A 72,089-nucleotide genomic window follows, 5' to 3' on the forward strand; every position below is an offset into this window, starting at 1 on the left:
CCCATTCTTCTCTACCCCGCTCACCACCAATCATCGACAAACATGAAAACAGACGTCTGGGCAAACATGAAAAAAAATCATCGTGTAAATTGGGTGTAAGATTTGCAAAAGTACTGTCTTTCAGGACACTCTAATGAGTAGTCAAATACATATCATGGTTTTTTAGATTTGAGCTGCATTTAAAGAATGGCAACCGAATTTATATCAAAATCATTTTTTGATGGTTTATGTAACTTATTTAACTTCGAGGTTTTTATTGTTATCTCGATTTAACAATAAATTTAATGCCCCTAGTATGGTTTACAACTCAACTCAGTTGAGTTGAAATTGAAACAACTCAACTTTAGAACAACTCAACTTATTTTTGGTATTATGAATTACAACCAATTACAGTTGTAATTGTGTTGATGTTTCCAATCTAAAAAGTACTTTTTTGTCATAAAATTAAGTGAAAAGTTTATGAATTTGTGTTTTTCGTAAATGACAAAAGTATGGAACATATTTTTATTGTAAATTCGTTTGAAATCAGTGATTAAATTTAAGAAAATTTAAAAACAAGTTAGAGTGCTATATTCGGCTTTGCCGAATCTTAAATACCCTCCAGCTTAAACTGGTTTCATAAATTATCAAATTTTATGGATTGATTCAAATTTACCTTAATATTTTAGACTTACTTTAATTACGCCTTACAATATGCAATTAAAACAAGTTAGAGTGCTATATTCAACTCTGCCGAATCTTAAATACCCTCCACCTTAAAATGGTTTTATAAATTATCAAATTTTATGGATTGATTCAAATTTACCTTAATATTTTAGATTTACTTTCATTACGCCTTACAATATGCAATTAAAAACAAAACTACCACCTGACAGACTGTTACAGAGCGTACTAAATTTAACCTATGTTCTGTATTTAAAATAATTTCTATGTGTGAGAAAAATGTATGGTAATAGTTATAGTTATAAAACTTAATTTTGTATGGGACGTACAATAGATTTTCAACGTTGTTGATCCTATGAAAAAAAAAAAAATAAAAAAAATTTGCTTTTAAATTTTTATTGTTGAACCGAATTTCGACACTTAATTTGATTTAAAAAAAATTAATTATTTATGACAAAAAAAGATAAATCGACCAGGAATCGAACCTGCAATGCTTCACCACTTCATTATTTTGTCCTTCGTTAACTAATATTATACCCTACACCACTTTAGTGGGGAGGGTATATTGGCTTTCATTTCTGAGTCGATTAAGCTATGTTCGCACTCAGGGTTTGGGGTGGAGTTCTTGTCTCCATCAGGATAGGCTAAGAACCGCACATTAATTTAAGAAGGTAGCTATCAAAATATTAACTAAACATAATAAAGAAATAAATAAAGTTTGAACCTAAACCACAAGAGAAGTTGGTGACATTACTTCTCTGTCTAGACCCTCCCAACCTTACTATCTTTAAAAAAAATCTGAAAGATAGCCCTTTAATGATTCCCTAACTACATGTTTAACCTTTCATGGAATAAAATTAATTTAAAGGGTCATTATTTAAGTCTAATAATTATACAAGTTTATTATTAAAATGCAAACTGTTTACAAACTTCATATTAAACATTAATAAAGATTATTGGCTATGTATTGTTGTGTAGTGTAAATGTTTTGTTATACTTTCAAGTATTCTAAATTGAAATATTCAACAAACAAAAAAAATAAGTTTATTTTCAAATGTTGTTAGCATAAATCTTTAAGATATTATGTTAATAACATAAACGTTTTAACATTAAAACAAGTAAGAAACTATAGTCGGGCATGGCCGACCATATGATACCCTACACCAGTTATGAATATTAAATGTGATTTATTTTTCATAATAAAGCATTTATCTTCAATATTCCCTTGTTCCGATACATTTAAGCAATTTATGGATGAAAAACTAATTTTCTGAAAGAGGCTTTATATGGGGGCTAGGGGCAAATATGGACCGAGCCCGATAACATTTTGTGAATACATTTATATTTACATAATATTTTATTGTGCTGAATTTCATCGCGATATTTGTGTTTATAAGTTAATTTGGGACATTCAAGTAACTTTCTGAAGGGGACTTTGTATGGGAGCTAGGGTCAAATGGGGCCCGATCTTTATGAAATTTGGCAGGGTCATCAAGACTTCTATAAAACTTAGTTGTGCCGTATATTATCGATATATCTGTATATTTAACATAATTATGAGCTCAGAAGCCCTTTTCGGGGGGTTCTGTTCTATGGGGGCTAGGTGAAATAATGGACCGATCTTAACCATTTTTAATAGGCTTCGTCCTTAGGTCAAATAAAACGTGCATGCCAAATTTCATCCAATTATCTTGAAAATTGCGACCTGTACCTTGCGCACAAGGTTTACATGGACAGCCAGCCAGCCAGCCAGACGGACGGACGGACGGACATAGCTTAATCGACTCAGAAAACGATTCTAAGCCGATTGGTATACTTTAAGGTGGGTCTAGGACGAATATTTTTGTATGTTACAAACATCAGCACAAATCCAATATACCCTCCCCACTAAAGTGGTGTAGGGTATAAAAAATATTCAATTTATAACCCTTATGTAGATAGAGAATTTAAATGAACACTATAGTAAACAAAATTTAAAACTTACCAAACATAATCCAACGATGACAACAGGCCTGAAGTGATGCTGAATTTGGGTTTATTATTTAATTTTAAATTCTCATATTTTTATAGATTTTAGATTTTAAGTGTATTTATGTATGTATGTTAGTGTTTATGTATGTAGGGTGTATAAAGGTGTTAGTGTTAAAGTATTATTACAATTATAGATTAATTTAAGTTATGATTAAGATAAAATTAAATGATTAGATAAAATTAAATTAATTAAATTGAAATTAAAATAAAATTTGAAATTAAGTTAAGATTAAGTTAAATTATTATCACAATTTAGATTAAATTTAAGAAAATTAAAGTTTTAAGTTAAGTTAGATGCAATTAAGGTAGAAAAGTTTAGGTAATTTGATAAAAATTAAAATTTAAGAGAAATTAATTAGATTTTTAGTTAAATTAGATAAAATTAAGATAGTTTTCAAAATAAAAATTAGTTTTAATAGCTCTTCAAAGTTGAATTAGTGTAGTTTTAGCGTTTAATTAAGATTAACGATTCATTGATTTAAGTTTTAGTGAGTAAATTAGTTTAGATTTTTAAGTTTAAATAGGTTTTAGATTAGATAATTAATGCTAGGTAAGTTAAAGTTTGATTTTTGTAGGATTTAAGAAAGATTCAAAATTAAGTAAATTATCCTCAGAGTTCGTTTCAATATTAACTTGATATGATGGTAAAGTTGAAAAATAACACAAGTTTTTGGTCAATAAAGATGATATGATTGCTTGGATAGACGTGGATCGCCAGATCTTTTGCAGATAATTTATTTATCAATGCAATAACCGTCTCAAACCTACTTCAATTCCCGGTTTTATCCGCAGTAGAAATTACCAAAATATCCGTTCGTTTACAATTTTAATTACTTTATAATAACGGAAATTGATTTATCATATTGTATTTCCGTATTGTTCAATAAAATTTTCTGTTTAAATGAAACATTTTTTGAAATACAAATTTTTCAACACATATAAAACTTTCAATAAATTGTTGTTGGAAAAATTTTAAAGTATTTCCAACCCAATAAACAATTTGAAAACGCATAGCGCTCACAAGTCCCCTTCAGAAAATTACTTGAATGTCCAAAATTAACTTATAAACACAAATATAGCGATGAAATTCAGCACAATAAAATATTATGTAAATATAAATATATTCACAAAATTTTATCGGGCTTGGTCCATATTTGCCCCTAGCTCCCATATAATGCCTGTTTCAGAAAATTAGTTTTTCATCCATAAATTGCTTAAATGTATCCGAACAATTATTTGAATGTCCAAAATGAACTTATAAACACAAATATCGCGATGAAATTCAGCACAATAAAATATTATGTACATATAAATATATTCACAAAATTTTAATTCCTGGCACCATGATATCTCTGACAAAATTCATCAATTTATCTGCAGTATTTTTTGTAAAACTCTGAACCTATTTCACCGAACTTGCTGATTTTCAATACCAAACTGCTTAGGATACCAATGAACGGACATATCTAAATCGACTCGGAATTTCATAAGAAGCAAGAATATATATACTTTGTTGGGTCTCAAATGAATATTTCTCGGTGTTATAAACGGAATAACAAACTTATATATACCCTCTATCACCACTGATGGTGGTGGAGGGTATAAAAAACTTTACTTTGTTTTATTTTAAAAATTTATTCTAAACAAGTTGTAATTTTTTCCAAAAAAGTTGTAATAAATTTCAAACTTTAAATTTTAAGTTGTTATCGATAATACCAAAGAGCAAAATTCCAACTAAAGAAGAGTTGAGTTGTAAATAGGGTTGCCAGATTCCGATTCGCAAAAAGCTGGACATTGGGCTTTAAAAAGCTGGACAAAACAAAAAAAGCTGGACATGAAAAAATACTGACAAAATGCTAATTTTGGTTTTGTGTAAATAATTTCACAGTGATACACCAAAAAAAATACAAGGGTTCTCATATACCAATTCCGTTTTGTTATAGTCCACAGAGTAAGAATATTTTTAGTTTTCCCCGATCACTTGAAAAAGCTCCATTTTTTAAGTTTTAAATTTTAAAAATCATAAGTACGTAAGCTGTACGTAAATAAATTGACTATAGCTCACAATAATAGGTCTTTTCGCGTACTTTCCTGTAAGAAATATACAGTAACTTTATGATAGAGAGTAATTTTTAATTATCTCTCAATAAAAAAAAAAAAAAAAAAAAAAAAATAGGCGAAATCCAATTTTTTGTTTATAAACAATGATTGGTAATGCCCTTTTGCTGAAATCTCAATCGCTAACAAAACACTAAAAAACAAATAATTGTAACTTTGATTTTTCTATAAATAAATGGATATTCAAAGTTAACGAAACATGTAGTATCATTAAAAATATATTATTGTTTTAAAACTTCATGATACAAACATATTATTAAAATAAAAATTTACACAAAATCGCTAAGAGAAAAACAAACTAAATTGTTTTAAAAACGCTAGATTGACAATATTTGTTATGATTTTTCATGACAAATAAACTCTTTTAAAAACTAATTTATGATAAATAAAATTAAAATAAATCTAATTACAAATAATTTTTTAATATTCGTGTGCTATTAATTTATATATTTCTTTCAAAAAATTTAAAATTTACCAAATTTTTGATTTCTTTGGTTTGTTTACATATTCATAAATCAAACATATGTTGTGAATATAAGTTGGATATTTTTTACTGGGTGAAAAAATATCCAGTAAAATCAAAAAAATTCTCTATTAACGAACTGTAATTTTTACCGCTCTCTTACTCTTTCGTTGCAAGTTTTCGAAAGTACGCGAACGGAATCCAATAACAATTGTTGCAAATTGTTGCAAATTATCGAGTACGCGAACAGACCTAATATTTATTACGACATCAGCTGTTCAAGTGTTGAGACATGATGATAGAAGAGGGAAATCATAACTTAGTTGTATAACAAATGTACAATCAGTGTTGGCTAACATGATTTGACAAAGATAACATAAAAATTATTGCAGTGTACTAAAAATATTTTATTTAGCTGGACAAATTAAATTTTAGCTTGAAACTGGACAAGCATCAAAAAAGCTGGACAATCCAGCCAAGTCCTGCCAGGCTGGCAACCCTAGTTGTAAACCATAATAGAGGCATAAATTTTATACTTTTGATATAAAACTCGATTTGTATGGAAAATATGAGTGATTGCGGATCTTTATTGTTTTCTCGAATTGAGAGTTATTTAAAGTACATTTTTAAAGAGTTATATACATAAATATAAATTTAAAGGGGAGTTATGAATGATTTTCTAGATGGATTTGTAGATTAAGTTTAAAATTAGAATTTCTAGGAGCGGCTTTTGTTCAGTACTTTTTACTCTGCATACAAAAGTGGCATCGTAGACATTCATTCAAGATCTAATATAGTTTATAGTTTTCTCGATCGTAGGAAACTACATCCGATTCTCATTTAAAATTTTTATTTTCTGAAGATATACATCAGATTACAGGTTTTGAAATAAAAACGGCTATGCCGAATCTTAAATACCCTCCACCTGTAAGCTACTTTTTATGAAAACCCTTATAAATATTACTAGATACGTATTTAATAAATTGTAAAAGTTTAAATTGTGCTTTCGTGATGAGAGTGATATCATTAAGAAATCATATTTACGTTTTATGGAGATATGGCTAATCCGAACAAAATTTCACAGAATGATTTATCGATAAAAAACACACTGTGTCGGATTTTATCCGTATATATAAAAAAATTGATTGATATATAAAAAAATTGACTTATGGAAATGGGCCTTATATGAGAACTAAGACCAATTATGCATTGATCCTAATTTTTCTTTTTTTAAAGATTTCTTATATACACAAAATATCCTTATTTCGATATCTTTATTTATCAATGAAATATACGATTTTCTGAAGTGGATCTTATATGACAGATATGAACAATTATGGACCGATCCGAAAAAAAACTTATTTTTATAGCGAATTTATACCCTACACCACTTTAGTGGAGACGGTATATTGGGTTTGTAACGCACAATAATATTGGTCCTATACCCTTAAAGTATACCAATCGGCTTAGAAACATTTTCTGAGTCGTTTTGGCTATGTCCGTCCGTTCATGTAAACCTTGTAACCAAACTATAGGTTTGAAGCAGTGATGCCAGGAGATTTTTTTCAGAAATCCCTACGCTTATGAGAAAAAATCCCTTTTTTCCCTACACCCACTTTTTATTTTCCCTACATTTTTCCCTACACTACTTTTTTCCATTTTTTTTCCAAGTTTATCTTAAAAAAATACAAAAATAACATAAAAAACTAAAATATTAGCTCTGTTTTATAATATACATTTATTAATTGAGAGATTTATGGCAGTATTAAGATTCGATGTTAAAAATTTATTATATGTGCCCCCAACAAAAAAAATTCATAAAATTTAATATAATTATTTTAAATAAGGTTTACTTTTTGCGGTTTACTTTTATAAATTTTCAGAACATTAAATTATTTTTTTCAATCCTGAGTTACTGCATTAAGTCCCCGACTACTCTATCTATAAGGAGTCAGAATATATCGCCCTACAGGAATGGCATAATCCAAAAAAGTCGTTTCAAGAAAAATGGATATGAATATTTAATGACATTTAACTATTTTCTTTGATAACTTTTAAACAAATCAAGGGATTTTAAAAATCCAAATTCAGATAGTTGAGGTTAATATGTTTCTCATCTAAATTGAAATTAAATTTTTAGTTGTATAATATTCACGAAAACGTGGGTTTTAGTTTTTACGTTTACAAAAAGTCGATTTCACATCGAAAATAATAGACATATTAGAAATTTGATAAATCTATATGAAAGATTTTCGTATGTCGCATGTTTTGTAGACCTCAGTTCAAGAATCCCAATTTTGGATTATACCTGGCTTGAAGCGATATATAGGTACACATATTGTAGAAATTACAAGCGGAATTTTTACTAACGATACACTTATGGCAAATCTTTAGGTGAAAGATTAGCGATTAAATTAAAATTAATCCTCGAAAGATGTTTTTGAGTACTCAATTAGTTAATTTTGTTTGCAAGTTTAAGCGCCCAATGGAGGTGGTTTAATCTTAAGCACGAAATGTAAAAGTGTAAACAGCTGATGCAAAAAAATTAATAAAATTTTTATAAATATAAACATTAAAATGTTCTATTTATTGATTAGTATAAATTATGGACACTTCAAAATACATTTTTTTGTTTTTAATTTAAGTTTTCATTAATTTTCATATTAAATTTACAATTGTTTTCTTCTTTTTTATAAAATATGCATTGTTTTAATAACAAACAGTGACATTTTCTGTTGTTTTGTATGGCAACACTGCGAAGTTTAATCTTGTACTCAAAAACATCAAAGGGGATTAACATAAGATTAAATTTATTTTTAGATTAAATAATCTGATTATTAATTAGCATTTGATTACCATCTCAAAAACCCGCTCTTAAAAATTATTTCATTTTTAATTTTAAAGTTTAATACATGAAAGAGTATATTTTTAGTTGATAAAAACTATGAAATTGGAAAAATCCCTACAACTTGACAATAGTAAGAAATCATTCCCTTTTTCCCTACACGTGAAATTTTTGAAAAAAATCCCTACAAAAAGGGAAAAATCCCTACACTTGGCATCACTGGTTTGAAGATAATTCAATGAAATTTGGTACATGACCTTCTATTGTCCCTGGGACGGCTTTTAAAGCTTGTAATCAAACTTCAGGTCTCAATTTTGAAGATAATTCAATGAAATTTGGCACATGATCTTCTATAAGTATTACCGCAGACGAAGCCTATTGAAAATGATTAACATTGATTCATTATTTCACCTAGCCCCTTTACAACTAAACCCGACGAATAGGGCTTTTAAGTTCATAATTATGTTCAATATACTCGTGTCTCGAAAAAAAGCTGCAAAACCAAGTTCTATACTAGCCCCGATGACTCTCTTGAATTTTATAATTATAGGGTCTCATTTGACCATAGCCCCTATACAAAACCCCCTTCAAAATTTTACTTAAATGTCCACAATTTTATTCAACAATAAACGTCTTAAGTATATCTGAGGCAAGGTACAATTCAACTAAATGCTCTATTATGAAAACTAAATCACATTTTTTTTTTGTAACAGGTGTAGGGTATTATATGGCCGACCTCGCCCGACTATAATTTCTTACTTGTTTTAAAATATCTTTATTTCTTAATTGGATATTTGCATTTAAGCGATTTTCGGACTAATATTATACCGATATCTTCATTCAGTTATGAAATATGTGCGTTTACGTGGTTATCGGAAATGGGCCTTATATGGGATCTATGCCAAATTATGGACCGATACAAAATACATTTTGCAGAATGATATATGTATACACAATGCATATTTATGTTTAATGTTATTGCAATATCTTTATTTCTAAATTAGTTATGTGCATTTAAGTAATTTTCTGAAGTTGACCTTACATGGGAGCTGTGACAAATTATGGGTCGAGCCGGAAAAAATTTCGCAGGGTGTTTTATATCTACTTTAAACACATTCATGATGAATTTTATACATTCATTCAGTTATGTAATATGTGCGATTACGTGGTTATCAGAAATGGCCCTTATGTGGGAGCTATACCCAATTATGGACCAATCCGAAAAATATTTTGCAAAGTGATATTTGTATACAAAACAAAACAAATTTATGTTGAATATTATTCCAATATCTTTATTTCTTAATTAGTTATTTGTATTTAAGTATTTTTCGAAGTGGACCATATATGGGAGCTGTGACCAATAATCGACCTATACAGATCTACGTTGGTAATATGATTTCTGTTCTTATTATATACATATGTGCAAAATTTCGTGGTGATACCGATATTTTTGCCGAAGTTATTAACGATAAATCTATTTCCGAGAATATGTACCTTTGTATGGGGGCTATCAGAAATTTTGAATCGATTGTTATGAGTTTGAGATATTTGATCTTTAGTCAAAGAAAATAACTTGTATCAAAATTCATCCTATTATCTTTAGTAGTTTCTGAGAAAACTACTCAAGAATTAGGAAAAAAACGTAATTTTTTCAAGGTAGTCTGAAATTTCTACTCATAACTTTTTACCTTGTAGACCGATTTGGTTGATTTTCAACACCAAACTGCTTAGGACAATAGTGAATATTTTTAGTGAATTTGGCTGATTTCCTTTGCTTAGTTTTAACGTGAGAGTGTTTGAGGCAGACAGACGGACACAGCTCAATCGACTCAGAATTTCATAAGGATCCAGAATATATATACTTTGTTGGGTCTAAGATGAATATTTCTTGTTACACACGGAATGACAAACTTATATATACTCTCTATCACCACTGATGGTGGTGGAGGGTATAATAGTTTTCCGGTGAAAAATATAAGTGATTCAAGTAATATATACGGATGTACAACAATAAAAATTTGCATATGATATTTTCTCGATCGTAGTAAACTACATCCGATTCTGCTTTAAAATAGTTTTTTTTTTTTTTTTGAGAATATACAGCGGATTACAGGTTTTGAAATAAGAATAGTTTTCCGGTGGAAAATATAAGTGATGGGATATAAGAATCTACAACCGATTTTACGCTTTAGATGAAAATCGATTTTTGATAATAAATTAAATTGATTACAGATTTTTATTTTACCTAATCGTAAAGTAAGTTAAGGACCTAAAACATTTTAGAGTTTTTAAATAAAAACAAGTTTGCGTTATCTTATAAGGGTAAAAACTAATATTCGAGTAATTATAAATATATTTTAAGTAACATCATGTTTTTTTTTAAATATATCCCAAGTTAGAGTGCTATATTCGGCTGAGCCGAATCTTAAATACCCTCCACCAGCTATTTTTATAGTAATACTTTTTTAATTGATCAAATATTTGTAGAAATAAGTTTTCTCATGTCTTAAATAGAAAAACCCCAAGATTTAAACAGCTTAAATCTGTTACAATTACAAGATTTATTGAACATTACAAACCCCATTTTCTTTTATATTTTTATAGCGCCCTAAGATATGCTTTAACGATATTTAATAATGTGCATGCATGCATGTGTGTGAAAGATTTAAGGATTTTCAAAATACATATATATAATTTTGTTCTACACAAATTGATAATGCAATTAGTTAAATACGGTTAAATTGCTTTTAGTGGAAGGACTTAATATGGGAGATATGACCAATTATAAACCGATCGTAAAAAATTCTTTAAGCAAAATTTTTGTACATAAAAGCTATATTTCAGTCAAATTTTGTATCTATATCGTAATTTAGTAATAAGTAATGTGTGTTCAAGTGATTTTCTGAAGGGACATTTGCATGGGACCGACAGCACCCATGTTATGGGTGAAAATCTTAAAATAGAATTTTTGTATACCAAACTAATATTTGTGCCAAATTTTGTATCAATAGCTTTATTTGGTAATGAGTAATGTGCGTTTAAGAGATTTTCGTAAGGGCGCTATGACCAATTATGTATATAAAGCAGTCATGGGCAAACACATACCACCATGTGTATATTTGTGTGCGTTAAGCAGCAGAGAGATGACTGCACGTTATAACAAAATGGTGGTACACTGAGAAAAGTTTTGAAATTTGTTTTCTATTGCAAATACTTTTTACGACGAGAAAAACTCATAAACTTTTGGGCATTTTAAACAAAAATGGAATAAAGGGAAAGAGTTTTTCATTTAAGAAAAGTAGTAATATTTTTAAAAAGTAGTATTAAATAAAACTACTGAAATATCATTAAGAAAATCACGACTTTCTATTCGATTTCGAACTTTTAAGGGATATTACCGAGATATTAACTGAACTTAATTTAAAGTTCAACTAATCTATCCAAATCAATGTTTCCTTTATATTCCTTAATACGCAATAAGTCACCAATGTGTTGATCGGTTAACCTTTTAATTGCAACAACTTTACTTTTCTGTCATGTCCCCTAAGGTCATTTAAGGGTCCATGGCAAGTTTCATAATGCCTTTTCAAAAAAAATAAAGCTTTTCTACATATAATTTTATAACATACGACGCATTGTGCCTCACCGTCCATGTTTTCTATAAAAAAGAAATCATTTTCCCAATTTATATCAAACATTTTGCTAGGTGTAATAAAAGAGAAAAAATCATAAGCATAAAAAAATCCGCAACGTGATCTTGCTTCTACAAAAGCTGAACAGCAACTGATTTGATTTTGATCTCTGAGATCGTAACAAAGCAACAAACAAGTGGTCATTTTAGTAAAACACAGACACTCTAATACACACAAGCTTATAGTGTAGGTGTGTCAACAAAGCGTCAGCAGAATTTCTTGGCCTATGCACGCGTGCATTAGAATTTCAGTTTTGCTCGTGACTGATATAAAGACAAAATTTCAAAATTCTGTATCTATATCATTATTTGGCAATGAATACTCTGCATTTAAGTGATTTTATGGAGGGGACCTAGTATGAGAGCTATGGCCAAATATGGACCGATCGTAAAACAATTTTATAGTGTAATTTATTTATATAAGAGGAATACTTGTGCTAAATGTATGGATATCAATATTTTGTAATGAGTTATGTGCGTTTAATTGGTTTTCGGGAGGGAACCTTGTATATGAGCTATAACCAATTATGGACCGATCGGAAAAAACTTTCATAGCAATATTTCTGTATATGTGAGCAATACTTGTACCAAACTTTATATGCATATCTTAATTAAGTAATGAGTTATGTGCGTTTAAGTGATTTTCGGAAGGGGACCTTGTACGGGAGCTATGACCAATTATGGACCGATCGGAAAAAAATTTCACAGTAATATTTCTGTGCATATGAGCAACACTTGTACCAAATTTTATATGGATATCTTAATTTAGTAATGAGTTATGCGCGTTTAGGTGATTTTCGGGAAGGGTCCTTGTATGGGAGCTATGACCAATTATGGACCGATCGGCAGTAATATTTCGTAGTAATATTTCTGTATATAAGAGCAATACTTGTACCAAATTTTATATGGATATCTTAATTTAGTAATGAGTTATGTGCGTTTAAGTGATTTTCGGGAGGGGACCTTGTATGGGAGCTATGACCAATTATGGACCGATCGGAAAAAATTTCATAGTAATATTTCTGTGCATATGAGCTATACTTATTACAAATTTTATATGGATATCTTAATTTAGTAATGAGTTATGCGCGTTTAAGTGATTTTTGGGAGGGGACCTTGTATGGGAACTATGTCCAATTATGGAGCGATCCAGAAAATTTTTTCTCTCAATGAATTCTATTGACATAAGATTTTAAGTTGTAAAATTTTTATGAAGATATCAACATTCTGACGGAAGTTATTAACAAAAAACTCATTTTCCGGGAATATGTACTTTTGAATGGGAGGTATATGAAATTATGGACCGATTCTGGCAATTTTCAGCAAGAATCATGATATTGTGTTGAAACGAATGTATGATGACTTTCATGAAATTATTTTGGATAGTTTTCGAGAAAATTACATCAGAATGTGTAAAAAATGCTTATTTTTTTGGAGTTGTTTTAATTTTCATTCATAACTTTTCTCGGTGTGAATCGATTTTGCTCATTTTCAATACCAAACTGTACCGGATAATAGTGAATATTTTGGGTGAATTTGGTTAAATTATCTTGCTTCGTTTTAACGTGAGCGTAAAACACGCTCACAGACAGACGGACAGACGGGCATAGCTAAATCGACATAGCTAAATTAGACTCAGAATCATAAGGATCCAGAATATATATACTTTGTTGGGTCTCAGATAACTATTTCTTGGTGTTACACACGGAATGACAAACTTATATAAACCCTTTATCACCCTCCACCACCAGGTGGAGGGTATAATAATCAAAATGGTTTATCTATATACAGAACATACTGATGTCGAGTTTAATAATAAATTATGTGGTATTAAGAGTTTTTCAGAAGTGAACCTTATATGGGAGCTAGTTATGGACCGATACTGAAAATATTCCTTATATGGGAGCTGTAATCAATTATGGACCGATGTGGAAAATTTTCACTATTGATTTATATATACATATTTATATATATACTAGATTTTTGTACCCGGCGTTGCCCGGGGTTTTAAGTGGTTTCATAACATTATACTGTAAAACCCGGCATATGATTTGTTTCCGTAATTATGATACTATTTATCATTTTGTAACTTCTTTATGCATGTATGTATCTAACTAATTTTGATTAGGCCCAGAAACATTTGTACTAAGTGATTTTCAGATATGTGCCGATAATTCATATGGGAACTATGACCAATAATGGACCAATTCGAAAAAAAAAAAATCAAAATGATTTATCTATACACAGAACATACTCATCTCCAGTTTAATAATAAATTATGTGGCATTAAGTGGTTTTCAGAAGTGAACCTTATATGGAAGCTAGATATGGACCGATGCTGACAAATTCCTTATATGGAATGTAACCAATTATGGACCGATGTGGAAAATGTTCACGGATGATTATACACAAAACAAATTCACGTCAAGTTTTACCCTGATAGCTTTATTTATCAAAGAATTATGCGCATTTGAGTGATTTTAGGATGTGGACCTTATATGGGAGCTAGTACCAATTGTGGACTGATCCGGAAAAAATTTCACTAATTGATTTATATCTATATACAGAACATATTCACCTCGAGTTCTACCCTAATAACTTTATTAATCAATGAATTATGCGCATTTCAGTGATTTTCGGATGTGGACCTTATATGGGAGCTATGACCAATTATGGACCGATCCGGAACAAATTTCGTAGAGTAATTCATATACACACAAAACACATTCATGTCGAATTTTATCCAGATAGCTTTATTTATCTATGAATTAAGATCGTTTAAGTGATTTTCGGATGTGAACCTTATATGGGAGCTATGACCAATTATGAACCGATCCGGAAAAAAAATTCCGTAGAATGATTTATGTATATACAAAACAAATTCATGTCGAATTTTATCCCGATAGCTTTATTTATCAATAAAATATGTTCATTTAAGTAATTTTCGAAAGTGGACCTTATATGGGAACTATGACCAATTGTGGACCGATACAGATCTATGTCCATAGTTTTGATTCCTGTTCATATAATGTCAATATGTACAAAATTTTGTGTTGATACCGATATATTTGAGGAAGTTATTAACGATAAATTAATTTCCGGGAATATGTACCTTTGTATGGGGGCTATGGGAAATTTTTGATCGATTGTTACAATTTTAAACATAATTAATCTATAGATGGAACAAGTTAGAGTGCTATATTAGGCTGAGCCGAATCTTAAATACCCTCCACCAGCTACTTTTATATTAATACTTTTCTAATTAATCAAATATTTGTAGAAATAAGTTTTCTCATATCTTAAATAGAAAAATCCCTAGATTCAAACAGCTCAAATCTATTACAATTCCAAGATTTATTGAACATTACCAACGCTTGGCGATATTTATTAATTTGCATGTGTGTGAAAGATTTAAGGATTTTCAAAATACATACATATATATAATTTTGTTCTACAAGAATTGATAATGCAACTAGTTAAATACGGTTTTAGGGGGACCTAGTATTGGAGATATGACCAATTATAGACCGATCGTAAAAAATTCTTTAAGCAAAACTTCTGGACATGAAAGCTATATTTCAGTAAAATTTTTTTTCGAAAGAGGACCTTGTATGGGAGCTATGACCAATTGTGTATATAAAAACAAAATTTAAAAATTCTGTATCTATATCATTATTTGGTAATGAATATTGTACATTTAAGTAATTTTCTGGAGGGGGCCTAGTATGAGAGCTATGACCAAGTATGGACCGATCGTAAAACAATTTTATAGTGTAATTTATGTATATAAGAGCAATATTTGTGCTAAATGTATGAATATCAATATTTTGTAATGAGTTATGTGCGTTTATGTGATTTTCGGGAGGGAACCTTGCTTGGGAGCTATGACCAAGAATGGACCGATAGAAAAAAATTTTACAGTAATATTTCTGTGCATATGAGCAATACTTGTACCAAATTTTATATGGATATCTTAATTTAGTAATGAGTTATCCGCGTTTAAGTGATTTTCGGGAAGTGACCTTGTATGGGAGCTATGACCAATTATGGACCGATCGGAAAAAAATTTCACAGTAATATTTCTGTGCATATGAGCAATACTTGTACCAAATTTTATATAGATAACTTGATTTAGAAATGAATTATTTGCGTTTAAGTTATTTTCGGGAGGGGACCTTGTATGGGAGCTATGTCCAATTATGGACCGATCCAGAAAATTTTTTCTCTGAATGAATTCTATTGACATAAGATTTTAATTTGTAAAATTTTGTAAAGATTTCGACATTGTGACGGAAGTTATTAACAAAAAACCCATTTTCCGGGAATATGTACTTTTGTATTGGAGGTATATGAAATTGTGGACCGATTCTGGCAATTTTCAGCAGGAGTCAAGCTCTTGTGTAGAAACGAATGTATGCTGATTTTCATGGAATTATCTTTCATTGTTTTCGAGAAAATTACATCAGAATGTGTAAAAAATCCTTATTTTTTTCGAGGTTGTTTCAAATTTTGATTCATAACTTTAACTTTTTCCGGTGTGAACCGATTTTGCTCATTTTCAATACCAAACTGCCTAGGACAATAATAAATATTTTGGGTGAATTTCGTTAATTTTTGTTGCTTCGTGTTAACGTGAGAATGTTTTATACAGACAGACAGACAGACGGACGGACATAGCTAAATCGACTCAGAATTTCATAAGGTCCAAGAATATATATACTTTGTTGGGTCTCAGATGAATATTTCTTGGTGTTACACACGGAATGACAAAGTTATATATACCCTCTATCACCACTGATGGTGGTGGAGGGTATAAAAAATAATCTGTGACAAAATTTGTCGAATTATCTTTGGTAGTTTCTGAGAAAACTACTCAAGAATTAGGGAAAAAAACTTATTTTTTTTTAGGTAGTCTGAAATTTTTACTCATAACTTTTTACGTTGTGAACCGATGCTGATTTTCAATATCAAACTGCTTAGGAAAACAGTGAATATTCTCAGTGAATTTGGTTGATTTCATTTGCTTAGTTTTAACGTGAGCGTGTTTTAACCAGACAGACGGACATAGCTAAATCGACTCAGAATTTCATAAGGACCCAGAATATATACACATTGTTGGGTCTCAGATGAATATTTTTTGGTGTTAAGCACGGAATGACAAACTTATATATACTATATATATATCACCACTGATGGTTGTGGAGGGTATAATAAATTGTTGATTAAAATTTTATCTACCTAAATAATAATTCTCATATACTATAAGAAGTATATATCATGAGCATTATAAATGTAACAAAAAATTTACGGAAAAAGGTCATTGCATTTCATTAAGATCACCTCAGGCCCGAAATTAGTGGTATAGGTATATTTATTCGTATTATTTGATGTATTAAACATTCTCTTCCTCAAACTAACCTATCCTTCCACCATAGAACTTTTGTCATGCAAAATTTTATGAAGCATAAAATCCAGATCAAAAAGTTGATTCCAAAAATACACTGTCTGTTGCAAAATTTCTTGAAAATTGGTACAAGTTTTTTATATTTAGCCTAGAAATTTGGTGTTATAGCTGTTATTCTAAAAGTGAACATAAAAATGTGCGTAGCATCCAATCAATATCATATAGTCAATTTTATCTTCTGAGGTTAGACCTATTAATATGCCGAAATCGGTTTAGTAATTATGTAGTGAAAGAGTAAAAAAGAGTATCTGTAAGTCGCGAATGAAAATTTTGTATAACAATTATATAGAAAAAAGTGAGCATAAGAAGAAAATTGACATCCCATCATTATTTTATACAGAACTAGTTGTACCCAGTGTGCTTTGCTACCCTAAAAGCAATATAAATAAAATTAAAACAAATTTAATTAATCAATCCCCCCATTGAAAGTCCGCCCATTTTTCTCTAAATGTTCACATGAATGTCAAAGTTCTTCATGTAAAATTTGAAGATTCTAGCTTCTATAGTATCACAGATATACAATTTTTTCTATTTAATTCATAAGGGGGTTCCAAGCCTGATGAAAGTCCGCTTTCTTCTCAAAATGTTCAGATGAATATGAAAGTCCTTAGTGCAAAATTTTAAGAATCTAGTTCTATTAGTTTCCAACATAAAAGATTTTTAGTATTTAATTCATATGGGAGGTGCCACTCCCCCCATTGGTAGTCCGCCAATTTATTACCCAAAATTTTTACAGGTATGTTAAAGTTCTCCAAGATAAACGAATTTTTGTATTTAATTAATATGGGAGGTGCCACGCCCCCTGCTGCTTGTGCTGATTTAATATTTTCTGAATATGGAAGGTGCCACGCCACTATAGCCATTCCGCCCATTTTGTCCAAAAATATTCTTATTGATGTCAAAATTGTCCGTGCAAAATTTGAGGACTCTAATTGCATAGTTATTTAGAAGGTAGGCGTGGCACCTCGCCCACTTTAAATTTCAAAATAAAAAGCCAGTGTTCGAAAAAAAAACATTAATGTACGGTATCTTAGTGGACTGTACCGTACATCTTTGAGCAAATACTTTATACACATACGCTAAAAATGTACGAAGTACACTAACATTGTTTTTAATGTTTGTGGACATGTACACTAACAGAATACGGTACATTATATTTGTTCGTGATGTGCATAAACATTAAAAATAAGGTAGGGGAGACTGGGGCAGCTCCGGCATTGGGGTACTTTCGGCAATGACGTTATTGATGTAAAACTTTCATTGTACATCACTAGGTTTGATGTATAGGTATCGAATATCAAAATAAATAACTGCCGCAAAGTTTGCCACCTCTAACTAATAAGCTTATTTAGCTGCTCGGGTTTTAATATTTTTACAGGCGTTTTTGTAATATTTCATTCCATTTGGTAATTATTTCGAATATAAAATTTTTAAACTTTTAAGACAGCGTTATTAAAAAGTCATTAAATATTATGTATTTTCTTACAAAAATAAGTCAAATCATAATGTTTTTTGAAGACTAATAGAAAAAAAGAAAATCTAAAGAAAGTGCTTTCGGGGTAGATTTAGCGTTTTAATTCCTATAATTATTTTTGTCTTTAAAAAATCCTTTAATATGGTTTGAAATTACAGGTCTAAGACCTAACGCGCTTCTATTGACGAAAATGCGATGGAAAAAGCTGTTTCTAATGTTTTGTGTGAATACTGAATTACCTGTGTCTAATTTTTTATTAAATGGAGTTTTACTTTATAATCCTCTTTGGAATGTGGGCTACGAATATACCCCATCAAATGCCACAGCTACCCCGGTTTTGACAAACTCTAAAAATTTGTAAATAATAATAATTTATAATAAGTTTTTGGTACGAGTTTTTATCATTCATTATCTTAGAACAATAACCAGCGACAAAATTTTTATATCTGTTGAATAAGTACTTAGATATAGAGCTCTAAACAAAAAGTGCCGAATCTGCCCCAGTCTCCCCTACAGTACACTTTCCATGTGCGCTAAGTTTAAGGTATTTTTAGCGTACTTTTTTATTTTTGAATGGACAAATGACAATGAAATATAAGTTAGAAAATTTAATTGATTTATAAGCATTTTGGACCTTTTCTAAATCTGTTTGGATGTAATTTTTTGTAATATTTCATAAAATGCATTTCAAATTCTGAGTCGATTTAGCTATGTCCGTCCGTCTGTCTGTCTGTGTAAAACACGCTCATGTTAAAACGAAGCAATGGAAATTAACGAAATTCAGCAAAAATATTCACTATTATCCGGTACAGTTTGGTATTGAAAATGAGGTTCACATCGTGAAAAGTTATGAATCAAAATTTAAAATAACTCCGACAAAAATAAGCATTTTTTATACATTCTGATGTAATTTTCTCGAAAACTATGCAAGATAATTTCATGAAAGTCATCATACATTCGTTCCTACACAAGATCTTGATTCCTGCTGAAAATTGCCAGAATCGGTTCATAACTTCATATACCTCCCATACAAAAGTACATATTCCCGGAAAATTAGTTTTTTGTTAATAACTTCCGTCAGAATGTTGATACCTTCACAAAATTTTACAACTTAAAATCTTATGTCAATAGAATTCATTGGGAGATAAAATTTTCTGGATGGGTTCATAATTGGACATAGCTCACACACAAGGACCCCTCCCGAAAATCACTTAAACGCGCATAACTCATTACTAAATTAAGAAATCCATATAAAATTTGGAATAAGTATGGCTCATATGCACAGAAATATTACTATGAAATTTTTTTTGATCGGTCCATCCTTGGTCATAGCTCCCATGCAAGGTTGCCTCCCGAAAATCACTTAAACGCACATAACTCATTACAAAATATTGATATCCATACATTTAGCACAAATATTGCTCTTATATACATAAATTACACTATAAAATTGTTTTACGATCGGTCCATATTTGGTCATAGCTCTCATACTAGGTCCCCTCCAGAAAATCACTTAAATGCACAATATTCATTACCAAATAATGATATAGATACAGAATTTTGAAATTTTGTTTTTATATACATAATTAGTCATAGCTCCCATACAATGTCCTTTTACGAAAATCCCTTTAACGCCCATTACTCATTACCAAATAAAGCTATTTGTTGAGGTAGTGAAGAACTCTCGACGTATGAGTGTGCTGTCCTATATGCTCCATGGATACAAATCATCCAGTATTTTGTTTGTACTTACATGTAGTTTTGTTGTTTATATTTTGTCATTCTAGGTATGTTTCTATATGTTGTTTTGTTCATTCTGAATTGTGGGATTTAAATTGTTTGGAATGTTGTGTTTTTTTTTTTTTTTGATATTGATTGTAATTAAAATTTAGTTTTGTTCAGTAATTTCTTTTGTTTGTTTTGATTTTGGTGTTAAATTTTTATTATTAATATGTCAAAATGTGGGACATGATCAAGGACAGGGTGATTATAATATCATAATAAGAAATACGTAATTAGGGTTACCAGACACCAATTAAGAGAAGGAAGAGAAATACGAAGTCAAATCTTTTCTCTTAAGAAAAAGGCGATTTTTCAAGGCCAAGGTTATAAGTGTATTGACCCAAACTGTGTTGATGTCCACTACATTGTAAAATCACGTTATGTTTTTTTATTATGATATTTGTTTGTATGTTTTTCTGTTAGTTTTCTTGTTTGAAATACATACTAAAGAAAAGCATAGGGAGTGAACATCATGAGTTTATGTTAATGCCAGGTCGACAAGCTAAAGTTGATAAGGAAACATTTAAAGTTGAACTAATAAAATATAAAGTTTTATAAATAGTGAAATGAACAGTGAATTTGGAAAAAGGGAATAAAATATCCTTGCAGAACCTTAATATTTTATTTAATTGAAAATTGATTAAACATATTGCAGAAATATATTTTGTGCCAGAGGATTAGGAAGCCATAAAGTGGAAACGTCTCCAATACTGTGGCAATTCCAGAATCATCCTGAGGGCAAAGAAACGGTGTGAAAAATACGTATATTTAAATTTGAATTTTATAAAAAAAAGGAAAGAAAATCAAAGGTAATACTGTTCATGTAAAACATACTTATATATTGTTGACCCTGTGAAGATAAAGAAAATATACCATCTACAAGTGAAAATTTTGTGCTAGGATCAATTCCACAAAGTGGGACGTAACGAACCTGGGAATAGAACCCTTAAACCAGGACAAGAACCTGAAAATACAATCCACGCAAACAGAAAAAAATCTCAAAATAAGGAAAAAGGCATTAGGATAGTTCGGTAAGGGTAGGCTAAGTCATTGAATTTTTAGGATAAGTTAGTTAATTAATTTTTAAGAAGTTTATTGTAATTGAATAGAGTTTCGTGTTGTAAAGGGATAACTAAAAGAATATTATATAAATTAAAAAAAGAAGATATTAATGATCAACACTAGGCTCTTAGGTGACTTTCAGGGAGCTCCTTTAGGGACATGAATTAGAGTACAGTGGATAATACACATATTATTAAATTGGAGTGGTATTATAACTCTTACAGTCTTTTAGTAATCCTTGTGTGTAGGCAAATTGTGTTTTGTTGTTGTAGAAAATAAGTGTGGTGATATTGTTTAGGTTTTAATTTCCGGGTAAAATAAATTAAGTTTCAAATATAAATTGGTAATTTTTTTTAGTTAATAAAAGAAGAAGAAAACTATTTTTTTGAAAAGTCATAATATTATTACAGTTTCAATTAGAATACCAAATACTTATTATGATGATTTTCACTGTCTATAAAGGCAAGTGATTTGTTAAAAAAACGAAGATAATAAGTTTAAAAACAAATTTACAGAATTTGAAAAACTTTACAAGTAAATTTATACGACTTGTTTTGAATTTAAATAACAGGTCAAAAGACCGTTCGATTCGAACCTAAGAGTTTTAAAATTTTAAGTATTACAAAAGAAACGAATATAGACTATGAATTTTTACAATAAATGATATAATAGTAACGAACATTTTAAGATTGAAACTACATTTATAAGTCCTTTTTTTGGTATTGAAAATCAACAAAATCGGTTCACAACGTAAAAGGTTATGAGTAAAAATTTCAGACTACCTAAAAAAAAATAAGTTTTTTTCCCTAATTCTTGAGTAGTTTTCTCAGAAACTACCAAAGATAATTCGACAAATTTTGTCACAGATTATTTTTTCCATCTATAGATTAATTATGTTTAAAATTGTAACAATCGATCCAAAATTTCCCATAGCCCCCATACAAAGGTACATATTCCCGGAAATTAATTTATCGTTAATAACTTCCTCAAATATATCGGTATCAACACAAAATTTTGTACATATTGACATTATATAAACAGGAATCAAAACTATGGACTTAGATCTGTATCGGTCCACAATTGGTCATAGTTCCCATATAAGGTCCACTTTCGAAAATCACTTAAATGAAGATGTTTTATTGATAAATAAAACTATCGGGGTAAAATTCGGCATGATGTGTATAATATTAATTTTTTTGTATAAATATTCATTACTTTACGATTTTTTTTTTCGGATCGGTCCATAATTGGTCATAGCTCCCATATAAGGTACACATCCGAAAATCACTTAAATGCGCATAATTCATTGATAAATAAAGCTAACAGGGTAAAACTCGACGTGAATATACATATATATATATATATCTATATATAAATCATTCGTGAACATTTTCCACATCAGTCCATAATTGGTTACATTCCATATAAGGAATTTTTTCAGCATCGGTCCATAACTAGCTCCCATATAAGGTTCACTTCTGACAACCACTTATTAAACTGGACATGAGTATGTTCTGTTTATAGATAAATCATTTTGATTATTTTTTTTCGAATTGGTCCATTATTGGTCATAGTTCCCATATGAATTATCGGCACATATCTGAAAATCACTTAATACAAATGTTTCTGGGCCTAATCAAAATTAGTTACATACATACATGCATAACGAAGTTACAAAATGATAAATAGTATCTTAATTACGGAAACAAATCATATGCCGGGTTTTACAGTTTTCTCTAAAGGAAATAAAGTACTTTAGTACTTAGTATGTATTTTAATACTTAAGTAAAATTTATTTCTTTGGTATAAATTATAAATTCGGCCCTATAACTTTAACCATTTATAACATATTTATATTGGGTTTTAATAAAAAGTAGTTTGCAGGTGGAGGGTATTTAAGATTCGGCAGAGCCAAATATAGCATTCTAACTTGTTTTAATTTTTGTTTTGAAACAAAATATCCAATATGGGGTATCGTTTGAAAGGGATTTTAAACCCACGTTCAATGACGTATTAATAATAAATAACCGTCTGCTCATAATTGTCATATTCCAAAATATTTAAAATTGTTAAGTTTTTCACTAATAAAAAAATATGCAAAATACCTTTCAAATGATACCACATATTGTATATTTTGTTTAAGAAATATTGTAAAATTAAAAAAAAAAAAAATAAAACGAGACTTTTTTGCAAACGGTCCAGCTCACGAACGGCCATCGATAGGCTAGAAAAATTTTGGGAACCATTATAAAACATAATAAAGATTATTTGAAGCTGGGTAAAATATTGAATTTAACATGAAAAATCGAATGGGGGACATTCGATATCTTCTTGAAAACTTTCCAGCTCACGAATGGACAACACTTAACCGAAAATATTTTGGGTAACATCAGATTACATAACAGCGAATATTTTGAGGGGAGTAATTCAAGCGCCATTTTTTGTGACTCGGTCTAATGTATATATATTTAAGTTCTCATATATGTATGTAAGTATATTTTTGGACTGTAGATACTTACCAATTGTGAATCAATCGATCCTCTGTACTGTGGTCATTGTGTAGCAGCTTCCTTAATATTTTTTGCATTCGGAATTTATTTGGTTTATATGAAATTTTACACAAGCAGACTATGTTGCCTTAAAATTTTAGACACAAAGGTTATCGTATTTTAAACTTTGTAAACAAATTCCAGCGTTGTCTTCAGGAGCTGTAGGGAAAAATAGACATACATATATTATAAGTTATCAGTTTGTAACTTAAGTAGTATAACTGAATTTTGGGTTGGCATCCAGAACTTTACTAGAAGATGGTTGATCAGTTTGGAACACCTTTAATTTGCCTTTATTATTATGATACGCCTTTGGAAAACAATATTCAATTATTATATTCACTATAATTTTACAACTGCAGATTTTTTTAATTATTAAATTTAGTGGTAGGTGTGCGTCTACAAAAACAAATATAGTATTTAAATTTCTATAACGAAGATTGTTTCACTGCATCTATGAAAAATTTTCATTGCATGTGTCAATAATGTTCATGCTCATTAATAAAAATATATTTAATTATACGCGTAATGAAAGGTAATTGCTATTATGTATAAACAAATTTATTTGTGATGCTTATTTTTTTCAAAATTTGCAATAATTTGAACTTGGTAATTTTAATGATATCAATTTCATATGAGCAATGAATTATGAAGATTTCGAAAAAAATGTATAATGAAAGATTTCATTGCGCTCAAGAAGGTGCTCATTATACAAATAAAATACTTCATTTATTCGATGAAAAACATCTGATGAACGCGATTCATTAGTTAAATGCACGAATTTTCTCTTAGGGTAAACGGATCTGCCATAGCGAAATTTGTTCGAAACGTTTGGACGTATAATGGATTATTAAATCGTAATTGACGTTGAAGAACATTTAAAGAAATTTTACTTAATAGAAATTCAGAACATACAGACCTATTTAGAAGATTCATCATTAATGACACATTAAGCATCGTCCTGCGACTTTTCAGAGTTGGTAGATTTATCAAAGCTAGTCTTGCTGCATACGGTGGCAGTTCAGAATAGTTCCCATATATGCTCTTTAAGCAAAATTATAAAAATTGTTTTTGCACAGATTCAATATGATCAATATGCACATTGTAATACGGGTCCCATACAACTGATCCATATTCCAATATCGGCCGTACAAGAGAAGCAAATAGTCGTTTAGTTATAAGTGGAAGGCTAATGAAGGCTAAAATACTACGGGCTTTATTAACAATCATTGTTATATGTTGAACAAAAGTCAATTTTGCATCCAGCAAAATTCCGAGATCCAGAATGGTGTCAACAGAACCCAATTTGGAGCCATTAATGGTGTAAAAAATGCTAGTATCAAATTTTCTTGAAAAATGTATGTGTTTGCACTTTGTTAAGTTTAAATCTATTAAATTTTGCTTACACCATACGTAGAAATTATCTAATTCGTTCTGAAGGTAAATACGATCTGATGGATGTTTAAAGCTTGCAAATATTTTTACATCATCCGCAAACATTAATATTTTAGAATATTTGATAGCTTTTGGCATATCGTTGATGAAGATTAAGAACAAAATTGGGCCAAGATGACTTCCTTTGGAGGTTGACGTTTTAAATTTTACGGATTGTGTTCTAAATAATAGATACGATTTAAACCAGCTTAGATAACTATCGTTAAATCCTAAAGCATCCATTTTTTAGCAAGAGTAGGTGATTTACTTTGCAAAAGCTTTGCTAAAATCGGTGTAAATAACATCGGTATGTTGACCATTTACAAATCGTTCATTAACTAAAGTCGCTAGCTGTAGAATATTTGTCATAGCAGAGAATCCTTTGCGAAAACCATGTTGAAGGGGTGTCAATAGGGGAGAAACTTGGTGAACCAGTAAATCGGTTATACATTTTTCGAACAGCTTTGGGATTGCGTTAAGTTTAGGAAAATAGCCATATTTTAACGATTTATTAAACAAAATGGATAAAGGAAAAGCCAGAGAATGTGTGTGAGAATATGCAGCTTGGTATACCATCCGGACCATATGCGAATGATGATTTAGAACTTTTTAAACATTTAACGATGTGGGTAGTGTCAATTAAACATGATGATATTGGTTGATTTGACTGAGTATTAAGTGGATGCATAGTGCTATCAACATATGCTAAAGGTTACTCAAAAGCATTTTGCTTATAAAACCCAATTCAGTTTTTATACACTCCACCACCATCAGTGGTGGTAGAGGGTATATATAAGTTTGTCATTCCGTGTGTAACACCAAGAAATATTCATCTGAGACCCAACAAAGTATATATATTCTGGGTCCTTATCAAATTCTGAGTCGATTTAGCTATGTCTGTCTGTCTGCCTAAAACATGCTCACGTTAAAACTAAGCAAAATAAATAAACCAAATTCACCAAAAATATTCACTGTTGTCCTAAGCAGTTTGGTATTGAAAATCAGCAAAATCGGTTCACAACGTTAAAAGTTATGAGTGAAAATTGCAGACTACCTCGAAAAAATTACAGGGTTTTTCGTAATTCTTAAGTCGCTTTCTCAGAAACAACAAAAGATAATTCTATGAATTTTGTCCCACATTATTTTTTTTTATCCAGGGATAAATTATGTTGAAAATCAAAATAATCGATTCAAAATTTCCCATAGCCCCCATACAAAGGTATATATTCCTGAAAATTAGTTTAATATTAATAACTCCCTCAAATATCTCGATATCAACACAAAATTTTGTACATGCTCTGCTTGCTCGAATAGAAAGTGTTCTAAATTCACGACCAATATCACCGATGTCAGAAGACCCAGATGACCTGCAGGCCCTTACTCCGAGTCATTTTCTGCGCGGTATTCGCGCCAGAAATACCGCCTGACCATTTGTCGTTATTGAATTGCTGGGAACGACTGAAAGCACTCCATCATAAATTTGGTCAACGATGGAAAAATGAGTACCTTCAGGAGCTACACAAGAGGTACAAATGGCAGAATCCACGACGGGATCTACAGACTGATGATTTCGTTATCATCAAGGATGAGCTTCTTCCTCCATGCGACTGGAGGTTAGGCAGAACAGAAGCCGTACACGTTGGTCGGGATAAGCGCGTAAGAGTCGCTGATGTTAGAACATCTAGTGGCGTCGTGACCCAACCAATAGTAAAATTATGCATGCTCCCGTTATGTGAAAAGTCTGTAGATTAGTTTGTTCTGTCCATACAATGTCGTGTCTATGTGTTCCAAACCCAATTTTTTCGATCTTAATCTGCCTCTGTTCTTTGTTTCTTAAATGGACCAGAATGGACCCAGCCCAAAATCCAGAATTGTGTGCTGTCTGTTTCAGCCACCATCCGCTGCGCCACACCCTGCTTCATCCCGGGAATGCTGGCCAGGGATCCCGGCGAAATCGTCGTCCTCAGCAGAAGCGAACCCAACCACGATCACAGGCAGCCGTGCGGGGAAATCATCAACATACCAGCCCACCGCAGCAAAGAGCTCAACAACGGCTGAACGACCTCCGGCAGCGTCTGCAACAGCAACAACTGCTAATCCAGCGACAGCAGCAACAACTACAGCAACAACAACGGCGACAACAATCACGCCAACAACAACCACAAACCATAGCTGTTCCTCAGCCGCCGGCAACGCCAGCCTCAACCCAGGGGCTAGTAAATCAGATTGTTTCGGCCCTTAACTAGGGTCCACAATTGCACCAGTGCAAGGGGGCCGGCATGTCGAGGTTCGGTCAGGTCGCGTTAAAGACGATTTGATCGATCTTCACGACGATCTTATCGACTTCGACGACGGCCTTACCGACCTTGACTGAAGGTCTACAAAAACTTCCTAAAGGCAATATTTTAGGAAGTGTTACGAGCAAGCCGGGCTTGGCGCCGAAGAAGATCGGCAAATTTTTTATTATTAATTAACCTAAACTCACTAAGATTTACAATATTATTATTTTAAAATATTAAAGTAAATTTGGTGGTGGTTTTTTGTTTATTTTATCTCTTAAAAAAACAAAATATATTCTCTTTTTTTATACGCTATACCGTAGCTATAACAAAAGAAAGTAAAAAACAAGTTAGAGTGCTATATTCGGCTGAGCTGAATCTTAAATACCCTTCCACCAGCTACTTATATATTAATACTTTTCTAATTGATCAAATATTCTCCCGGTCAACAAAGGTGTTTTTTAAACAAAAAAACAAACAACGCACTCCCGGTGCCTTAATTATATATATATAAGTATAGTCGCAAGAATTCCCATTCTTCACATACATAATTAATTTTATACCCTACACCACTTTAGTGGGGAGGGTATATTGGATTTGTGCTGATGTTTGTAACATACAAAAATATTCGGCCTATACCCACCTTAAAGTATACCAATCGGCTTAGAATCGTTTTCTGAGTCGATTAAGCTATGTCCGTCCGTCCGTCCGTCTGGCTGGCTGGCTGGCTGGCTGTCCATGTAAACTTTGTGCGCAAGGTACAGGTCGCAATTTTCAAGATAATTGGATGAAATTTGGTACGCACGTTTTATTTGACGAAGCCTATTGAAAATGGTTAAAATCGGTCCATTATTTCACCTAGCCCCCATAGAACAGGACCCCCCGAAAAGGGCTTCTGAGCTCATAATTATGTTAAATATACATATATACCGACAAAATATGGCACAACTAAGTTTTATAGAAGTCTTGATGACCCTGCCAAATTTCATAAAGATCGGGCCACATTTGACCCTAGCTCCCATACAAAGTCCCCTTCAGAAAATTACTTGAATGTCCCAAATTCAGCATAATAAAATATTATGTAAATATAAATATATTCACAAAATTTTATCGGGCTTGGTCTATATTTGCCCCTAGCCCCCATATAAAGCCTCTTTCAGAAAATTAGTTTGTCATCCGTAAATTGCTTAAATGTATCGGAACAAGGGAATATTGAAGATAAATGCTTTATTATGAAAAATAAATCACATAAAATATTCATAACTGGTGTAGGGTATCATATGGTCGGCCACGCCCTACTATACTTTCTTACTTTTTTATATATAAAGTTCATTCTATTTAGTGCAAGAACTAGTGATTGTTATTGTTTTGTTTCCATCAAAACATAGTTGAATATTGCACATAAATACATACTTACTAAGATTTACAATATTATTATTTAAAAATATTAAAGCAAATTTGGTGGTGGTTTTTTGTTTATTTTATCTCTTAAAATAACAAAATATATTCTTTTTTTTTATACGCTAACCGTAGCTATAACAAAAGAAAGTAAAAGACAAGTTAAAGTGCTATATTCGGCTGAGCTGAATCTTAAATACCCTCCACCAGCTACATATATATTAATACTTTTCTAATTGATCAAATATTTGTAGAAATAAGTTTTCTCATGTCTTGAATAGAAAAAATACAAAGATTTAAACAGCTTAAATCTATTACAATTCCATGATTTATTGAACATTACAAACGCCATTTTCTTTATATTTTTATAGCGCTTAGCGATATTTATTAATTTGCATGTATGCATGTGTGTAAAAGATTTAAGGATTTTCAAAATAAATATATATAATTTTGTTCTACACAAATTGATAATGCAACTAGTTAAATACGGTTAAAGCGCTTTTAGGGGCAGGACATAGTATGGGAGATATGAATAATTATAGACCGATCGTAAAAAATTCTTTAAGCAAAATTTCTGTTCATAAAAGCTATATTTCAGTCAAATTTTGTATCTATATCGTAATTTAGTAATAAGTAATGTGTGTTTAAGTGATTTTCTGAAGGGAACCTTGTATGGGACAGACCGCACCCATGTTATGAACCGATTGTGAAAAAATCTTGAAATAGAATTTTTGTATACGAAATTAATATTTGGGCCAAATTTTTTATCAATAGCTTTATTTGGTAATGAGTAATGTGCGTTTAAGAGATTTTCGTAAAAGGACCTTGTATGGGAGCTATGACCAATTATGTATATAAAGACAAAATTTCAAAATTCTGTATCTGTATTTCTGTATCATTATTTGGTAATGAATATTGTGCATTTAAGTGATTTTCTGGAGGGGACCTAGTATGAGAGCTATGACCAAATATGGACCGATCGTAAAACAATTTTATAGTTTAATTTATGTATATAAGAACAATATTTTTGCTAAATGTATGGATATTTTGTAATGAGTTATGTGCGTTTAAGTGATTTTCGGGAGGGAAACTTGTATAGGAGCTATGACCAAAGTAGGACCGATCATGAAAAAATGTTCGAATAACATTTCTGTGTACAAAATAGTATTTATGCCAAATTTATTATGGGTATCACTATTTGATAATGAGTTATGTGCCTTTAAGTGTTTTTCTGAAAGGGACCTTGTATGGGAGCTATGATCAATTATGGACCGATAGGAAAACAAATTCGCAGTAATATTTCTCTGTATATGAGCAATACTTGTGCCAAACTTTATATGAATATCTGAATTTAGTAATGAGTTATGCGCGTTTAAGAGATTTTCGGGAGGGGACCTTGTATGGGAGCTATTACCAATTATGGACCGCTCAAAAAAAACTTTCACAGTAAAATTTCTTTGCGTATGAGCAATACTTGTACCAAATTTTATATGGATATCTTAATTTAGTAATGAGTTATGCGCGTTTAAGTGATTTTCGGGAGGGGACCTTGTATGGGAGCTATGACCAATTATGGACCGATGGAAAAAAAATTCACTGTAATATTTCTGTATGTGAGAGCAATACTTGTACCAAATTGTATATGGATATCTTAATTTAGCAATGAATTATTTGCGTTTAAGTTATTTTCGGGAGGGGACCTTGTATGGGAGCTATGTCCAATTATGGACCGATCCAGAAAATTTTTTCTCTGAATGAATTCTATTCACATTAGATATTAATTTGTAAAATTTTGTAAAGATTTCGACATTCTGACGGAAGTTATTAACAAAAAACCCATTTTCCGGGAATATGTACTTTTGTATGGGAGGTATATGAAATTGTGGACCGACGAATATATGGTGATTTTCATGGAATTATCTTGCATAGTTTTCGAGAAAAGTACATCAGAATGTGTAAAAATGCTTATTTTTTCGAGGTTGTTTCAAATTTTGCCGGTGTGTACCGATTTTGCTTATTTTCAATTCCAAACTGCCTAGGAAAATAATAAATATTTTGGGTGAATTTCGTTAATTTTTGTTGCTTTGTGTTAACGTTAGAATGTTTTATACAGACAGACAGCGGACGGACGGACAGACGGACATAGCTAAATCGGCTCAGAATTTCATAAGGTCCAAGAATATATATACTTTGTTGGGTCTCACATGAATATTTCATGGTGTTACACACGGAATGACAAAGTTATATATACCCTCTATCACCACTGATGGTGGTGGAGGGTATAACAAAGAGACAAAATAAACATAAATACAAACATGCATTACATATATACATTATTGTGTTTGTTGTAATTTGTGTGTTCCCTACACATTATGAGTCGGTCTGATTAGTTCAATACTAATTATAACATCGACTTCAATTTTTAATTAAATTTCGAGTAAAATCTTTTTGGAAAAATATTTTCGCGAATTAGCGGTCACCCTACGCTGTTAGATCCGGCATATTAGGTACAATATAGGACCTGTAAACGGAACTATTTTGTAATATTTTTTCAATTAAAAGATTTTTTATTTAACTTTTTGGAAATATATTTTCGCGATTAACGGTCACTCTACGCAATTAGATTCGGTATATTAGGTACATTATAGGACTTGTATACGGATTTTTTTTTCAATATTTTTCAACCAACGGTCAAATTAGATAATATTAGTGCAGATCACTTAGGGCCAATCTTTAGGTGAAAGATTAGCGATTAAATTAAAATTAATCCTCGAAAGATGTTTTTGAGTACTCAATTAGTTAACTTTGTTTGCAAGTTTAAGCGCCCAATGGAGGTGGTTTAATCTTAAGCACGAAATGCAGAAGTGTAAACAGCTGATGCAAAAAAATTAATAAAATTTTTATGAATATAAACATTAAAATGTTCTATTTATTGATTAGTATAAATTATGGACACTTCAAAATACATTTTTTTGTTTTTAATTTAAGTTTTCATTAATTTTCATATTAAATTTACAATTGTCTTCTTCTTTTTTATAAAATATGCATTGTTTTGATAACAAACAGTGACATTTTCTGTTGTTTTGTATGGCAACACTGCGAAGTTTAATCTTGTACTCAAAAACATAAAAGGGGATTAACATAAGATTAAATTTATTTTTAAATTAACTAATCTGATTATTAATTGGCATTTGATTACCATCTCAAAGACCCGCTCTTACTGTTATACTTGTTAGTTATTCTATTCATCGATTTGATTTTTTCGATATTAGTTTTCTCATTTGGCTTTTTAAATTTTCCATTTTAAACAATTTATTTGAACTTTTTTAGAATGCGATAATTTAGTTGGATCTTGTTCCAAGTTTGATATAACTCCATTGGATAATTTAACCGAGTCACTTCTCGAGACGAAATTGCAGTCCCTTGAAGAGGACTGGCAATCAGTTCGAAAGGCCTTTGAGGATTTAATTTTAACTAATGACAATATTATTCCTGAGAGCGAAAAATGCACGGCAAAAGTAAGATTTGGCTCGGTTAAGGACGAATATCAACGTACCAAGGCTCATATGATGGACCAATTGAAGATGCATAGAGCTTCTAGTAATCAAGGTCTAAGGTCCGATCAACCGACTAACTCTACTTTGTTCAATTGGAACATGTATCCCATTAATGCCACATTTAATGATTCGGAGATTTGTATAAAGGTTCCTCCTTATGATACTCAGGAATTTTATGGGGGTTATGAGGAATGGCCATCATTCCGCGATATGTTTACCGCCATTTATGGTAATCACCCTCGATTGACACAGGCTCAAAAGTTATATCATCTAAGGAATAAAACAAAGGGCGAAGCAGGTAGTATTGTAGCTAAATATCCGCTTTCAGATCAGAATTATTTACTGGCGTGGGATGCGTTAAGGGCGCGATATGCGAACAAGCGCATTTTAGTAGATAATCAGTTAAAGATTCTATTTAATATACCAGCAGCAACGGCTGAAAATTGCGAATCTATTAACAGGATTCAAACTTAACTTAATAAATAGACATCAGGTAATGGAAAGAATATAAAGCTTATGTTCCATATCATAATCAGGTAGAAATTATAATATCTCTTCACAGCAGAATAAAGCTAGATATGAAAACCCGAACAAAAAAGCTCAATCGAAGAATGATGATATGCTTTGGAAATTATGTAATAAAACACATATCATTCGAAATTGTCCTAAATTTCAAAACTTTTCAGTAAAACAGAGAATTGACTATGTAGAAAAGAACAAAATTTGTAGTAATTGTTTGTCTTCAGCTCACACAAATATAAATTGTCAAAGCGTTTTTACATGTGTCCAGTGTAAGAACAAGCACCACAGCTTACTTCATTTGGATAATTATTCCAATAATAAGAAGAATGATCCCTCTCAGTAACCGGAGGATACAATAAACCGCCAACTATCAGGTAGCTCAATGTCTACAGTACACAAGACAAACACATAAACAAATTTTTCTGTCAATGATGATGAATTTTATTACCTACAGCTCTAGTCGAAATTTTACATTTAGGAGAAATATTTACAGTTAGAGCTTTAATAGATTCGGGATCAAACGATCATTTTTAACTGACAAAATCTCAAAAAGGCTTGGCTTAATAACTCAAAATGCAAACTTTGAAATTTGTGGATTACGGGGTACAGTGGTAACAAATTCAAATAAAATATCTACCATTACTATGTGTAGAAAAAACCACGAGTTCTCACTCAGTACCCAAGTTATAATAGTTCAAAATTTGACCAAATTTATACCAAGCTTTTTGTGGCCTCCGGTAGGTTAGTGGTTAGTGTTCTAGTCTGGTAGACCGGAGGTGGTGGGTTCGATTCCCACCTGAGGCACTGGTTAAGGAGCGCACAACAGGCCCGATAGAGGCTTAGGTGTATTTCTTCGGATTTGATGTATATAAATCCTCCTTTCAAACTAACTAACTAACTAACTATGCCAAGCTTTACGATTTCAAACGCTGATCTCTCAGAAATAAAACGTCTAGAATTAGCCGATCCGCATTTCTTGGTATCTTCACAAATAGACATGCTAATCGGTAGTGATATAAGTCCATATATCATTCAAGATGGAATACAAAAGAATATCTTAGGCAATCTACTTGCTCAAAATTCCATCTATGGATGGTATATTTATGGCCCAATGAAATTACATAGCGTTTCCCTAACTGCTAATATTCAAAATAAGGAAGAAAATGATAAAATAAGCTCAACGCTTAGACTATTTTGGGAAACAGAGGAAATTCCAAAATCGAAAGTTCTATCAGAAACAGATTTCTACTGTGAAGAACTTTATAAAAAGACAACATATCGCAGTGATGGCAGATATGTTGTAAAACTTCCTTTTAAACAAGAATTTCCAGAAAACTTGTATTTGCAATCTTCCAGATTCGCAAAAAGTCAATTCATCTAGAGGCAAAATTACAAAAGCAAATAGATCTTCAACAGATTTATAATGATGTTTTAGAAGAATATATAACATTGGGTTATATGAAGAAAACAAATTCTTCCGAAATTTGTAAAGATGGGAAGTATTTTTCATTCTATTTACCTCATCATGCTGTATTTTGACCAGAAAGCACTTCTACAAAAGTTAGAGTAGTCTTCAATGTTTCTCGCAAAACGAAAAGCTCATTTTCGTTGAATGATGTATTACATATTGGTCCAACGTTACAATCTGACTTAATGTCAGTTATTTTAAATTGGCGTATATATAGATACGTTTTTAATGGTGAAGCAGATTGTCCGTTTCAGAGAATTTTGTATAGAAAAAAACTTCAAGCAATATTGAAGATTACGAGCTGTTAACAATCGCTTCCGGAGTGAATTGTGCACCGTGTTTAGCTATATGAACGTTGCTGCAGTTAGCAACAGATGTAGAGAGACAGTCTTCCTTGTCATCTCACATATTAAGACATGAAACATATGTCGATGATATTTTAGCTGGTGGACATACTTTGGCTTCAGCCCTAGGAGCGCAAAGTCAATTAATAAAATCTTTAAAATCAGCTGGATTTCCACTTAAAAATATTACGGCAAATAATAGCAAATTATTAGAAAATATTCCAACTGAAAATATTTTAAGTGCAGATTTCTTAAAACTTTATCATTCGAGCTCTGCGAAAACGTTAGGTATTCAGTGGAATGCATACAGTGATTCCTTCACTTATAAAGTCGAAATTCCCGATTTCGCATCAAAAGTAACAAAAAGAACAATTTTGTCCGCGGTCACTAAATTGTTTGACCCCGCAGGATGGCTAACTCCCATTATTGTTCAAGCAAAGATCCTTCTACAGGAATTGTGGCAAGATGGGGTTGGATGGGATGAAGATGTGAAACCTCAGACTCTTTCAAGGTGGAACATTTTCTTAGAAGATTTTACACACATAAGATCCATTCAAATCCCCAGATGGATCCATTTCCATCCAGATAGCAAAATCCAGATCCATGGTTTCTGTGATGCATCTGAACAGGCCTATTGTGCAACAATACACATTCGAGTGGAAGATTTGTCTGGCAGACATTCTAATCTGCTAGTAGCGAAAAGCAAAGTTGCGCCGTTGCAAAGTGTAAGTCTTCCTCGGTTAGAGTTATGTGGGGCATTACTGCTCTCGAAACTAATTAAACAAACTCTAACTAACAATTCATTTAAAAGTGCTCAACTTTTCCTGTGGTCAGATTCGACTATAGTATTAGCATGGTTACAAAAACATCCATCAGTTTGGAAAACATATGTTGCCAAAAGAACATCTCAAATCATTGAAAATGTTGGTAATGCTAAGTGGAACCACGTTTTAACCCATGAAAATCCAGCAGATCTTGAAACACGAGGTTGTAAACCACAAGATCTTAAAGAAAATCCTTTATGGTGGTATGGGCCAATGTGGCTACTTGACTCCCAAGACAATTGACCTAAATCTAACCCACCTGCCATAGCTCTTATGGAACAAAGGAAAGTTGAAGTTCACTGTTCCGTTACAGATGAACTCAATATAATACAAAGATTTTCTTCATATCGGCGAGCCCTCACCGTAATAGCATATATTTATAGGTTCATACGTTCTACTAATAAAAGATTAGAGAAAACAAAGTTTGAAGAGCTTAATAACGCAAACATTTTATATATTAGACTAACGCAGAAGTTTCATTATTCTGAAGATTTAAAGAATCTTTCGGATTCTAAGCATATTTCAAAAAAAAGCTCTCTGCTTACTCTGAATCCATTTCTCGACGCTCAAGGTCTTATGCGGGTTAATGGTAGATTAGCTAATGCCCCAACGCTTCCCAATTTTGCAAAATTTTTCTGGAGTTTGTCCACAAAACTCTAGTCCATGCTGACATCACACTTATGATGAGCGCAGTAAGAAGCCAGTTCTATATTCCTGGTTTAAAAAGAACAGTCAAGAAATGCGTTCATCAATGTCTAACCTGTGTTCGTTATAAACAACAAGTGAAATCGCAAATAATGGCTGCACTGCCAAAAGAGAGATCCACTCTCTCATTACCGTTCTCACATACGGGTGTCGACTTTGCTGGTCCATTTCAGATCAAGTCTGGCAATTTGTAAAATTCACCATATATGAAAGGTTACGCATGTATCTTTGTATGTTTCGCTACAAGAGCCATTCATTTAGAAGCTTGCTCTAGTTTAACATCAGAAGCATTTCTAGCTGCTTTTGCACGATTTATAGCTAGGCGAGGATTGCCAAAATCAGTTATATCGGACAATGGTACAAATTTTATAGGCGCTAGTAAGTCATTGCTAAAGGAGTATTCGTTATTTCTTAAACAATCCTCCAAGGATATAACAGATAAATATGCCATTAGTGGACTTGAGTGGAAGTTCATTCCGCCTAGCGCCCCGCATATGGGAGGTTTATGGGAAGCTGGCGTTAAAAGCTTCAAAATCCACTTCAGGAAAATTGCAGGCGCACATAAATTTAATTTTGAAGAGTTCTCTACTCTGCTTGCTCGAAAAGAAAGTGTTCTAAATTCACGACCAATATCACCGATGTCAGAAGACCCAGATGGCCTGCAGGCCCATACTTCGAGTCATTTTCTGCGCGGTGCACCTTTGGTATTCGCGCCAGAAATACCGCCTGACAATTTGTCGTTATTGAATCGCTGGGAACGACTGAAAGCACTCCATCATAAATTTGGTCAACGATGGAAAAATGAGTACCTTCAGGAGCTACACAAGAGGTACAAATGGCAGAATCCACGACGGGATCTACAGACTGATGATTTCGTTATCATCAAGGATGAGCTTCTTCCTCCATGCGACTGGAGGTTAGGCAGAACAGAAGCCGTACACGTTGGTCGGGATAAGCGCGTAAGAGTCACTAATGTTAGAACATCTAGTGGCGTCGCGACCCTACCAATAGTAAAATTATGCATGCTCTCGTTATGTGAAAAGTCTGTAGATTAGTTTGTTCTTGTCCATACAATGTCGTGTCTATGTGTTCCAATTTTTTCGACCTTAATCTCCCTCTATTCTTTGTTTCTTAAATATCTTTCCAGAATGGACCCAGCCCAAAATCCAGAATTGTGTGCTGTCTCTTTCAGCTACCATCCGCTGCGTTACTGCAAGATGTTTCGCAAGTTGTCAATGGAGCAGAGGTTGTACGCGGTACGCATCCACAAGTACTGCTCCAATTGTTTTTCTCGGTCCCATCAGATTGGGAGCTGTATTTCGATGGGGGCCGCGACAGCGCCAACAACCACAAACCATAGCTGTTCCTCAGCCGCCGGCAACGCCGGTCGCGTTAAAGACGATTTGATCGCTCTTCACGACGATCTTATCGACTTCGACGACGGCCTTACGACCTTGACTGAAGGTCTCCAAACACTTCCTAAAGGCAATATTTTAGGAAGTGTTACGAGCAAGCAAGATAAAAGCAGTATTTGTGCCAAAGTTTGTATGAATATCGTTATTTGGTATTGAGTTATGTGCGTTAAAGAGTTTTTCGGAAGGTAACCTTATATGGGAGCTATAACCAATTATGGACCGATTCAGAAAATTGTTTCTTTATATGAATTCTATTGGCATAGAATTTAATGTGTATATAAATCATTCTACGGAATTTTTTTCCGGATCGGCCCATAAGTTGTATTGGCTCTCAGTAAAGCACTTAATACCACCTTATTTGTTGTTAAATGATTATATATGGATAAAATTCGTCATGAGTATGTTCTGTGTATAGATAAATCATTCTACTAACATGTTTTTGTACTGGCCTATTGATATAAATATTTCTAGACTTATAAAAATTAGTTTGACATATGCATAAATGTTAGTACTCTCAAAAATGTTGCCAAGTTATCTAAAAATTAGATAGCTAAATGGATGTTAATAAAAAGCCGAATATAGCACTCTTACTTGTTTTGGTTTGTTTATTGAAAAAATAACCTTGAGAACTAGCGTAAGGCTGTTTATATGAAAAAAACCTTGAGTAAGGTTTAATGAAGATACATATATTTTATGATGTTGAGTAAGGTCATGATTTATTTTGACAAACCCTCTATCACCATCAGTGGTGATAGAGGGTGTATATAAGTTTGTTATTCCGTTCGTAACACCGAGAAATATTAATTTGAGACCCAACAAAGTATATATATTCTTGGTCCTTATGAAATTCTGAGTCGATTTAGATATATCCGTCTGTCTGTCTGTATAAAACACGCTCACTATAAAACGAAGCAGTTTGGTATTGAAAATCAGTGAAATAGGTTCAGAGGTATGAGTAACAATTTGAGACAACCTCAAAAAAAATTGCGCTTTTTCACATATTTATTTGTATATTTTACAAAAACTACTGCAGATAAATTGATGAATTTTGCAGAGATATAACTCTTGGTACCAGGATCAACATTGTTATAATTACATATACATCACATACAAATGTACATATTCCCCGAAATTAATGTATTGTTAATAACATCCGAAATAATGCCGATATCTTTACGAAATTTTACAAGTTTAAATTCTGTGCCAATAGAATTCATATAAAGAAACAATTTTCTGAATCGGTCCATAATTGGTCATAGCTCCCATATAAGGTTACCTTCCGAAAAACTCTTAAACGCACATAACTCATTACCAAATAACGATATTCATACAAACTTTGGCACAAATATTGCTTTTATCTACAGAAATCTTACTGTAAATTTTTTCACAATCGGTCCATAATTGGTCATAGCTCCCGTACAAGGTCTCCTTAAAATCACTTAAACGCATATTTCTCATTACCAAATAAAGGTATCCATACAAAATTTAGCACAAACATTACTTTTATATACAGAAATGATACTGTAAAATTTGCTTACGATCGGTCCGTCACCTTTCGAGAATCACTTAAACGCATAAAACTCATTACGAAATAAAGATATCCATACAAAATTTGGCACAAATATTGCTTTTATCTACAGAAATCTTATTATAATTTTAATTTAACATCAGTGTTGATAAAAGTTATTCAGCAACAATTTTTTGTACAAACAGAAAATAACATGGCATTTTTATATGAAAAATATCAGAAACATTAAGCCTAAAACGAAAATACTTTTATTGAAAAAAGATATAGGGTAGCCATATTTTAAATAATATTAATCTTAAAATATTCTTTAGACGTTTTTACTTTTTTGTTATGAATAAATTTTTTTTAGCAATATCTATATATATAAAAATGAATGTGTGTTTGTATGTATGTTTGTTTGTGCTTTATAGACAGTTAAACGGCTGAACCGATTTCCTTGAAATTTTCAGAGTGTCTACAGTCCGGAAGAAACTATAGGCTACCTTTTGTTTTGGAATTTCAAGTAGGCGAGGTGCCACGCCAACCTACAAAATAAGTATTAAAAGTCGCATATCTCAGAAATTGCAACAGCTAGAGTCTTCAAATTTTATATGAACAACTTTGACATTCATATGAACACATGTTGACCAATTGGCAGCATAGTGGCATCTTCCATATAAAGAAAATCTTAAATTGGTATATCTGAGAAAATATAACAGCTAGAGTCCTCAAATTTTTTCGGAGCCACTGTAGTATCGACATGAATATTTAGGACAGACTACCAATAGATGGCGTGGCATCTCCCATAGGAATTAAATACCAAAATTCGTTTATCTGGAAAACTATTGGAATTATAATCTTAAAATTTTGCAAGAAGACCTTTACCATCCATATGAATATTTGCGAGAAAAATGGGCGGACATTCATAAGCGGGGCTTGGCACCTGCCATATTTATCTATCTATATTCTATCTATATATATAAAAATGAAAGTGTGTTTGTATGTATGTTTGTTTGTTCTTTATAGACTGCTAAACGGCTGGACCGATTTTCCTGAAATTTTCACAGTTTCTTCCTGTATGTCTGGAAGGAACTATAGGCTACTTTTTATGGTAAAATTTCAAGTGGGCGACGTGCCACGCCCATATTAAGAAAATATTAAATTAGTATATCTGAGATAATATAATCGTTAGAGTCTTCAAATTTTGTCGGAGCAACTTTAGTATCAATATAATTATTGAAGACAAAAAGTAGGCGGATTAGCATTAGGGGGCGTGGCACCTCCCATATAAATTAAATACAAAAATTCGTTTATTTTGGAAACTATTACAGTTAGAATTTTAAAAATTTGCACGAGTAACTTTAATATCCATGTAAACATTTTGGGAAATAAATTGGCGGACTACCCATGAGGGGAGCAACACCTCCCATACTAATAAAATACAAAAATTGGTTTATCTGGGAAACTAATAGAACTAAATTCTTCAAATTTTGCACAAGAACTTAAATATTCAACTAAATTCTTCAAATTTTGCACAAGAACTTAAATATTCATCTGAACATTTTGGAGAAAAAAGAGCGGACTTTCGTCATGGGGGGGGCTTGGAGCTCCCATATAAATTAAATAGAAAAATTCGTATATCTGAAACTATTAGAGCTAGAATCTTCAAATTTTAATTGAAGAACTTTGAAATTCATGTGAACATTCAGAGAATAATGGGCGGACTTTCAATGGGGAGCTTGGCACCTCACATATGAATTAAATACAAAATTTCGCTTATCAGGGAAACTAATAGAACAAGATTCTTCAAATTTAGCAAGAAGAACTTTTTAGACATATGAACTTTTTGAAGAAAACAAAAAGGCGGACTTTCATCTGGGGGTTGTGAGTTCCCATATGAATTAAATAGAAAAATTCGTATATCTGAGAAACTATTAGAGCTAGAGTCTTCAAATTCTACATGAAGATCTTTGACATTCATGTGAACATTTAGAGAATAACGGGTGGACTTTCAATGGGGTCTTGGCACCCCCTATATGAATTAAATACAAAATTTCGTATATCTGGGAAAATATTAGATTATTTTTTTAATTTGTCATCGAAAAATTGTATGTCTGGAAAACATTACAGTTAGAATCTTCAAAATTATTAAGAAGATTTTTTATTTATATTGCTTTTAGGGTAGCAAAGCACACTGGGTATAGCTAGTATCCTTATATTTACTTATGCACATATAACAATTTTATATACCCAGTGTGCTTTGCTACCCTAAAAGCGATATAAATAAAAATATCTTTAACTTTCATATTTGCTTTTCATGGGAGAAACCACTGTGTATAATTATACACATTTTTAACTTTGTATAAAAAGTATCAAGAGCATTATTTATGGTTCGTACATTTATTTTCATAAATATTTATATGGACGTAAAAATTTTCAACATACAATTTTAGTGTTCTATCTTTTATAGATTCCCAGATATACGAATTTTAGCTTTAATTTATATGGGAGGTGCAACGCCCGTTTTGCTCCACAGGAAAAAATATTGTAAGTAATATTAACGAAAAATTTTAGTAAACCCTTTATGAAAAAAATAGTTAAATCTACAGGTTTTTTTATTCAAATCTACAAAAATTTTATTCATATGTCGTATCTTAATTTTGTTAAAAAAATTTAGTCAATTTAATCTGCTAATTTGAATAAATTTCTTTATATTTACATTCAAAATTTTGTTAAATCAACAGAAATTTAGTTAAAACTGTGGTAAAATAGTAAAATCGCAATTATTCAAATCTACACCTAAAATAGTTAATTTTACACTCTTTTGAAGGTGGTTAACTTGAAGAATATATCGTTAATTTAAATAAAATTTTTTAAAGAAATTTCTTCATATCTCACAATAAAACATAAAAAACAAAATAAAATACAAAGAAGAGGAAATAATGAAATAGGGCTGTAGCTTTAAAGAAATTTCGTTAAAGTTAACTATTTTATTTTATTTAAATTTAGAACTGAAGAAATTTCTTAGTTTTTTTCGCAATATAAAAGAAAAAATTTAACAAGTAACATTATTTCACATTGTGGTTCCCTTTAAAGTGTTTGTGTTATCAAATAATTATTTTAATAAATAAGATTGAAAGTTAGGAAAATTTGATTGCACAAAATATTAAATGTAATATATACGTGTAAATACTGTGCTCATAAATACGAATTTTAAATGCTTTTTAATATAAAGTGTTTTATACTTATGTAAAAACATATTCTGCCAATTTATCTACAAAATAGCTGAAAGTATTGTGAATCTCTGGTAAGACCTCGTTGTATTTTTATATAAATATACATACATGTAGCACTGATATTTTTTTTTATTATTTAGGAATATTACTACATAAAGCAATCTTGAAGGAAACCCCAAAATAAATTATACAACAAATATTTGAATATAATGCGTAAACTGAAATAATATGGCGTTGTCCAATTCTATTTGGGTGCACGTTGTGTCACATGCGAAATGTACTTCTGCTCCACATTGTGTCACATGCGTAATGTACTTCTGACATATTAAACAAATGGTCACAGGTAAGTTATTCTTTAAAACTCAACAACATATTTATACATTTAATGTCATGTTTGTTTATTTCTTGTAGGTAGATAAGGAATTCAAGAAAAGAAAATGTTTACTGGGATTCAGAAATGGTAGTAAAAATGAAGAAAAAATCTTTATTATGAATAAAAATATTATGAATGAGAACTAAATTCATTAGTTAAATTGAAGAAATATATATTCAAATTAACTAACTCAATTAGTTATAATGAATAAAAAATATTAGTTAATTTAACTAAAATTTCTTCATATTTACCACCCCTCAACAACAAAACGATATCACTAAATATGAAGATATTTCTTCATATTAACTATTTACTAAAATACAAAAAATTAACGAACAAATCTGTAATCTGAAATAAAATTTTCTTTGGCTGTATAATAACAAAATTTCTTATTATTTACACCCCATTTTGCAGTATTTAGGTAAATTTTTGGTTCTGTGTGTAATGACTATACTTTTTTTAATAGATGTCAAAATTTAGCTTATAACGATAAAATTTTGTTTAATACTTAAAGTCAGTTGCTGGACAAAAATGTCCCTTAAAAATTTACAAATTGAAAATGAGCTTTAGTTAGGAAATTTTGATTAATTTGTTGAAACATTTGGGAAACTTTTTTTTGAGAAATTATACTGAAATCAGCATTCTCAATCACTGGTAGGGAAATAAGGACACTTTCGAATTAGTTGTTTTATTTTTTCCCATGTGCAGTAGATTTAAAGAACTGTTCAGTTTAAATTCGGTCACACTGTACTTTGAATTTTAGTGCCCCTGGTGTATGAGACAAAAGGCCTCGGGGCATTTTATTAACTACAAAAATACGTACCATTAACCGTACAAAATTTCAAGCGATTTTCTTTCTATATGAAAAAGTACAGGCAATTGAAGAAACTCTGAAACGATTATGAAAATAGATCAATTTATCCAAATTTTATATGAAGAATGCTTTCTATGCATCGTTTGAGAGGTCTACCTATATAAGATTTGCAAAAGTGCTGCCTTTCGGGACACTCTAATGAGTAGTCAAATACATATCTTAATGGCTTTTTAGATTTCAGCTGCATTTGAAAAATGACTACCGAATTTATAGATAATTTTTTGATGGCATATTTACCTGATCATAGATTTTTATTGTTATCTCGATTAACAATAAATTTAAATTTTATATTTTTTATATAAAACTCGATTTGTATGGAAAATATGAGTGATTGCGGATCTGTATTGTTTTCTCAAATTGAGAGTTATTTAAAGTAATTTTCTCAAGAGTTATATAAATAGAAATTTTAAGGGGAGATATGAATGATTTTCTAGGTAGATTTAGGTGTTATAAAAGGAACCACAGCCGATTTCAAATTTTAGTGAACATAAAGATTTTGCTGGATAGTTAAGTATCTACAAACATTTTAGAATTTTCATATAAAAATAAATTTTTGATTAAAAATTTAACTAAATAATAACACTGTAAGTATGTCAAAAAGACACAGAAAAACGCCGAGACACCTAAACTTAATTTTGTGTCGTAGAATCTAGTGGCATACTCCGTTTTGAAAAGCTGGGTCAAAATCGGGAGATATTGCCTTATAAAGTATGAACTTTTATGAGGTAATATACGTTTATTAGTTATGTAGTGAAAGAGTATATATATTATAGGTTTTGAAGATGTAATGTGTCGTACTGTTCATTCCACAACATTCAATATAACAGATTTCATGAAAATCGGATCAGTAGTTTTTTGTATGCCTGAACGTAAATTTGGTTTAATAATTGTTTCACAGTTGGTGTAAAAAGGGGGCGTGGCGTCCGATACAGATCCTGAGATCAGACCTATCGGTATACCAAATTTTATGTAAATCGGTTCAGTAGTTTCCTGTAAGTCTCGAATGAAAATTTTGTATTACAATTATATAGAAAAAAAGTGAGCATAAGAAGATTCGTGACGACAAATAGAACTATTAGTGTTCTAAATTTCATGTAAATCTGTTCAGTAGTTTGTCCGTGAAAGCGTAACAAACTGACTTTCTCTTTCAAATAATTATAAGATAAGATATAGGTAAGGATAGTTTTATAAAAAGTAGACATATAAAGAGGCGTGGCATCGGATTAAGTTCTTATATATAACCTATAGTTCTTTCCAATCGGTATGCTAAATTTTAGGTTAATCGGTTTAGTCGTTTTTGCATATTGTGATTGCAAAATTGGTGCAGTAATAATTTTACAAAAAGAGGGAAGGTTTCATTACACTTTGTGTTTAGACGATTTCATCCGTATCCTTCTACACAAGATTTTGACAGAAACAGATAATATTAATTATCTAATTATATATTTCTCCCATTTCTGAATCATGTTTCGAAAAATGCCTATTAAAGCTTCCCAAAACAATCTTAAAGTGTGTGGTTCAAATTTCATAAAATTCGACTCAGTCGTTTGTCGTGATAAGACGTAATTGCATCACAAAAAGTATCAAAAATACAAATATTTCCTTTGCAGTTTAATTTGTCAAAAATATTGATATAAAATTTAAAATATTGAGTATAACTTTCCACAAGTTCAAAAACTTCATACTATTTTAAAATTACAAAACAAAATTCGTTCCTTTTAACAACATGTACGAATTAACCAAAAGCCTCTGTAAATCTGAAAATTTTTAGTTTATTAAAATATTAATATTTAAAATTTTAATTTTAAAAATTCACAAACAACATTTTTGTTTTATAAAAGGTTTATAAAAGAAAATTTCCATACAAAATCTAATTTATAAACTGTTTATAAAATAACCCCCTTATTCACAAACAAAATTTTTATTTTATAGACGGTTTATAAATTAGATTTTGTATGGAAATTTTGTTTTATAAACCTTATATAAAATAAAAATTTTGTTTGTGAATAAGGGGGTAAGTATATATGTAAGTAGAAATTACTTTTGTTTCTTCATTTAAAAAAAATAATAATTTTACCGCGTTCCGTATTTTGTCCCTTTCTGATTTTTTGGAATAAAGATAAAGAATAAAGTTAATCGAAACATCTAATTAAAGATATATCTTTGTTTAAAATTTCTTAAAGTCGGCCCAGCCATTATTCACAAATGTATTTCTTGTTATTTTATAAAGCTACAATTGCGATATCATTGAGTTATGGCAACATTTAAAAAATGTATGAAAAATGTGCCAAAAATGCAAAACATTTCCCTCTTTCCCTATTAAATACAGACTTCCCAAATTTATGTTGTTTAATAAATGTTGCATCATTTGTAGAATAAATATTTAGAAAAAAACACGAAACTCCACTTTTTACCCAATTTAATTTTTCTAAAATATACCTTTTGACTGAATACAGCAAAATGCTTCTCAAGTATTTGCATATTTCCGAAAAAGTACATAAACTACACATAATTACCCGTTAAGTTTAAATTACCTATTTCTATTTCCGCTTCAGGTCCATTACCTATTTATATTTCCCCTTCTGGTCCAACTTTCACGAATTTTTCCCAATAATTATTTCTGACACTTTAAAAGCTAAATCAAAAGTATTTAGCTTTAGAATCACTTTTTAAGGGCAAAAATAGTAATTTTGCCCGTTTTTATCATTTCCCCCATTTTTTACCCGCTTTGGTCAATTTTTCGCAACGGAACTTTGCTAATAAAAATTGTTTACACTTTAGATAGCTAAATCGAAAATAGTTTCGCGTTAGAATATACAAAAATCTGTTTTCAAGCACAAAAGTACCGATTTTCCCAGCTTTTCGCCCTTTTCCCAATTTTTGATAACCGTTTTGTTCCAACTTTCGCAACGCAACTTTGCTAATACATATTTCTGACACTTTGGAATGCTATATCGAAAATATTTTCACATTAGAATAGAAAAAAAATAAATTTTTATGCACAAAAGTACCAATTTTGCCCTTTTTTCGTCGATTTCACTAATTTGTTACCCCTTCTAGTCCAATTTTCGAAAAGTAATATAGCCTATTGACGCTTCCAGGCATATATCTTTGTATGGTCCAAATTTGAAGAAAATCGGTTCATCCGTTTAGGCGTGATTGACTCACAAACAAATAAACAAATTTACCAAGAAATTTATAATTCTAATATATAATATATACTAGATTGTTGTACCCGGCGTTGCCCGGGGTTTTATGTCGTTTCATAACATTATACTTTAGTATTCTCATGTCAGAGTAAACTAAAAAATCTGCTAATTTTTCCCCTAATTTTTTCATGTTTAAAAAAATGCTGAAAGTCTCCTTATGAAGAAACTCCTTACAATTTCTGTGTGATTTTATGAAGCTATAAAAGAAATTTCATTGAATTTGAACAATATTTATAAAAGGTACCAACACAGTACCAAAAATATTACCCATACCCTCTTTCTCCATTGAATTATTCAAATGTATGTATATATTTGTTTAATATATTTTGTATCATTTCAGAAATCGATGTTTGTAGAACAATTATTAAGAAAATCACGTCAGAGAGGAACGTTTCCCCCTTTAATGAGTTTTTGCAAAAACATTTTTGAAAAACACATTTTTTTTACCGATTACGATTTATTAATAAAAAAATATATCTCTGAAACTAAGAACTCATCGTCTAAAATATTTTTACTTTAGAACTATAAAAAATCAGACTTAAAACATAGAAATACAAATTTAAATATTTCGAAACGGAACTTTGCTACATAATAATAATAATATTTCAGACACTTTAAAAGCTTAATCAGAAATGTTTTTGCTTGAGTATTTACTTCCAAAAGTACGAATTTTGTCCCTTTTTCATCCACATACCCCTTCTTGTCCCTTCTTATCCAAGTTTTGAAAAACAATACAGCCTATCACACCATACACCTATATATCTAAGTATGTATCAAATTTAACGAAAATCGTTCCAGCCGTTAAAGTATAACACTGTGTGATACTAAAAAACACTCGTTACGCGTTATAATGCTTTTTATAGACCTAGATGAATAGATAATTTTACCATTTTTAGAATCTTCAATATACCCTAAAAATCGGAAGATATTGAAAAAAAAACGCTTTTTGTTGACTAGACAGACCAAAAAAATTATATCTCAAAATTTTCTTAACCGATTTAATATTTTTCAACGGTTTTGAAAAGAGTTTCCCTTGTCTTTTTTAAAAAGTATACACACTTTTATATTTTTTACGAAGATGTGTAAAATATTTAGATCTAAATACAAATTTTTATATATTTTTAATTTTTTTACAATTCACGATCATTTTGTATTGATTTTTTATAATTTTGTCACACCGTGTAATTAAAAACATTATGCGCACGCAACAGGTCGCAATTTGCAAGATAAATTTGGCACTTTGGCACATCTTGCAAGGACGACTCCTATTGAAAATGGTTAAAATGGGACCATTATTTCGCATAGCCCCCATGCAATCGCTCCCCTAAATATGGCTTTTGAGCTCATAAATATGTTAAATGTTCTTGTATCACTGCTGATCACATCTCCCATATAAAGTCCTCTTCATAAAAGGACTTGATGTTTCAAATTCACTTATAAACACTAATATTTCGGCGATATTCTACATAAATAAATTTAATGTAGACGTAAATCTCTTTACCAAAATTTATAAGGATAGGCCCATATTAACCACATACCGCCATATAACCGTCTTTAATCCCTTTATTGTCAATAAATTGTTAAAATATTTCTGAATTAAGGTAAAATTAATTTCAATGTTTTATTATTAAAAAATAATCAACATTTGTAACATAATCACTGGTGTAGAGCCTCATATGGTCGGCCATGCCCAACTATAAATTTTTATTTGTTTATTTATTCGTTTTATTTATTCACTAGCTTTTTGTACCCGGCGTTGTCCGGGATTTTAAGTGATTTATAATATTAATCAATGTATGCAAATTAACATTGACTTTGCTTTTTACCCCTGAAATGAATATGTTGAAATTAAAATATACAGTAGTTTTCCGATTTAACGAACATTCGTTTCTACGAACATCGCATTTAGCGAACTATCAATATTTTTACATTGAGTACCTTACATAACGAACAAAAAATACTTTTTGTACTCAGTTTAACGAACAAATATAAATAAAATTAATTGAAATTAGAGTTTAATTAACAAAAATAACTAAAAAACATTTCAGAAAAGCTTCGACGTTTTAGGAGGGGTATTTCCTTTTCCATTGCTTTCGAATATGGATTTCGAGAGTTGATTTTTTCTAATTTAGTAAAATGAAGGATCTAGATAATCTGAGATTTGTTATTAAAGATTTATACAAAAAATATGAGATAATCAAATCTACAATCCTTAATGTCGCAAAATCTAGAAAATCAGGACAACCAGAATTTGGCCTCAGAATTTGAAATCATAGAAATTGACGTTCAAAATAAAGACTTTACCAATCTTATACCTTAACATTTCGCTTTTATTTTTCGGCAAACTTACAAGTCCCCTTTATTTTTTCCAATAAAAATCAATTGTAAGAAATTGTAAGAAACGATATGTTATAGAATAAACAATTTAAAAAGTTTTTCTTTTGGAAAAAGGATATTTACAGGAATCGCTGTAAAATAAAGGAAAAAAGATTTTTTAAAACTTTGGGTTCAGATATCTCAAAGAAGGAAAAAGAACAAGATATGACAGAGGCAATATTGCAACAATTAAACTTAATTCGCGTTGTAATAACTTTACATTAATCTATTTCCTAAGCCTGATGTAATGGAGGAATTCTGAGGCCAGATTCAGATTCATCGCAATTCAAGACATTGGGTTTCAACTTCTTTAAGAATTATGTCGTCCGAGTGCTTTTCCAGAACGTAGATTAGTTTTACGAAATGAACTGTGTTTTTTTTTCAGATTTCTTTATTGTTTTCACATTGTGATATAAATTGCTAGTTTTTCATAAAATTCTTATAAAATATTGTCTAAAGAATAATTGTTCAATTCACAATCGATGTTGTAGCGTTGTATGCGTAGTATGTCAGCAGCTGCTACAATAGTTATAACAATTGATCAATTCACAATCAAGTTGTATATTGTACCTACTAAAGTGTAGTAACAGTGATTGTGAACAGATCTTTGCAGCAAGTCATAAGTTTATGTTTTCAATGAAAAAAAAAAAAAAAAAACAATCAAAACAAATATACATAACAATGTCAAAAGATAAAAAAATCAAAAAAATATTAAATTAATTAAACATGCGAAATAAACCAAATTAATTTCTTTGAATTTTCAATGCTTTTATATCCTTTATTCCACATTTTAAACTAATAAATAAACAGTTTTTAATAAAATTTTACTTTTTTTGTTTTGGTAAACAGCTGTTTGTTTTTGATTTCAGTGCTACCACTTTATGGTTTTTTATGCTAAAATCGTTTGAATTTTTTGTTTATATGTCGAAATAAACAATTGGCAACACTAATCTTTCTTACAACATTCGAAAAACATATGAAAAATTGTCGTAGGAGTTGTATAGTGCTTTTGCGTAGAAAATACCAACAACATTGTTATGACTATTGTAGCAGCTGCTGACATACAACGCATACAGCGCTACAACATCGATTGTGAATTGAACAAATGTTGTTGGTATTTTATATGCAAAAGCTCTATACAACTCTTACAATTTTTCATATGTTTATTTCAGCATATAAATAAAAAATTCAATCGATTTTGGCATAAAAAACGCTAAAGTGGTAACACAGAAATTCAAACAAACAGCTGTTTACCAAAACAAACAAAAATAAAATTTTATTAAAAACTGTTTATTTATTAGTTTTAAATGTGGAATAAAGAAAATAAGAGAATTTTAAATTAAAAGAAATTAATTTGGTTTATTTCGCTTGTTTAATTAATTTAATATTATTTGATTTTTTTATCTTTTGACATTGTTTGTTTTGATTGTTTTTTTTTTCATTGAGTACATAAACTTATGACTTGCTGCAAAGATCTGTTCACAATCACTGTTACTACACTTTAGTAGATACAATATACAACTTGATTGTGAATTGAACAAATATTTCCTGAAACATATTTTTAAAAATTTGATTTTATGTAATTTTAATTATTTATGTACCCAAAAGACACTTTCGAGTTAGTACTGCATATAATGAACTTTTCGATTTAACGAACAGGCCTGACAACATATAGGTTCGTTAAATCGGAAAACTACTGTACATTCAAAATATATAATTCAGAACAACTTTCACAAAATTTAGCAAAAACACACATTTTCCCCCTTTTCAAAATTCTTTTGGCTTGAATAGTAAAAAATTACCTTTAAAATTTTTAATTTCATAAAGCTATAAAAATATTAATACTTAAAATTTCTAATCATTTTCTCCTTTCAAGCTTGATTTAAACTCTTCAAAGCATTTGTAAAGATACTTTACTAAAACTTGAGAAGCTTAAACCAAAATATGTATATTTCCTTAAGGGGCCTTCACACTATCACACTTTACTTAAGTAAAGTAAGATGAAATTCCATCCGTATTTCAAAAAAGTGAATAAAAGTAAACAACGACACGATATTAGTAAATATGAAGAAATTTCTTCATATTAACTATTTATTAAAATACAAAAAATTAACGAACAAATCTTTAATCTGGAATAAAATTTTCGTTGGCTGTATAATAACAAAATTTCTTCATATTTACACCCCATTTTGCAGTATTTGGGTAAATTTTTGGTTCTGTGTAGTTCAACAATTTTTTTCTAATGATCATAAAGAAATTCTAGCTGCAATGCTTTCCTAGACATACGAAAATTAGAGGATTCTAGCTAAAATGACGTCCCACATAAATATATTAGAATTTTTTGTATTTAATTCATATGAGAGGTACAACGCCCCCTGTTGCATGGATGACAAAGTTGTTCGCGCAAAAGAATGCTGGATCTAAATGTTTTCAAGATATTCACATTTTTGTATTTAATTCATATGGGAGGTGTCACGCCCCCTATTTCTATTCCTCCCATTTTTCCTACAAATTGTTTATATGGATTTCAATGTTGCCCGTGCAAACTTTTAGAATTCTAGCTCTTATACTTTCCCAGATATACGTTTTTTTTTTTATTCATATGGGAGATGCCACGCCTCCATCTATAATCCGCCAATTTATTACCCAAATGTTCACATGGGTTACAAATTTGTTAGTGCAAAATTTTAGGATTCTTGCTTTAAGCGTTTCTTAGATATAAAAAGTTTTGTATTTAATTCATATGGGAGGTGCCACGCCCCCTAATGCTAGTCCTCCCATTTTTCCTTAAAATATTCATATGGATGTCAAAATTGTCCATACAAATTTTGAGGATTGTATATACATATAGATGATATATATTGTATATATATATATATATATAGATGATAGCTTTACATATTATTTGGTGCATAAATTAATAAATTTATAATCACCTTGTATAAAACAGGGTGAACACACATAATAGAAATATTTTTTTGTTGAATTCTAATGAGCTTACTTTAAAAATTATTCAAATCACACTGTTAAAATGTGGAAGATTATTATACATATATATATTTTTTTAAGAAATATAATATAATTAACATTATTTTAGCAACAATAAAAATTATCAAGGATGTGTGAAAACAAAATTTCTTTAGACGGAAATGTTTTTCTTTTCTCAAAAACACTATTTTAAATAATAATTAAAACTATTTAGCATTTAAATGGTATTTTTTTCAAATGTAGGTAGGTGGGTTTTTTATACCCTTCACCTTCGTGAGAAGGGTATATATAAGTTTGTCATTCCGTTTGTAATTTCTATAATATAATTTTCCGACCCCATAAAGTATATATATTCTGGATCCTTATAGGTAGCGGAGTTGATTAAGCTACGTCCGTCTGTCTGTCCGTCTGTCTGTCTGTGTGTTTGTTGAAATCAGTTTTTAGAGGACCCCAGATATCGGCGAGATCCAAATCTTCAATAATTCTGTTACACATCCTTTCGAGAAGATCGCTATTTAAAATCAGCAAAATCGGTACATAAATACCGGAGATATGAGCAAAAATCCGAGACAACCTGTGAAAATTTCATAAAAAAGACTATTTTTTTCATGCTTTGATATAAGCAACAACAACAACACTGCTTATTCATTGAGTATTCGTTTCATATGTTTGGATGGCTGTGTGTTTCATTGCCTCGTGTATATTGTTTTTGTTTCTTGGTGCATTCAGTTTCGTATGTTTGGATGTCTGTTGGTTTCATTGCGTTGAGTATTTTGTTTTTGCTTTTTTTATGAGTTTTTCGTTTCGTATGTTTCATTGCCTTGTGTATATTGTTTTTGTTTTTTTTTGTGTATTTAGTTTCGTATGTTTGGATATCTGTTGGTTTTACTGCCTTGTGTATTTTGTTTTTGTGTGTGTTTATTTCGTTTAGCGTTGTTGTTGTTCGTTTTGCTATTGCCATAATAATGATATTAACGGGAAAATGAAATGAATTAAAATTTTATAGAATTGAATTTTTTTAAATACACTGTGGTGAAGGGTATATAAGATTCGGCACAGCCGAATATAGCACTCTTCCTTGTTTTTTTCTAACTTAGACTAAACAAAAGCCAAAAACATAAACAGTTAACAATGCTAAAAACATGGCTTAAAGAGAAATAAAAAAAAAAACAAAGTTTCGTTAACTTCCTGTTCAAACGACATTCAATAAGATTTACTAAATTTGCTCAATAAGAACAAGTAAGAGTGTTATATTCGGCTATGCCGAATCTTATATACCCACCATCAAATCACTGTCATATAAATAAACTTTGATATATTGAATATTTTATTATTATGTATCGATATTAATGAGAACATCATTGTAATATTTGAAAGAGGTCCATTAATGAGGGTTTAACTATTGACAGTGCTCTTTCGAATTAAATATGTTAATTTATATAGGGAGTAGGGTTATATATACACATATGGACCAATTCTCACAAAAGTCGGTAGGAAGATTTCAGTTTATTTATTTCAAATTTCATAGATCTACTTGTATTTTTTAGCCAGTAATGAGCATTAAAGTCATTTTCTTAAAGGGACCTTATACGGGGTTAAGGTTAATTATGGACCGATCCTCATAAAATATGGTAGAGAGATTTTAGCTAAAAATTAGTTTATGTCGAATTGCATCGAATTTCATTTACGCCAGTAATGAGCGTTTAAGTTATTTTCTGATGGGGACCTTAAATGAAAGCTAGAGTCAATTATGGACCGATCCCCACAAAATTTTGTAGAGAGATGTTAGCTCATACAAAACTATATCGAATTTCATCGCCTTACTCGCTTTTTTAGGCCAGTAATGAGCGTTAAAGTAATTTTCTGTTAGGGACCAGAGAAACAAGCCGAGCAAAATTTTCGGCGGCGGCTGATGGCCAATTTTTAGTCGGCGGCGGCGGCTCGTTCAAAAAAAATCGGCGGCGGCTAATTTTCGGCTTAGTGGATTTAAAATTGGTACCTAATTTAATATGTAAATGGTCTTTGTTTTCATATTATATTTTTAATTTTTTTTGTAACTTTTATGACAATTATTTTTGTGTTTGATTAAAGAAAATTATTAAGTATTCAAATACTGAGTTTTTGCTATTTATACATCTAAATTTTTTTTAATTTTGGATATTTCAGGTGTATTTATTTACTCTGTAATATACAATGTATATAGTATGTAGTTATTTTAGGCATTTTGGTTTTATATTACTAAATTTTGATAATAAATAAAATATTAATATTTAAAAAAATGTTGTATACATTAATACAAGAAATCTATAACTATTTTGTTCTCGCCAGAAGATAGATAATCCGGACTTTATTCCCTTGATATCATATTTAACGTTTTCGAATCTAATTACAATGATTACATAACAACTCCGATTGATACGAATGAAATTGAACGCCTTTGAATTCCCAATAAACAAAAACCTTTAAAAAATTAGTTGTGTTTTTTTCGATGTTTATATACATTTTCAATAAATAGTATTATATAGTATTATTTAAATACAAAATTAAGTATGGATAACAATAAGTAAATTAAATTGCTAGATATAGAACTTCAAAGCTAATTTTAAATTTTTCTTTCGAATTTGTTTGCCTTTTTTGATTAGGTTAAGCTATCATCTTTATTTGAAATGGTATATTTTTTAATTTGAATGCAATTTAAACAAGATTATTTAAAAAAATACTTCTAGGACAGGCTTTTAAGTTTTCAAAAATTTCCAAACATTTTAAATGTTTTCCTTCGAAATTGGTCTTAAGTATATAATTTTTGTTTAGTTTGTTTATTTTTTTCAAATTAGTTTTGAAAATTTAAATCTGGTAATTTGATTTTACTTTTCTCATTCACAATGCATTTTCCAAACTAAGAATCTAAAATATCTTAAAATTTTCGAATTTAAATTCGAATCTAACATAGCATTGTCTTCAGATATCTACATGTGTGCCGAATTTCGAAAATTCAATTACAAAATTTGTACCATACCAAACTAACAAAGCAAATTAAATAAAAGCTTGTAAAAATACACTATTTAATTCAAAAAACTTTTCAAAAATGTTCAGAGGTTTGAATCGAGTTGTTTTACAAAAAATTTAATTAAAGTTTTTACAAGTTTTTATCTTTGTAAATAAATTATTATCCCAATAAACAATAATAATAATTGGCATAACTGCCAATAATTCTTTAGTAGCAAAAGTTTACATCTATTAAAAACAATATCACTATTATTATCAGTTATAAGAAATAAAAGAACAAATGTATATGTTTAAATTTGTTTATCAATTTATTGTATTCATTTAGAAAATCAGATTTATAATAAAAATTTTAATTTTTATTTAATAATATGTTAATTGAATTCATTTGTATTTAATTTTTTTTAATTCATATTATAGTGTAGTTATTTTTCTGTGTTTCTTTGAATGTTATATTAGGTTTGCAAAAACATATTTATGATTATTATTTTTATACCCACCATCAAAAAAGATGGGGGGTATATTGATTTTGTCATTCCGTTTGTAACACATCGAAATATTGGTCATAGACCCACAAAAGTATATATATTCTGGGTCCTCATTAAATTCTAAGTCGATCTAGCCATGTCTGTCCGTCCGTCCGTCTGTCTGGCTGTCTGTCTGTTGAAAGCACGATAGAGTCCCAATGGAAAGAGCTAGAGGGTTGAAATTTTACATAAATATTTCTAACAGGTTAGGTTTGTTTGGTATTGAAAATGGGCAATATCGGTCCACATTTCTGATAGCCCCCATACAAGTGGCCCCTCGAAAAGCAGCTTTAACAGCCATAACTTGTTTAAAAATACGAATATAGCGATAAAATTCGGCATATGGAAGTTTCTTATGATCCAAAATCATTATGCAAAATTTTATGAGGATCGGTTCATAATTGACCCTACCCCCCATATAAGGTCCCCTTCAGAAAATTACTTTAACGCTCATTACTGGCTTAAAAATACTAGTATATAGATGAAATTCGACATAAGTAAGTTTCATACGAGTCAAAATCTATCTAAAAAATTTTATGAGGATCGGTCCATGATTGACTCTACCCCCCATATAAGGTCCCCTTTAGAAAATGACTGCTACGCTCATTAATGGCTTAAAAATAATGCTAGTCCTCCCATTTTTCCTTAAAATATTCATATGGATGTCAAAATTGTCCATACAAATTTTGAGGATTGTATATACATATAGATGATATATATTGTATATATATATATAGATGATAGCTTTACATATTATTTGGTGCATAAATTAATAAATTTATAATCACCTTGTATAAAACAGGGTGAACACACATAATAGAAATATTTTTTTGTTGAATTCTAATGAGCTTACTTTAAAAATTATTCAAATCACACTGTTAAAATGTGGAAGATTATTATACATATATATATTTTTTTAAGAAATATAATATAATTAACATTATTTTAGCAACAATAAAAATTATCAAGGATGTGTGAAAACAAAATTTCTTTAGACGGAAATGTTTTTCTTTTCTCAAAAACACTATTTTAAATAATAATTAAAACTATTTAGCATTTAAATGGTATTTTTTTCAAATGTAGGTAGGTGGGTTTTTTATACCCTTCACCTTCGTGAGAAGGGTATATATAAGTTTGTCATTCCGTTTGTAATTTCTATAATATAATTTTCCGACCCCATAAAGTATATATATTCTGGATCCTTATAGGTAGCGGAGTTGATTAAGCTACGTCCGTCTGTCTGTCCGTCTGTCTGTCTGTGTGTTTGTTTGAAATCAGTTTTAGAGGACCCCAGATATCGGCGAGATCCAAATCTTCAATAATTCTGTTACACATCCTTTCGAGAAGATCGCTATTTAAAATCAGCAAAATCGGTACATAAATACCGGAGATATGAGCAAAAAATCCGAGACAACCTGTGAAAATTTCATAAAAAAGACTATTTTTTTCATGCTTTGATATAAGCAACAACAACAACACTGCTTATTCATTGAGTATTCGTTTCATATGTTTGGATGGCTGTGTGTTTCATTGCCTCGTGTATATTGTTTTTGTTTCTTGGTGCATTCAGTTTCGTATGTTTGGATGTCTGTTGGTTTCATTGCGTTGAGTATTTTGTTTTTGCTTTTTTTATGAGTTTTTCGTTTCGTATGTTTCATTGCCTTGTGTATATTGTTTTTGTTTTTTTTGTGTATTTAGTTTCGTATGTTTGGATATCTGTTGGTTTTACTGCCTTGTGTATTTTGTTTTTGTGTGTGTTTATTTCGTTTAGCGTTGTTGTTGTTCGTTTTGCTATTGCCATAATAATGATATTAACGGGAAAATGAAATGAATTAAAATTTTATAGAATTGAATTTTTTTAAATACACTGTGGTGAAGGGTATATAAGATTCGGCACAGCCGAATATAGCACTCTTCCTTGTTTTTTTCTAACTTAGACTAAACAAAAGCCAAAAACATAAACAGTTAACAATGCTAAAAAACATGGCTTAAAGAGAAATAAAAAAAAAAACAAAGTTTCGTTAACTTCCTGTTCAAACGACATTCAATAAGATTTACTAAATTTGCTCAATAAGAACAAGTAAGAGTGTTATATTCGGCTATGCCGAATCTTATATACCCACCATCAAATCACTGTCATATAAATAAACTTTGATATATTGAATATTTTATTATTATGTATCGATATTAATGAGAACATCATTGTAATATTTGAAAGAGGTCCATTAATGAGGGTTTAACTATTGACAGTGCTCTTTCGAATTAAATATGTTAATTATATAGGGAGTAGGGTTATATATACACATATGGACCAATTCTCACAAAAGTCGGTAGGAGGAAGATTCAGTTTATTTATTTCAAATTTCAATAGATCTACTTGTATTTTTTAGCCAGTAATGAGCATTAAAGTCATTTTCTTAAAGGGACCTTATACGGGGTTAAGGTTAATTATGGACCGATCCTCATAAAATATGGTAGAGAGATTTTAGCTAAAAATTAGTTTATGTCGAATTGCATCGAATTTCATTTACGCCAGTAATGAGCGTTTAAGTTATTTTCTGATGGGGACCTTAAATGAAAGCTAGAGTCAATTATGGACCGATCCCCACAAAATTTTGTAGAGAGATGTTAGCTCATACAAAACTATATCGAATTTCATCGCCTTACTCGCTTTTTTTAGGCCAGTAATGAGCGTTAAAGTAATTTTCTGTTAGGGACCAGAGAAACAAGCCGAGCAAAATTTTCGGCGGCGGCTGATGGCCAATTTTAGTCGGCGGCGGCGGCTCGTTCAAAAAAAATCGGCGGGCGGCTAATTTTCGGCTTAGTGGATTTAAAATTGGTACCTAATTTAATATGTAAATGGTCTTTGTTTTCATATTATATTTTTAATTTTTTTTGTAACTTTTATGACAATTATTTTTGTGTTTGATTAAAGAAATTATTAAGTATTCAAATACTGAGTTTTGCTATTTATACATCTAAATTTTTTTTAATTTTGGATATTTCAGGTGTATTTATTTACTCTGTAATATACAATGTATATAGTATGTAGTTATTTTAGGCATTTTGGTTTTATATTACTAAATTTTGATAATAAATAAAATATTAATATTTAAAAAAATGTTGTATACATTAATACAAGAAATCTATAACTATTTTGTTCTCGCCAGAAGATAGATAATCCGGACTTTATTCCCTTGATATCATATTTAACGGTTTCGAATCTAATTACAATGATTACATAACAACTCCGATTGATACGAATGAAATTGAACGCCTTTGAATTCCCAATAAACAAAAACCTTTAAAAAATTAGTTGTGTTTTTTTCGATGTTTATATACATTTTCAATAAATAGTATTATATAGTATTATTTAAATACAAAATTAAGTATGGATAACAATAAGTAAATTAAATTGCTAGATATAGAACTTCAAAGCTAATTTTAAATTTTTCTTTCGAATTTGTTTGCCTTTTTTGATTAGGTTAAGCTATCATCTTTATTTGAAATGGTATATTTTTTAATTTGAATGCAATTTAAACAAGATTATTTAAAAAAATACTTCTAGGACAGGCTTTTAAGTTTTCAAAAATTTCCAAACATTTTAAATGTTTTCCTTCGAAATTGGTCTTAAGTATATAATTTTTGTTTAGTTTGTTTATTTTTTTCAAATTAGTTTTGAAAATTTAAATCTGGTAATTTGATTTTACTTTTCTCATTCACAATGCATTTTCCAAACTAAGAATCTAAAATATCTTAAAATTTTCGAATTTAAATTCGAATCTAACATAGCATTGTCTTCAGATATCTACATGTGTGCCGAATTTCGAAAAATTCAATTACAAAATTTGTACCATACCAAACTAACAAAGCAAATTAAATAAAGCTTGTAAAATACACTATTTAATTCAAAAAACTTTTCAAAAATGTTCAGAGGTTTGAATCGAGTTGTTTTACAAAAAATTTAATTAAAGTTTTTACAAGTTTTTATCTTTGTAAATAAATTATTATCCCAATAAACAATAATAATAATTGGCATAACTGCCAATAATTCTTTAGTAGCAAAAGTTTACATCTATTAAAAACAATATCACTATTATTATCAGTTATAAGAAATAAAGAACAAATGTATATGTTTAAATTTGTTTATCAATTTAGTTGTATTCATTTAGAAAATCAGATTTATAATAAAAATTTAATTTTTATTTAATAATATGTTAATTGAATTCATTTGTATTTAATTTTTTTAATTCATATTATAGTGTAGTTATTTTTCTGTGTTCTTTGAATGTTATATTAGGTTTGCAAAAACATATTTATGATTATTATTTTTATACCCACCATCAAAAAGGATGGGGGGTATATTGATTTTGTCATTCCGTTTGTAACACATCGAAATATTGGTCCATAGACCCAAAAGTATATATATTCTGGGTCCTCATTAAATTCTAAGTCGATCTAGCCATGTCTGTCCGTCCGTCCGTCTGTCTGGCTGTCTGTCTGTTGAAAGCACGATAGAGTCCAATGGAAAGAGCTAGAGGGTTGAAATTTTACATAAATATTTCTAACAGGTTAGGTTTTTGGTATTGAAAATGGGCAATATCGGTCCACATTTTCTGATAGCCCCCATACAAGTGGCCCCTCGAAAAGCAGCTTTAACAGCCATAACTTGTTTAAAAATACGAATATAGCGATAAAATTCGGCATATGGAAGTTTCTTATGATCCAAAATCATTATGCAAAATTTTATGAGGATCGGTTCATAATTGACCCTACCCCCCATATAAGGTCCCCTTCAGAAAATTACTTTAACGCTCATTACTGGCTTAAAAATACTAGTATATAGATGAAATTCGACATAAGTAAGTTTCATACGAGTCAAAATCTATCTAAAAAATTTTATGAGGATCGGTCCATGATTGACTCTACCCCCCATATAAGGTCCCCTTTAGAAAATGACTGCTACGCTCATTAATGGCTTAAAAATAATGCTAGTCCTCCCATTTTTCCTTAAAAATATTCATATGGATGTCAAAATTGTCCATACAAATTTTGAGGATTGTATATACATATAGATGATATATATTGTATATATATATATAGATGATAGCTTTACATATTATTGGTGCATAAATTAATAAATTTATAATCACCTTGTATAAAACAGGGTGAACACACATAATAGAAATATTTTTTTGTTGAATTCTAATGAGCTTACTTTAAAAATTATTCAAATCACACTGTTAAAATGTGGAAGATTATTATACATATATATATTTTTTTAAGAAATATAATATAATTAACATTATTTTAGCAACATTTTCTATACTTTAAAACAATAAAAATTATCAAGGATGTGTGAAAACAAAATTTCTTTAGACGGAAATGTTTTTCTTTTCTCAAAAACACTATTTTAAATAATAATCAAAACTATTTAGCATTTAAATGGTATTTTTTTTCAAATGTAGGTAGGTGGGTTTTTATACCCTTCACCTTCGTGAGAAGGGTATATATAAGTTTGTCATTCCGTTTGTAATTTCTATATATAATTTTCCGACCCCATAAAGTATATATATTCTGGATCCTTATAGGTAGCGGAGTTGATTAAGCTACGTCCGTCTGTCTGTCCGTCTGTCTGTCTGTGTGTTTGTTGAAAATCAGTTTTTTAGAGGACCCCAGATATCGAAGCGAGATCCAAATCTTCAATAATTCTGTTACACATGCTTTCGAGAAGATCGCTATTTAAATCAGCAAAATCGGTACATAAATACCGGAGATATGAGCAAAAATCCGAGACAACCTGTGAAAATTTCATAAAAAGACTATTTTTTTCATGCTTTGATATAAGCAACAACAACAACACTGCTATTCATTGAGTATTCGTTTCATATGTTTGGATGGCTGTGTGTTTCATTGCCTCGTGTATATTGTTTTTGTTTCTTGGTGCATTCAGTTTCGTATGTTGGATGTCTGTTGGTTTCATTGCGTTGAGTATTTTGTTTTTGCTTTTTTTATGAGTTTTTTTTCGTATTTTTTCATTGCCTTGTGTATATTGTTTTTTGGTGTATTCAGTTTCGTGCGTTTGGATGTCTGTGGTTTCATTGCGTTGTGTATTTGTTTTTGTTTTTTTGTGTATTTAGTTTCGTATGTTTGGATATCTGTTGGTTTTACTGCCTTGTGTATTTTGTTTTTGTGTGTGTTTATTTCGTTTAGCGTTGTTGTTGTTCGTTTTGCTATTGCCATAATAATGATATTAACGGGAAAATGAAATGAATTAAAATTTTATAGAATTGAATTTTTTTAAATACACTGTGGTGAAGGGTATATAAGATTCGGCACAGCCGAATATAGCACTCTTCCTTGTTTTTTTCTAACTTAGACTAAACAAAAGCCAAAAACATAAACAGTTAACAATGCTAAAAACATGGCTTAAAGAGAAATAAAAAAAAACAAAGTTTCGTTAACTTCCTGTTCAAACGACATTCAATAAGATTTACTAAATTTGCTCAATAAGAACAAGTAAGAGTGTTATATTCGGCTATGCCGAATCTTATATACCCACCATCAAATCACTGTCATATAAATAAACTTTGATATATTGAATATTTTATTATTATGTATCGATATTAATGAGAACATCATTGTAATATTTGAAAGAGGTCCATTAATGAGGGTTTAACTATTGACAGTGCTCTTTCGAATTAAATATGTTAATTTATATAGGGAGTAGGGTTATATATACACATATGGACCAATTCTCACAAAAGTCGGTAGGAAGATTTCAGTTTATTTATTTCAAATTTCATAGATCTACTTGTTTTTTAGCCAGTAATGAGCATTAAAGTCATTTTCTTAAAGGGACCTTATACGGGGTTAAGGTTAATTATGGACCGATCCTCATAAAATATGGTAGAGAGATTTTAGCTAAAAATTAGTTTATGTCGAATTGCATCGAATTTCATTTACGCCAGTAATGAGCGTTTAAGTTATTTTCTGATGGGGACCTTAAATGAAAGCTAGAGTCAATTATGGACCGATCCCCACAAAATTTGTAGAGAGATGTTAGCTCATACAAAACTATATCGAATTTCATCGCCTTACTCGCTTTTTTAGGCCAGTAATGAGCGTTAAAGTAATTTTCTGTTAGGGACCAGAGAAACAAGCCGAGCAAAATTTTCGGCGGCGGCTGATGGCCAATTTTTAGTCGGCGGCGGCGGCTCGTTCAAAAAAAATCGGCGGCGGCTAATTTTCGGCTTAGTGGATTTAAAATTGGTACCTAATTTAATATGTAAATGGTCTTTGTTTTCATATTATATTTTTAATTTTTTTTGTAACTTTTATGACAATTATTTTGTGTTTGATTAAAGAAAATTATTAAGTATTCAAATACTGAGTTTTTGCTATTTATACATCTAAATTTTTTTTAATTTTGGATATTTCAGGTGTATTTATTTACTCTGTAATATACAATGTATATAGTATGTAGTTATTTAGGCATTTTGGTTTTATATTACTAAATTTTGATAATAAATAAAATATTAATATTTAAAAAATGTTGTATACATTAATACAAGAAATCTATAACTATTTGTTCTCGCCAGAAGATAGATAATCCGGACTTTATTCCCTTGATATCATATTTAACGTTTTCGAATCTAATTACAATGATTACATAACAACTCCGATTGATACGAATGAAATTGAACGCCTTTGAATTCCCAATAAACAAAAACCTTTAAAAAATTAGTTGTGTTTTTTTCGATGTTTATATACATTTTCAATAAATAGTATTATATAGTATTATTTAAATACAAAATTAAGTATGGATAACAATAAGTAAATTAAATTGCTAGATATAGAACTTCAAAGCTAATTTTAAATTTTTCTTTCGAATTTGTTTGCCTTTTTTGATTAGGTTAAGCTATCATCTTTATTTGAAATGGTATTTTTTAATTTGAATGCAATTTAAACAAGATTATTTAAAAAAATACTTCTAGGACAGGCTTTTAAGTTTTCAAAAATTTCCAAACATTTTAAATGTTTTCCTTCGAAATTGGTCTTAAGTATATAATTTTTGTTTAGTTTGTTTATTTTTTTCAAATTAGTTTTGAAAATTTAAATCTGGTAATTTGATTTTACTTTTCTCATTCACAATGCATTTTCCAAACTAAGAATCTAAAATATCTTAAAATTTTCGAATTTAAATTCGAATCTAACATAGCATTGTCTTCAGATATCTACATGTGTGCCGAATTTCGAAAATTCAATTACAAAATTTGTACCATACCAAACTAACAAGGCAAATTAAATAAAAGCTTGTAAAAATACACTATTTAATTAAAAAAACTTTTCAAAAATGTTCAGAGGTTTGAATCGAGTTGTTTTACAAAAAATTTAATTAAAGTTTTTACAAGTTTTTATCTTTGTAAATAAATTATTATCCCAATAAACAATAATAATTGGCATAACTGCCAATAATTCTTTAGTAGCAAAAGTTTACATCTATTAAAAACAATATCACTATTATATCAGTTATAAGAAATAAAAGAACAAATGTATATGTTTAAATTTGTTTATCAATTTATTGTTTTCATTTAGAAAATCAGATTTATAATAAAAATTTTAATTTTTATTTAATATGTTAATTGAATTCATTTGTATTTAATTTTTTTTTAATTCATATTATAGTTAGTTATTTTTCTGTGCTTCTTTGAATGTTATATTAGGTTTGCAAAAACATATTTATGATTATTATTTTTATACCCACCATCAAAAAAGATGGGGGGTATATTGATTTTGTCATTCCGTTTGTAACACATCGAAATATTGGTCATAGACCCACAAAGTATATATATTCTGGGTCCTCATTAAATTCTAAGTCGATCTAGCCATGTCTGTCCGTCCGTCCGTCTGTCTGGCTGTCTGTCTGTTGAAAGCACGATAGAGTCCCAATGGAAAGAGCTAGAGGGTTGAAATTTTACATAAATATTTCTAACAGGTTAGGTTTGTTTGGTATTGAAAATGGGCAATATCGGTCCACATTTTCTGATAGCCCCCATACAAGTGGCCCCTCGAAAAGCAGCTTTAACAGCCATAACTTGTTTAAAAATACGAATATAGCGATAAAATTCGGCATATGGAAGTTTCTTATGATCCAAAATCATTATGCAAAATTTTATGAGGATCGGTTCATAATTGACCCTACCCCCCATATAAGGTCCCCTTCAGAAAATTACTTTAACGCTCATTACTGGCTTAAAAATACTAGTATATAGATGAAATTCGACATAAGTAAGTTTCATACGAGTCAAAATCTATCTAAAAAATTTTATGAGGATCGGTCCATGATTGACTCTACCCCCCATATAAGGTCCCCTTTAGAAAATGACTGCTACGCTCATTAATGGCTTAAAAATAATGCTAGTCCTCCCATTTTTCCTTAAAATATTCATATGGATGTCAAAATTGTCCATACAAATTTTGAGGATTGTATATACATATAGATGATATATATTGTATATATATATAGATGATAGCTTTACATATTATTTGGTGCATAAATTAATAAATTTATAATCACCTTGTATAAAACAGGGTGAACACATAATAGAAATATTTTTTTGTTGAATTCTAATGAGCTTACTTTAAAAATTATTCAAATCACACTGTTAAAATGTGGAAGATTATTATAATATATATATTTTTTTAAGAAATATAATATAATTAACATATTTTAGCAACATTTTATACTTTAAAACAATAAAAATTATCAAGGATGTGTGAAAACAAAATTTCTTTAGACGGAAATGTTTTTCTTTTCTCAAAAACTATTTTAAATAATAATAAAACTATTTAGCATTTAAATGGTATTTTTTTCAAATGTAGGTAGGTGGGTTTTTTATACCCTTCACCTTCGTGAGAAGGGTATATATAAGTTTGTCATTCCGTTTGTAATTTCTATAATATAATTTTCCGACCCCATAAAGTATATATTCTGGATCCTTATAGGTAGCGGAGTTGATTAAGCTACGTCCGTGTCTGTCCGTCTGTCTGTCTGTGTGTTTGTTGAAATCAGTTTTTAGAGGACCCCAGATATCGGCGAGATCCAAATCTTCAATAATTCTGTTACACATGCTTTCGAGAAGATCGCTATTTAAAATCAGCAAAATCGGTACATAAATACCGGAGATATGAGCAAAAATCCGAGACAACCTGTGAAAATTTCATAAAAAAGACTATTTTTTCATGCTTTGATATAAGCAACAACAACAACACTGCTTATTCATTGAGTATTCGTTCATATGTTTGGATGGCTGTGTGTTTCATTGCCTCGTGTATATTGTTTTTGTTTCTTGGTGCATTCAGTTTCGTATGTTTGGATGTCTGTTGGTTTCATTGCGTTGAGTATTTTGTTTTTGCTTTTTTTATGAGTTTTTCGTTTCGTATGTTTCATTGCCTTGTGTATATTGTTTTTGTTTTTTTTGTGTATTTAGTTTCGTATGTTTGGATATCTGTTGGTTTTACTGCCTTGTGTATTTTGTTTTTGTGTGTGTTTATTTCGTTTAGCGTTGTTGTTGTTCGTTTTGCTATTGCCATAATAATGATATTAACGGGAAAATGAAATGAATTAAAATTTTATAGAATTGAATTTTTTTAAATACACTGTGGTGAAGGGTATATAAGATTCGGCACAGCCGAATATAGCACTCTTCCTTGTTTTTTTCTAACTTAGACTAAACAAAAGCCAAAAACATAAACAGTTAACAATGCTAAAAACATGGCTTAAAGAGAAATAAAAAAAAAAACAAAGTTTCGTTAACTTCCTGTTCAAACGACATTCAATAAGATTTACTAAATTTGCTCAATAAGAACAAGTAAGAGTGTTATATTCGGCTATGCCGAATCTTATATACCCACCATCAAATCACTGTCATATAAATAAACTTTGATATATTGAATATTTTATTATTATGTATCGATATTAATGAGAACATCATTGTAATATTTGAAAGAGGTCCATTAATGAGGGTTTAACTATTGACAGTGCTCTTTCGAATTAAATATGTTAATTTATATAGGGAGTAGGGTTATATATACACATATGGACCAATTCTCACAAAAGTCGGTAGGAAGATTTCAGTTTATTTATTTCAAATTTCATAGATCTACTTGTATTTTTAGCCAGTAATGAGCATTAAAGTCATTTTCTTAAAGGGACCTTATACGGGGTTAAGGTTAATTATGGACCGATCCTCATAAAATATGGTAGAGAGATTTTAGCTAAAAATTAGTTTATGTCGAATTGCATCGAATTTCATTTACGCCAGTAATGAGGTTTATTTAAGTATTTTCTGATGGGGACCTTAAATGAAAGCTAGAGTCAATTATGGACCGATCCCCACAAAATTTTGTAGAGAGATGTTAGCTCATACAAAACTATATCGAATTTCATCGCCTTACTCGCTTTTTTAGGCCAGTAGTAATGAGCGTTAAAGTAATTTTCTGTTAGGGACCAGAGAAACAAGCCGAGCAAAATTTTCGGCGGCGGCTGATGGCCAATTTTTAGTCGGCGGCGGCGGCTCGTTCAAAAAAATCGGCGGCGGCTAATTTTCGGCTTAGTGGATTTAAAATTGGTACCTAATTTAATATGTAAATGGTCTTTGTTTTCATATTATATTTTTAATTTTTTTTGTAACTTTTTATGACAATTATTTTTGTGTTTGATTAAAGAAAATTATTAAGTATTCAAATACTGAGTTTTTGCTATTTTATACATCTAAATTTTTTTTAATTTTGGATATTTCAGGTGTATTTATTTACTCTGTAATATACAATGTATATAGTATGTAGTTATTTTAGGCATTTTGGTTTTTATATTACTAAATTTTGATAATAAATAAAATATTAATATTTAAAAAATGTTGTATACATTAATACAAGAAATCTATAACTATTTTGTTCTCGCCAGAAGATAGATAATCCGGACTTTATTCCCTTGATATCATATTTAACGTTTTCGAATCTAATTACAATGATTACATAACAACTCCGATTGATACGAATGAAATTGAACGCCTTTGAATTCCCAATAAACAAAAACCTTTAAAAAATTAGTTGTGTTTTTTTTTCGATGTTTATATACATTTTCAATAAATAGTATTATATAGTATTATTAAATACAAAATTAAGTATGGATAACAATAAGTAAATTAAATTGCTAGATATAGAACTTCAAAGCTAATTTTAAATTTTCTTTCGAATATTTGTTTGCCTTTTTGATTAGGTTAAGCTATCATCTTTATTTGAAATGGTATATTTTTTAATTTGAATGCAATTTAAACAAGATTATTTAAAAAATACTTCTAGGACAGGCTTTTAAGTTTTCAAAATTTCCAAACATTTTAAATGTTTTCCTTCGAAATTGGTCTTAAGTATATAATTTTTGTTTAGTTTGTTTATTTTTTTCAAATTAGTTTTTTTGAAAATTTAAATCTGGTAATTTGATTTTACTTTTCTCATTCACAATGCATTTTCCAAACTAAGAATCTAAAATATCTTAAAATTTTCGAATTTATAATTCGAATCTAACATAGCATTGTCTTCAGATATCTACATGTGTGCCGAATTTCGAAAATTCAATTACAAAATTTGTACCATACCAAACTAACAAAGCAAATTAAATAAAAGCTTGTAAAATACACTATTTAATTCAAAAACTTTTCAAAAATGTTCAGAGGTTTGAATCGAGTTGTTTTACAAAAATTTAATTAAAGTTTTTACAAGTTTTTTATCTTTGTAAATAAATATTATCCCAATAAACAATAATAATAATTGGCATAACTGCCAATAATTCTTAGTAGCAAAAGTTTACATCTATTAAAAACAATATCACTATTATTATCAGTTATAAGAAATAAAAGAACAAATGTATATGTTTAAATTTGTTTATCAATTTATTGTATTCATTTAGAAAATCAGATTTATAATAAAAATTTTAATTTTTATTTAATAATATGTTAATTGAATTCATTTGTATTTAATTTTTTTAATTCATATTATAGTGTAGTTATTTTTCTGTGTTTCTTTGAATGTTATATTAGGTTTGCAAAAACATATTTATGATTATTATTTTTATACCCACCATCAAAAAAGATGGGGGGGTATATTGATTTTGTCATTCCGTTTGTAACACATCGAAATATTGGTCATAGACCCACAAAAGTATATATATTCTGGGTCCTCATTAAATTCTAAGTCGATCTAGCCATGTCTGTCCGTCCGTCCGTCTGTCTGGCTGTCTGTCTGTTGAAAGCACGATAGAGTCCCAATGGAAAGAGCTAGAGGGTTGAAATTTTACATAAATATTTCTAACAGGTTAGGTTTGTTTGGTATTGAAAATGGGCAATATCGGTCCACATTTTCTGATAGCCCCCATACAAGTGGCCCCTCGAAAAGCAGCTTTAACAGCCATAACTTGTTTTAAAAATACGAATATAGCGATAAAATTCGGCATATGGAAGTTTCTTATGATCCAAAATCATTATGCAAAATTTTATGAGGATCGGTTCATAATTGACCCTACCCCCCATATAAGGTCCCCTTCAGAAAATTACTTTAACGCTCATTACTGGCTTAAAAATACTAGTATATAGATGAAATTCGACATAAGTAAGTTTCATACGAGTCAAAATCTATCTAAAAAATTTTATGAGGATCGGTCCATGATTGACTCTACCCCCCATATAAGGTCCCCTTTAGAAAATGACTGCTACGCTCATTAATGGCTTAAAAATAATGCTAGTCCTCCCATTTTTCCTTAAAATATTCATATGGATGTCAAAATTGTCCATACAAATTTTGAGGATTGTATATACATATAGATGATATATATTGTATATATATATATAGATGATAGCTTTACATATTATTTGGTGCATAAATTAATAAATTTATAATCACCTTGTATAAAACAGGGTGAACACACATAATAGAAATATTTTTTTGTTGAATTCTAATGAGCTTACTTTAAAAATTATTCAAATCACACTGTTAAAATGTGGAAGATTATTATACATATATATATTTTTTTAAGAAATATAATATAATTAACATTATTTTAGCAACATTTTCTATACTTTAAAACAATAAAAATTATCAAGGATGTGTGAAAACAAAATTTCTTTAGACGGAAATGTTTTTCTTTTCTCAAAAACACTATTTTAAATAATAATCAAAACTATTTAGCATTTAAATGGTATTTTTTTCAAATGTAGGTAGGTGGGTTTTTATACCCTTCACCTTCGTGAGAAGGGTATATATAAGTTTGTCATTCCGTTTGTAATTTCTATAATATAATTTTCCGACCCCATAAAGTATATATATTCTGGATCCTTATAGGTAGCGGAGTTGATTAAGCTACGTCCGTCTGTCTGTCCGTCTGTCTGTCTGTGTGTTTGTTGAAATCAGTTTTTAGAGGACCCCAGATATCGGCGAGATCCAAATCTTCAATAATTCTGTTACACATGCTTTCGAGAAGATCGCTATTTAAAATCAGCAAAATCGGTACATAAATACCGGAGATATGAGCAAAAATCCGAGACAACCTGTGAAAATTTCATAAAAAAGACTATTTTTTTCATGCTTTGATATAAGCAACAACAACAACACTGCTTATTCATTGAGTATTCGTTTCATATGTTTGGATGGCTGTGTGTTTCATTGCCTCGTGTATATTGTTTTTGTTTCTTGGTGCATTCAGTTTCGTATGTTTGGATGTCTGTTGGTTTCATTGCGTTGAGTATTTTGTTTTTGCTTTTTTTATGAGTTTTTCGTTTCGTATGTTTCATTGCCTTGTGTATATTGTTTTTTGGTGTATTCAGTTTCGTGCGTTTGGATGTCTGTTGGTTTCATTGCGTTGTGTATATTGTTTTTGTTTTTTTTGTGTATTTAGTTTCGTATGTTTGGATATCTGTTGGTTTTACTGCCTTGTGTATTTTGTTTTTGTGTGTGTTTATTTCGTTTAGCGTTGTTGTTGTTCGTTTTGCTATTGCCATAATAATGATATTAACGGGAAAATGAAATGAATTAAAATTTTATAGAATTGAATTTTTTTAAATACACTGTGGTGAAGGGTATATAAGATTCGGCACAGCCGAATATAGCACTCTTCCTTGTTTTTTTCTAACTTAGACTAAACAAAAGCCAAAAACATAAACAGTTAACAATGCTAAAAACATGGCTTAAAGAGAAATAAAAAAAAACAAAGTTTCGTTAACTTCCTGTTCAAACGACATTCAATAAGATTTACTAAATTTGCTCAATAAGAACAAGTAAGAGTGTTATATTCGGCTATGCCGAATCTTATATACCCACCATCAAATCACTGTCATATAAATAAACTTTGATATATTGAATATTTTATTATTATGTATCGATATTAATGAGAACATCATTGTAATATTTGAAAGAGGTCCATTAATGAGGGTTTAACTATTGACAGTGCTCTTTCGAATTAAATATGTTAATTTATATAGGGAGTAGGGTTATATATACACATATGGACCAATTCTCACAAAAGTCGGTAGGAAGATTTCAGTTTATTTATTTCAAATTTCATAGATCTACTTGTATTTTTTAGCCAGTAATGAGCATTAAAGTCATTTTCTTAAAGGGACCTTATACGGGGTTAAGGTTAATTATGGACCGATCCTCATAAAATATGGTAGAGAGATTTTAGCTAAAAATTAGTTTATGTCGAATTGCATCGAATTTCATTTACGCCAGTAATGAGCGTTTAAGTTATTTTCTGATGGGGACCTTAAATGAAAGCTAGAGTCAATTATGGACCGATCCCCACAAAATTTTGTAGAGAGATGTTAGCTCATACAAAACTATATCGAATTTCATCG

The sequence above is a fragment of the Lucilia sericata genome, unplaced genomic scaffold (assembly GCF_015586225.1).
Source record: "Lucilia sericata isolate MDLA Ls3-8-SP2 unplaced genomic scaffold, ASM1558622v1 Contig000225F_arrow, whole genome shotgun sequence".
Classification (NCBI taxonomy): domain Eukaryota; kingdom Metazoa; phylum Arthropoda; class Insecta; order Diptera; family Calliphoridae; genus Lucilia; species Lucilia sericata.